The following is a 60,948-nucleotide window of genomic DNA, read 5'->3' as shown; positions in this document are numbered from 1 at the left end:
AGTCCATGCAATAAAATATCATAATTCACTACTTGAGTTATGTTCACTAATTGACAACATATATATTTAAATATAATGAAAAAGATAAAAAAGAGAAGATATATACTGAGATAGAGTTGGTGAAGCAGAGTGAGTAAGATGCAGCACAATTTTTGTGTGTTCATAATAACTTTGCCACATTAACTAGTTTAATAAGCAACACCTCAGAGCTTAGCGTTGCTGCTGCAGCATCATCCATCAGCTTTTGCATTGAATAAGAATGCAGCTTTTGGTGTCAGAAAATAGCATCCTATTCTATTCTATCCTCATTATGTATCTGAGTCCAAAATTATCTCAAAGTTCAAAGCCTATTCCTGATTTCAGGGCCACATCAAGATCAACGCTCTATATCCCTCTTTCCATATAAGTCACTGTCACACATTACCCCAAAAAGGTAAAACGCCGTTGCCGGGGATCGAACCCGGGTCGTCCGCGTGACAGGCGGAAATACTTACCACTATACTACAACGACTTTGTTGATAAAGTTGGTTATCCTATAAATTATCATATTATGTTCTCATGCGAGAGCAAACTCGATGACACAGAAGCGTTAGGAGCGCACTTTTCTTGTCGAGTAGAAGCCCACTTGGACACACAAATTTTGGATTAAAAAGGCACCAGGTTGAATGCAGCTGGGTTTTGGTTTGCTTGGGTTTGTCCTGCCCAAACCATGTCCAAAAAGAGCACCAAGGTTTTCTTGTTACAGATATGTTGTATGTAGGATATTTACAAAAAGGCTTTGATATGACTTTTTCATCTTAAAGGCTGACATGACCAAAAAACTCACTGGCTGAGGCATGTGTAAGAGTGCCTGATGTATTGGCCTCTTAAATAGCCAAGAGGGTTCGATACCTAACACGAGTTAGCTTGTAGTTGAAATTAGTGTGCGAGTGAGTGGGGCTGTGTGTATATGACAAAAAGAAAATTAGTGTTTTCTAGTTTTCATTGTTTCACATTGTAGTTTAAATAATCTGCAGCAGGGTTTATTGTTCTACGGCTATCTTATACAAGTAGTAATTTATTGGACAACGATAAACTCTTAAATAGAACTCCAATTTATAACAAATTAATTTTTAGTCTGCTGAACTATAGAACACCGTGAAAAACCAAAAGAGTTTGGAAATAAAGTTTGTAAATTTTGATTGGCTAATACACTAATACTTGCTACTAAGGGTAGAAAAGGTCGAGCCGAGCGGAACTTTAGCTTTGACGAGCTTAGTCCATGTGGTAAATAGATGGCCAAACTTAAGCCTGTTACTTTTCATAGGCTTTTTTTCAGATTCGGTCCCTATCTATTTAAAGTCCGACAAACCCACGAACCTATTTAAAAAGTTCATTTTATGAATTAGAATTCAAAACAATATACTTAAAAAACCAAAATTATTAAATGTATTCTAAAATGTCATGTACTATAACCATATAATCCATAAACTTTTTTTTTTAACAAAAAGATTATAGTTCTTTTTTTTTCAAGATAGTTAATTTTATTTCCAAAGAAATAATCGGTCCAAATTTGGACTACACCAAGGAAGTGGAATTGTAAAGATCCAACTAAAATATCTAAAGACAACCTAAAAAACGGGAAAGTTCATGGAGTTCATTCACTGCAGCTCGCGCTTCTTCAGCAACCAGGGAGGAGGCTTCCTTCTTCCTTCGAAGATGTGCTCGTTGCGAGCTCACCAAAAGTGCCAAGTCACGGTCGCTGCCAGCTCTGTCTTCTTATGACCGTTTCTATTTCTGCAAAGATCATCCATTAATCGAAGCCACCATTTCCATGGATCGTCGTTCTGCGGTAGGGCTGGGAGCTGGGCTGCTTGCCATGCTTCTTGCGTATCCGGGCACGACCATAGACAATAGAAGGTGGATTCAACTTCTTTATCACAGCAATGGCAGATTGGAGAGATAGTGAGAATTCTGGAATTTAGCATCTGCTTCACAGGTAATCCTTCATGCAATACTTTTCATAGAAAATTTTTTATTTTCGGTTGTGTTCTGAGATTCCAAATTGATTTCTATAGCTGTTTGTTCCTGCATTATTCTAGCAAAAATTCAACTGGTGGCTGGAATAATTGAAATGCTACTCGGTACCCAGAGGCTACTATATACGATTCCTTCTTCTCTTTCATCCAAGTAATCTCATCCTCTTCTTGAATTGGTGTATTAAGAATTGCTGTGGCTATTTAAGAGTTGTATACTTCTATGATCAGTGCTTGATTCCAAGTTCTGTTTGGTAACATGAGGTTAGAGACCTATATTGGGTTGCGCTCTAGAGTAGAATTATTGATAGGTGTTATAGCCATACACTCCTTCACCCATGAGTCCTCCTTAATGCTGATTGAAATACATCTGCCTACTTTCCATAGGATTTCTTTTTCAAAAATTTTCCGGCCTTCTAATACACTTCTCCATCCCCAAGAAAGGTTGTTGCCAATCCCAGCTTTAAGAAAGTTTGTTGATGGAAAATATTTGCTTCGATACACCTTGTGTATCATAGAGTTAGCTATAGTTAAAAGCCTCCAACCTTGCTTAGCTAGCTGGTGCGGGACTAAGAATGCCCACAGCTTAACCGGCAAGTGCACCGGGTCATCCAAGTAATACCTCAGGTGAGTGAGGGTCGATCCCACGAGGATTGTTGGACTAAGCAAGCAATGGTTATCAAGTTGGACTTAGTTAGGCGAATCAGAAAAGGGTTTGGTGAGTTAAAATCGCATAAAATAATAAATAAGTAATTAAAGAAAAGCAATTAAAAGTTTGATGTGAAAACAGTATGAGAAAACAGTTAAGGCTTCAGAGATGTTTATCTTTTCGAATTAAAGTTTCTTACCAACTATTTTAACAATGAATGATCTATTCTATGGCAAACCATAAATGTCTAAACCCTAATCTCTTAGTGATTTAGCCTCCTCTAACCTCCATTAACCGCCACTCTCGTGGTCACTTAATTCTGATTAGATGGTGAAGTTCAGAAAACTAGTTTAGCACCACAAAAACCATAATTGCCCAAGACTAACAGGATTATATGTCACATATCCAAATTAGTTCATGCAATTAGCGATTTTAGAGGAATTTGTTTTCAAGCTGTAGTTCAAGCGAGATAACTCTCTCGAGAATCACAAAAAACTCATGTAGAAAAAGGTCATACTCTCGTTCCACCCAGTTCATAAGTTTAAGAACGAAAACAATCCTTAGAATTGAATCAAACATAAATAAAAATAGAAGAATAATAGTTCTAATCCATAGAAATAAATAGAACTCCTAATCTTAACCAAGAGTTTTAATTGCTCATGACGTACAGAGAAACAGGGTTCTGAAAACGTACGGGAGAGAAAAGATAATGTTCGAACCCTTAATTAGGGTTAATCTCTTCCCTTTTATACTAACCTAATTTGATACGAAAAAATAAAATAAAATAATAAATTCTAAACCTAAAAGATATTGTTTGTAATTAAAAAATAAAATAAAACTAAAAAGTGCTAAATCCACTTGAGAGGCCTAACTAAGTGTGATTCGGACTGGCTGCTGGCAAGAAACGCCAGATTGGGCGTGAAACGCCCTAGGGGGAGTAAAACTCGTGCATGCTGAGGTCCTTTGCTAGCGCTAAACGCCAGTTGGCCGTTTAGCGCCCAGGGGGTGCTGCAAGCTTTCTTCTTTTTAGCTCCAAATTCTGCAAATTGCTCTAAATTTCACCTGAAATCATAAAAATACCAAAATAACTCAAAGTAGCTTCCAAAAGGAATTTTTGCACTAAAGTCAAGTAAAATTAAATAAAATCTAACTAAAAACAACTAGAAAATACTATGAAAAGGGTATAAGATGCTCACGCATCACAACCCCTCATAGTGAACTTCTTTCCTGTACTCTTATGAATCAGCTCAACATGCTCCAAAGACAGGATTCTGTTCACAGTATGTGTTATGACTGGACTTCTTGTGAAGACTACTCTCATTCCAGGTGAGAAGTCCTCTGTAGGAATCTTATTGTTCCTCCAGCCTTTGGGTACTTTCTTTTTGTGGCATTCTCCATCTTTGGTGGGTGGTGAATGTCCGACACGAATTGTATGGCTTTCCACCAGGTGGGAAGGCTTAAGCACTGAGCTCTACATGGAAGTACCTCCTTTGTCAGAGAGTGGTTGAGGTTTAAAAATCTTGAACAACAAATAGTCCTCATGCATCTTAGGACCAACTCTCTTCTCTCCAAATCGATCAGGGCTCTCCCAGTAGTTAGGAATGGTCTTCCTAAGATGGTGGAGTCGTCTGTATCCTCTCCCATATCAACTATCACAAAGTCTTTGGTCAACATCGCAGTTTCATCTCCTTTCAAGGCCTTTTTCTCAAATAGTACGCTTTTCAAACAGGCCATATAGGGAGGCATCTTCTCCAACACCTCAGCAAAAGGAATATTGATTTACAACTTTTTAAAGATTTCCAAGAATTGAGTGAGTTGCTCATCCTTGGTCTCCTCTTGCAGTCCCTGAGGGTGTTGTACTTCAGGCTCTTGTGCCACTAATGGGGCGTGTATCAATGCTTTTCCAGCTTCTCCTTGAGCCTTTTTCTCCTTCAAATCCTTAGCAGCATGCATCTCTTTAGGATCGCCCTTCTTGTCCATTTTGAGGGCCTTGCGCTCTTCCCTTGGATTTGCCTCTGTGTTGCTTGGAAGATTGTTGGAAGGTCTCTCAGGTATCCTCTTGCCCAACTGACTAACTTGTACTTCCAAGTTCTAAATTGAAGCTCTTGTCTCTTGCATAAAGCTGTGGGTGGTCTTGGAAAGCTCAGAGACTATTGTGGTTAGGTTAGAATTGTCTTGGCTCTGAGAGGGTCCTTAGTGTTGCTGAGAGGGTTGGAACTGACGTGTGTTGAACCTATTCTGATTGGTTCCAACCCGATTGTTGTTGAATCTTTGTTGGGGCTTCTGAGGTTGCTCTCTCGACCCAAAGTTATGGTGATTCCTCCATCTTTGATTGAATGAATTCGAATATAGGTCATTATTGGGATTTCTAGAGAAATTTCCCATGTAATTTACTTGCTCAGTGGTGGTTTAAGCATATCCATAAGCGTCCCCTTGGTTGTAGCTCCCAGTCATGTCATAAGATGCATCTTGAGTATTGACTGCCGAGACTTTTATCCTTGTCAAGTGCTGAGAAATCATGCTAATTTGCCAAGAGAAGATCTTGTTCTGAGCCAAGATGGCGTCCAGTGTATCCACCTCCAAGACTCATTTCTTCTGAGTAGTCCCAGTATTCACAGGGTTCCTCTCAAACGTGTATAGATATTGGTTGTTAGCAACCATCTCTATAAGCTCATTGGCCTCTTCGAGTGTTGTCTTCATATGCAAGGAACCACCTGCAGAGTTGTCCAGCGACATCTTGGCCATCTCATAGAGGCCATCATAAAAGATCTGCAGCCTTGTCCACTCTGGGAACATGTCAGGGGGACACTTCCTGATCATCAGCTTGAATCTCTCTCAGGCCTCATAGAAGGATTCTTCATCTCTCTGTCTAAATGTCTAGACATCCACCCTAAGCTTAGTCAGCTTCTGAGGTAGAAAAAATTTGGTCAGAAATCCATTGACCACCTTGTCTCACGTGTCCAGGCTCTCCTTGGACTGAGAGTCAAGCCACTGCTTTGCCCTATCCCTCACAAAAAATGGGAAGAACACGAGCTTGTAAACATCAGGGTTCACTCCGTTTGTCTTTACAGTGTCACAGATCTACAGGAATTTGGAGATGAATAAGTTGGAGTCTTCCTGCAGGAGTCCATAAAACTGGCAGTTCTGTTTCACAAGAGTGATCAACTGTGGCTTCAGCTCAAAATTATTAGCACCAATAGTAGGTACTGAAATACTACGCCCATAAAAGTCAGGAGTGGGGGCAGTGTAAGAGCTCAGAGTCCTCCTTGCATGCTCATTAGCATTCGTATTTTCTCCATTAGGGTCCATGGTGAGCTCTTTAGCTTCCTTCTCAAAAGTTTCCTTGAAATTCTCTCTGGCTTTGTAAGATTTGGTTTGTTGTAAGCACCGCCTAAAGGTCTTCTCAGGTTCAGGATCAAACTCAAGAAGGGGTTCTTTATCCCCATTCCTACTCATAAACAAACAAGAAACACAGAAAAAGTGGAAGTCTCTATGTCAGAGTATAGAGAACTCCCAGTGGGATATCCTATATAAAAATAAAATAAAATAAAATAAGCAATTAATCTAAAAATTTAAAAAATAAAAAATAAAAAGCTACCCTAAAAATTTCAAAAACTTAAAAAGAAAAAAACTCTAAAAATTTCGAAATTAAAAAGAAAGGAAAAACACTAACGGGACACCAAACTTAAAATCAGAAATTAAAGAAAAATAAATAAAGCAAAATTCAAAAAATAAAGCAAAAATAAATAAAAGTTAAAATAAAAAATAAAAAAAAGTAAATAAACAAACCTAAGAAAAATACCTAATCTAAGCAACAAGACAACTGGTAGTTGTCAATCACAAACAATCCCCGACAACCGCGCCAAAAACTTTGTGCGCGAATTAGGATTTCACACAGCTTAACCGGCAATTGCACCGGGTCATTGATAAACCACTATTTTATGGTTTATATTGTGTTTAATTGTGTGATTTTATCATGATCTTTACCCACTTATTCATTAAATAAGCATGCATTTATAATTCCTTCCTAAAGTTATTGCATGATTGAAAACTTGCTTCCTAGAGACTTTTAATTATGTATTTTATTTCTCTTTTATTCCATTCGATGCCGTGATCTGTGTGTTAAGTGTTTCAGGCTTTATAGGGCACGAAGGAGTTGGAGATTGGAAAGGAGGCTTGCAAAAATGGAAGGAACACAAGGAATTGAGGAGATGACCAGCGAGAAGTGACGCGGCCGCATGGATGACGCGACCGCGCGAAGAAGAGGAAATCGCAGTGACGCGGCCGCATGGATGACGCATCCGCATGACATACGCGATCTGCATAATCTGTAGAATTGCTGAGGGCGATTTCGGGCCTTATTTTGACCCAGTCTTCGGCCCAGAAAAGCAGACTAGAGCCAGAGAACATGCAGAAACCGACAACAACATTCATTCCGCATAGTTTTAGTTTTTTTAGATCTAGTTTTTCCTCTCCTCTAGGTTTTCTCTCTACACATTCATAGTTTTTAGGATTTGTTATGTTCATTGTTTTGCATTGGGATATTGAGAAGAGTTATTGCCTCATCAAGACTTCGACATTCTAGTTCGTTCTCTTTACTTGTCTCTTACTCTTCCATGTTCCTTAATTTACTTAATTTTACCATTGGATTATTTTAGCATTTATTAAATACAAGAATTACTTTTTATTTTCAATTAATCCTTTGATCATTATTTATCATGTCTTTCTTTAATTCCCTTTCTTATATTATGAATTTCACATTGACAATGAGCGAGTAGTTCCCTAACTTGATGGGGAGTTGATTGAAAGAAACCCTTGAGTTGGGATGCTCAAGAGAAAGATTGTAATTGGGTTTATTGTTGGATTGCTCTCTAGTCATTAACACCAATCCTCCCAAGAGCGGATTAGAACTTGTGGATAGAACAGCATTCCAACTCGTTTGACTTTTCCTTACTTAGTGAGGGACAACTAAACAGAATAATCCCCAATTATCAATTAGTCTTGAGAGTACTGCAACAAGAATAGGGCTTCCAACTAATCAACTCCCAGTCAAGGTTTTTATTTAAATTTATATATAAAATCTCTAATTTAATTTTCTGCCATTCAACTCAAATCTTTTTGAAACCATCTGATTAATAAAATAGCACACTTTTCTGCAACTCGTTGGGAGACGACCTGGGATTCATACTCCCAGTATTTTAGTTTTAATTTCTGTGACACCCTTCTAAATTGATGAGCGCATTTCTGGTTGGTTGAAAACTATACTTGCAACGCATATTTTATAATCATTCTTAACTCGCCAATATCCGCTCGCATCAATTTTTGGCGCCGTTGCCGGGGAGTTGCAATAGAGTGCTAAAGTTATTAATTGGATTTTATTTATTTACATTTTATTTTATTTTGCTACTATGAGCTGCTTGTTTCTTTTGTTAGATGACACGTTCGCTTCCTGATCCAAGCTTGCTAATATTTGATCCTGAGATTGAAAGAACTATTTCACGAATAAGGCAAGCTCGGCGTCGGTTAGTCCTCTCTGAGGGCGGATCTGAAACGTCATTTGAGAAAGAAACCAGCCCCCATTCTACTGATTTGGTTGTTTCACGCGCAGGTAACATGGCAGCAGCCAGGAGAGTTACTATCCAGGAGGCTGGAGCCCCTGATTTTACAATGCAACCATTTCAAGCGCATCACCCAGCGGTAGCTACAGATTTTGAAATAAAGACCGCACTGCTCAATTTGATGCCCAAGTTTCATGACTTACCTGCTCAAGAGCCTATCAAGCACCTGAGAGATTTTTAGGCAGCCTATTCTACTGTTAAGCGTGATGGTGCAGATGCAACTTCAATTTTGCTGAAAGCCTTCCCGTTTTCTCTTGAGGGGAAAGCAAGAGAGTGGTACTACACTCAACTAGCAGCAACTGTGTCCAACTGGGATACACTGAGAAGAGAATTCTTGGAAAAGTTCTTTCCAGCTGAAGTTATTGATAAACTGAGGAAAGATATTTCCATGATTGTTCAGGATGAATCCGAGACGCTCTATGAGTACTGGGAGCGCTTCAATAATCTTCTGAAAGCTTGCCCCTACCATATGATTGACAAGATAGTGTTACTCGGTTATGTCACACAGGGAATGAGACCCCAAGATAAGACCACATTGGAAAGTGCTAGCAATGGGTCTATGAAAAAGTACAAGACCACTGATGAGGCATGACAATTGATCAGCGACTTAGCTAAATCTACTAGGAATCACAGGCAGAAACAAGGCCGTGCAAAAGCCGTGGCAGAAGTATCCTCTAGCAGAGAGACTACTGCTTTAACTCAGAGTATCTGTGAAATGACCAACTTGCTGAAGCAAATGCAATTGAATCAACAACAAGTTCAGCAAGCTCAACCTTCTCCACCACAGCAAAACCAACAGTTAGTCCCACAGAGAGTTTGCGGAATCTGCGCTGATTATAGCCATTATACTGACGAATGTCCGCAGCTCCAGCAGGAAGACAACACCGTGGCAGCCACTCATAACTTCTATGACCGCCCCAACCAAGGGTACAATCAAGGTGGTAATTACAACCACGGATGGCAAGACAATTCTAACTAGAATTGGAGGGACAACAACAACAACAGAGGAGGCAGAGATAATCAGGGAAATCAGAGGTGGAATAACAACAACAACAGGCAGCAGAATCAGAATTAGCCTTACAGAGCACTTCACCTAAGGCAATCCCAAGGACCACAGAATACCCAACAGCAGACCTCTCAATTTACCCATCCTTCTTCATCTGCCAATGATGACTTACTACAATCTATTGATCGGAGACAACAGACCATGGAAAATAACATTAATGCCACTCTAAATGGTCTGAACGCTACTTTGCAAGCTCTTGTCTCACAGATTGGTTCAATGAATAACTCCAATAATTAACCTTTGAGCTCCAGTGAGATTCCCTCTCAACCATTACCCAATCCCAAGGGTGGTATTAATGCCATCACCCTGAGATCCGGAACCACACTACAGGAGAGGAATCAAGAGGAGCCAAACCCACCAGAACACGCCTCAGCTGAAGAGGTAGTGGAGATAGAAGATGTTGAAGAAGAAGAGGACATACAGGACGTGGTTGAAGAAGAAGAAGTGCAACCATAGGAGGAAGCACTAAAAGACGTAGACACTGCAGAAAACACCACTCCTATTCCATTTCCACAACTTGCAAGGAAGCCCAGGAAGCAGCTGGAACCTGATCCCAAAATGGTAGAGATATTCAAAAAGGTTGAGGTAACTGTTCCCCTTTTTTATGTTATTCAACAGGTATCTAAATATGCAAAGTTTCTAAAAGATTTATGTATACATAAAGACAAAATTAATGAATTAGAAACTATTCCTTTAGGAAGTTCCATATCTGCTTTAATGGAAGGTTTACCTGAAAAGTGTAGTGACCCAGGTCCTTGTATAGTTAATTGTACTATTGGTGGTGTGATGATTTCTGAATGCATGTGTGATTTAGGAGCATGTGTGAGTATAATGCCTTTGTCTATATATGATATTTTGAGGCTCCCTCCCTTAAAAAGGTCGGCAGCTCGTTTTGTGTTAGCAGATAAAAGCATTATTACAGTGGTTGGAGTTGCTGAAGATGTACTAGTAGGCATTAAGGGACTCACGTTCCCCAATGATTTTTATATCCTGGAAATGCCCCAAAATGACTCAGATAAGCCATCATCAATCCTACTCGGAAGGCCATTCTTGAAGACCTCAAGGTTTAAATTAGATGCTTTCTCAATAACATACTCTTTTGAAATAGATGGTCGAGTAGTGATCTTCAATCTGAATAGAGTTATGAAGCATCCTCCAGAGGATCACTCCATCCTCAAGTGTGACATTATAGATGAAACCGTGGCTGAAGTCCATCAGGAGGAATTTGAAGAGAAGCACACAGGACAAGGTCCAAGTGTGGGGACATTCTCAGAGGACAATGACAGTGCCTTACCACTGTTACCAGCTCCAGACAACCCAGAGCCTGAACATGATCAGAAGATAGAATTAAAACTCCTTCCTCCACACCTCAAATATGCTTACTTGGAAGATGGGCAGAGGTTTCCGGTTATCATTGCAAGGAAACTCACTTCTCAACAGGAAGAGCAGCTACTTGGTGTGCTGAGGAGGCACAAGAAGGCAATTGGGTGGAGTTTGGCAGACATAGTAGGCATCAACCCTCAAGTCTGTGAGCATAGAATATTTTTAGAAGAGGGAGCAAGACCTGTTCGTCAACCCCAGAGAAGACTGAACCCCACTATCCTAGAAGTTGTCAAAAAGGAAGTGACCAGACTACTAAAGGCAGACATCATCTATCCCATCTCAGACAGTGAATGGGTAAGCCCAGTACAAGTGGTGCCAAAGAAGTCTGGAGTCACTGCAGTGAAGAATGAGCATGGAGAGCTCCTGACAACCAGAGTTCAGAACGCCTGGAGGGTCTGCATTGATTACAGACGCCTCAACCAAGCAACCCGTAAGGATCACTATCCTCTTCCATTCATTGATCAAATGCTGGATTGCCTGTCAGGTAAATTGCATTATTGTTTTCTAGATGGTTACACAGGTTATTTCCAGATTCATATAGCTTCTGAGGATCAGGAGAAGACCACTTTTACATGTTCTTTTGGGACTTATGCTTACAAGAGAATGCCCTTTGGCTTGTGCAATGCACCAGCTACTTTCCAGAGGTGCATGATGAGTCTTTTCTCTGATCTTATTGAGGACTGTATGGAGGTTTTTTTGGATGATTTTAGTGTTTATGGCGATTACTTTAGCCTTTGCTTAGATGGATTATCTAGGGTTTTAGATAGATGTGTTAGTACAAACCTGGTATTAAATTTTGAAAAATGTCACTTTATGGTTAAACAAGGGATTGTACTAGGACATGTTGTATCTAATACTAGCATTTCTGTAGATCCAGCAAAGGTGGATATTACTTTTAGTTTACCTTACCCCTCTTCTGTGAGGGAGGTCCGTTCTTTTCTTGGCCATGCAGGTTTTTACAGGAGGTTCATTAAGGACTTCAGTAAGGTAGCACTTCCCTTATCCAGGCTACTGCAGAAAGATATTGAGTTCGAGTTCAGTGAAAATTGCAAACAAGCGTTTGATAAGCTGAAGACCGCACTGACTCAAGCTCCAATTGTAAGAGGACCAGACTGGAGCCAACCATTTGAAATAATGTGTGATGCTTCCAACCATGCAGTAGGAGCAGCACTGGCTCAGCGTGAAGGTAAGGATCCTTTTGTTATTGCTTACGCGTCTAAAACTTTAGATGCCGCTCAGTCGAATTACACTACTACTAAGAAAGAGCTTCTTGCTATTGTTTTTGCTCTGGATAAATTCCGAGCCTATTTACTTGGTACTAAAGTAGTAGTGTATTCAGACCACGCAGCTCTAAAGTATTTATTATCTAAAAAGGAGTCCAAACCAAGGCTTATACGTTGGATACTGCTATTACAAGAATTTGATTTAGAAATTAAGGACATGAGTGGTAACCAGAATTTGGTGGCAGACCACTTGAGTCGCCTTGAACATATTACAGATGATTCCACTCCTATAGCTGATAATTTCCCATTTGATAACCTGCAAGCAGTATCTGAGATAGTCCCTTGGTATGCACCTGTAGCTAATTATCTAGTTAGCCGCACTTTTCCTCCAAAATTTTCTAAGCATCAAAGAGACAAGCTGAAAAGCGAGTCTAAATATTATATATGGGATGACCCATATTTATGGAGATGTGGCGCTGACCAGGTAATTAGACAGTGTGTGCCTCAATCAGAATTCCAGTCCATCTTAGAGGCCTGTCACTCATTTGAGAGTAGAGGACATTTTGGCCCTCAAAGAACTGCTAGAAAAATCTTAGACTGTGGATTCTGGTAGCCTACTCTTTTTAGGGACGCTGTTGAATTTTGTAGATCTTGTTTCCCATGCCAAAAATTTGGTAATATATCCAGGAGGGATGAGATGCCTGAACAGATTATACTTTTCTGTGAAATTTTTGATGTTTGGGGCATTGACTTCATGGGTTTATTTCCAAATTCTAATGGTTATTTTTATATTTTGTTAGCTGTGGATTATGTTTCCAAATGGGTAGAAGCAATTCCTACCTGCAATAATGATGCTACGTTGTTTCCTTTGTGAGAAACCATATTATTTGTCGCTTTGGATCACCACGAGCAATCGTGAGCGATCAAGGCACCCATTTTTGTAACAGGAGACTAACAGGACTAATGAAGAATCATGGGATAATTCATAAAGTTGCAACAGCTTACCATCCTCAGACTAATGGACAAGCCGAGGTGTCAAATAGAGAGATAAAGCGTATCTTGCAGAAGATAGTCAAACCTCATAGAAAAGACTGGAGCACCAGGCTACAAGATGCACTCTGGGCATACAAAACAACATACAAAACACCCATTGGGATGAGTCATTTCCGCTTAGTTTATGGAAAAGCTTGTCATCTCCCTGTTGAAATAGAGCACAAAGCCTTCTGGGCAGTAAAGGAATGCCACATGGGAATTGAAAGAGCCGGAGCTGAAAGGAAGTTGCAACTGCAGGAACTGGAAAGCCTTCGCCTAGAAGCTTATGAGAACTCAAGACTATACAAGGAGAAGATGAAGGCTGTACATGATCAGCACATCAAGAGGAAAGAGTTCCAACCTGGGGACTTAGTCCTCCTTTATAAATCCCGACTAAGGCTCATGCCAAGCAAATTGAGATCAAGATGGGAAGGTCCATACAGAGTAGAGAAGGTCGAACCATACGGAGTTTATCACCTAAGCCATCCTTCAAGCTCTGAACCTATCAAAGTTAATGGACATCGTTTAAAGCTGTACCATGGCGAGAAGCTGAAGAAAAACAAGGAGCTTGAGATCTTCCTCTTGGAAGATCCCCACATAGCTGAAGACTGAGCTAGTGGAGCGTCCAACTTATGGACGTTAAAGCAAAGTGCTAGGTGGGAGACAACCCACCATGGTATGATCGTTCTTCTCTTTACTTTTAGTTTTCTTATTCAATAACTCTTCTCTTTATTAGTACATTTCGTGCATCTGCATTTACATACCTTTATTTAAAAAAAAAAAAATCACGCGACGCGACCGCCTCATTGACGCGTCCGCGTCGCAAGAAGATGGGAGACAATAATAATATGGATAGAGAGTTACGCAGGAGCAGGGCTGGAGGCGTGCCAATGGCACAAATCACTCGACGCGATCGCGTCGCTGACGCGACCACGTCATATGGGAATAATGGCCTCTCACGCGATCGCGTGCCCCACGCGGCCGCGTGAACTGGATTTCGACGTAACAAGGGTGCACAGCCGAAAGTTGTGCTAGAGTGGTGCTAGACTGGCGCTGGACGCGCAGTCCCTCTCACGCGATCGCGTGCCCTACGCGACCGCGTCATATCATTCTAAAGCCCACTCACGCGATCGCGTCACCCAAAAGTTGGCACTAATATGATTTTGAACAGAGAGTTGTGCGAGTGCGAGGCTACCATCGCGCCATTAGCCTAAAACAGGTCACGTGACCGCGGGACTGACGCGATCGCGTCATTGAGTTTAAGCGCAAGTCGTGCGACCGCATGCCCAATGCGACCGCGTCGCTTGCGCCGCACAGCCTCCCTAATTTTGCCAATTATCATATCTTTTTTTCCCCAAATCCTATTTTCTCTTTTCCCTCCCTTCTTTTCTTCCTCCTTCTTTCTCACTTTTTACTCTCTCTCACTCCCATTAACAAGGTTTTTCTTTTCTTTCTCCTTCCTTTCTTACTTTTCTATTATTCTTTTTATTTTTATGTCATCTTCTTTTATTTTCTTTTTACCTTCATTGTTCATATTTTCTTTTTCTTTCTTTTTTCCTTTTTACTTGGTGTTATCAATTTATTTGAGCACTATTTATTATTATATACTTGTGGATTATTGTAAATTTGTTTGACAATTATATATTGCTTCTTAAGGGATTACTTGCATGTTCAAATTCTTATTTTCAAGAGCTTCTTCTACATGCATGCTATGTGTTTGTGAAAAAGCCCATATGGCATTACGAACTTCTCTACATTTTTCTACTCTAATATTCAATGCTTGCTTTTCACAAATTCCCTTTACTATTTTATTCATTGAATTTAATTGTCAATACAAATGTGATGGTTTGTTACGAGTGATGCTTGATCTATGCTACTCATGCCCTTTGCCGGCATGCCAATAAACACCTTGCATTCACTTGTCATCATATGCACTAGCTATTTTCCATTAATGAGTTTTCACATGTACTCATGAGCGTGTGTTAACATCATTTACCTTTAATGTGCCTTGCATTCACTTGTCATCATATGCACTAGCTATTTTCCATTAATGAGTTTTCACATGTACTCATGAGCGTGTGTTAACATCATTTACCTTTAATGTGCATTTATAACCATCCTTTTCTGTTCTCTTCCTTGCTCTATCTCTTTGAATTTAATTTACTTTCTCTTCCCTTTTTCAGGATGGCCACCAAGAAAGGAAAAGAGAAAGCTACTCCCAAATCAACAGCAAGAAGAGGAACAAAAAGAGCATTAGTGGCAGAACCCTCTTCAACTGCGGTAAAGCCCTCAACAAAGAAGATTAAGAGGATTATAAAGGTTGATGATAAAGAAAGAGCCTTCCCAGCAAAGGACACTGCGCGATTCCCCAATCGCTACTGTGAGCAGATATTCCCCATCCTGGCTGAAAGGAGTTACAACAACGAATACCTTCTTCTCCTTCCGCCCAATATTGCTACCTTTGTTGAGTCGCAAATTGCCCGAAGACAATGGGGTTTCCTACAAAGACAGCCAAGGCAGGTCAATCTTTCTTGGGTAGTCGAGTTCTACTCCAACTTCCACCTGCCAACCCTGCAGTCTGTCTTTGATCGTCAGAAACAAGTCCCCATTACAGAAGAGGCCATTCAAAAAGTTCTAACTCTTCCCCCTATCCCTGAAGGATTGGATGCCTTTCAAGAAGCCGCACTCAAGCGCCAGCTGTACCAATTTGACTGGGACACCATTCTCATAGTTATCGTACTACCTGGCAGCAGATGGATCTACGAATACCATCGTACCCGCCCTAAGGGAATTTCGGCTTCAGCACTTACCTTGGAGGCTCGCGTATAGGCACAGATTATGTCCCATGACGTCTTTCAGAGCACTCACGAATCCTCCTTCACTGCGGACATGGCCGTTCTACTATGGTGCATCCTTACAGACCTACCTCTGAATCTACCAAGACACATCCGGAATGCCATGGGACACGTACAAATTGCTGGCAACTTACCTTTTCCAGCCCTGGTCTCCGATCTTGTCTCAACAGCCGGAGTCTCCTACAGAGCTGGGGACACCAAAGCCATGCTTCCACGGGATGATCAGTATGTCCCCAACGGGAAGTACCTTAGACTTCCAGCAGCCACTATCAGCCAGCCTACTGAACCAGTTGAAGACATTCCTTCTTCAACACCACAAGCACCTACAACAGCCCAATTGCTCCAGCAGATACTTGAAAAGTTGGATCGGCAGGAACAGAAAGCTAAAATGAGAGAGCACCGTAACAAGCGCCGATTCACATACCTCAAGGAGCTGATCATGGGAAAATTCAATGACTCAGACACCCCGGAATCTACTTCCTTTACCATCACAGGGAGCCATGATGGTCCCGACTGTGGAGATACTGCTACCAGCCCACCTTTGTTCTTAACAGATGGCACCGAGGACGGTGCAAAGCCTTAAGTGTGGGGAGGTCGGTCAGTACCTGACTTCCGGAGGTAATTTCTCTTCCCTAGCACCAATAAATTAGGATATTTAGTTAGATTTTTCTTTTGTAGAATAGGATAAATTGCATAGTAATAGATTAGTTGCATGCATGTTCTGCTTGATTGAAAAGACAATAAGTTTCTTCTAAGACCCTATCTTTGGAACAAAATTTCACTAATTTTAATTAAAACTTTTATGTTAAATTTGCTTGAAGTTGTATTTGGAACATGATTTTTGAGCTAAAGAATACACAACCTGTGAGATTTGAGCCTTTATGAATGGTTACATTATTTAACCATAATTATTTTATTCTTGTGTGTTTACTTCTCTATGACTGTAATCTATATTTTGTTTCATCCTATATGTCCAATGTTTATTATATTTATATGTTTGCATATGATTGAGGCCATTATTTGTTTAGCTCACTTATCCAAATAAAGCCTACCCTTTCAATTACCTTTGTTAGCCACTTTGAGCCTTTAAATCCCATTCGTTCTACATTTTACCACATTACTAGCCTTAAGCGGAAAAACAATTATATATCCCAAATTGAATCTTTGGTTAGCTTAAGATAGAATTGTGTGTGTTATTTAAGTATGGAAAATTGTGGAAGCAAAAGATAATAAGGGAATGAGTCATGATAATACAATGGGAATTTGGATACCTACTCATGTGAAACTATAAGAATTAAAACTCTATGTGCATTGATAAGCTATGTTTATGTTTATGTTAAAAAAAAAATAAAAAAATACTCAATAAATAAATAAGGAGACAAAATTACCCCAATGCTAAGTCAAGCATTCAAAGATCAATGCATGTATGATAAAATCAAAATAAAATGTTGATACATGAGTATGGAATGTGAAAGGAGATTTCTGGGTAGCTAGGTATGAATTCTAAAGTTACATAGAATATATATAGGTTATGTCAAAGCTTGGGTTAATTAAAGATTCAATTTATAAGCTTACTTAGCCATATATATATATATATATATCCTTACCCTTACCTTGGCCCCATTACAACCTTGAAAAGACCTCATGATGTTTGCATTCGTATATTAAATGTTGTTGATTGGTTAGGAGAAGAACAAAAATTAGAGAGCATGATTAGAGAAGAATAGAGTGATGATCCTATACACTAGAGAGACTAGAGTGTACATACATCATCAGTGAGGGTTCCATACTTGAATTTCTATGTTCCCTGCTTTCATGAGCTATCTTCTTGCATTTTTATCTGTTCTTACTGTATAAGAATTGAGTTAGTGGAATTTGATTTGTAATTGTTTTGAAGAGCTTATTTACTTTAGATCAAGTGGACAAGAATCATATAGTTGCATTCATATATATAGGTTGCATTGCATTTCATAGGTTTTACATGTTCTTACTCATTTATTTTATCTCCTTCAACTAAGCATGAGGACATGCTAATGTTTAAGTGTGGGGAGGTTGATAAACCACTATTTTATGGTTTATATTGTGTTTAATTGTGTGGTTTTATCATGATCTTTACCCACTTATTCATTAAATAAGCATGCATTTACAATTCCTTCCTAAAGTTATTACATGATTGAAAACTTGCTTCCTAGAGACTTTTAATTATGTATTTTATTTCTCTTTTATTCCATTCGATGCCGTGATCTGTGTGTTAAGTGTTTCAGGCTTTATAGGGCACGAAGGAGTTGGAGATTGGAAAGGAGGCTTGCAAAAATGGAAGGAACACAAGGAATTGAGGAGATGACCAGCGAGAAGTGACGCGGCCGCATGGATGACGCGACCACGCGAAGAAGAGGAAATCGCAGTGACGCGGCCGCATGAATGACGTGACCGCGCGGCATGGAATAGCACGAGTGACGCGGTTGCATGGATGACGCGACCGCGTGACATGCGCGATCTGCATAATCTGCAGAATCGCTGGGGGTGATTTCGGGCCTTATTTTGACCCAGTTTTCGGCCCAGAAAAATAGACTAGAGCTAGAGAACATGCATAAACCGACAACAACATTCATTCCGCATAATTTTAGTTTTTTTAGATCTAGTTTTTCCTCTCCTCTAGGTTTTTTCTCTACACATTCATAGTTTTTAGGATTTGTTATGTTCATTGTTTTGCATTAGGATATTGAGAAGAGTTATTGCCTCATCAAGACTTCGACATTCTAGTTTGTTCTCTTTACTTGTCTCTTACTCTTCCATGTTCCTTAATTTACTTAATTTTACCATTGGATTATTTTAGCATTTATTAAATACAAGAATTATTTTTTATTTTCAATTAATCCTTTAATCATTATTTATCATGTCTTTCTTTAATTCCCTTTCTTATATTATGAATTTCACATTGACAATGAGCGAGTAGTTCCCTAACTTGATGGGGAGTTGATTGAAAGAAACCCTTGAGTTAGGATGCTCAAGAGAAAGATTGTAATTGGGTTTATTGTTGGATTACTCTCTAGTCATTAACACCAATCCTCCCAAGAGCGGATTGGAACTTGTGGATAGAACAACATTCCAACTCGTTTGACTTTTCCTTACTTAGTGAGGGACAACTAAACAAAATAATCCCCAATTATCAATTAGTCTTGAGAGTACTGCAACAAGAATAGGACTTCCAACTAATCAACCCCCAGTCAAGGCTTTTATTTAAATTTATATATAAAATCTCTAATTTAATTTTCTGCCATTCAACTCAAACCTTTTTGAAACCATCTGATTAATAAAATAGCACACTTTTCTGCAACTCGTTGGGAGACGACCTGGGATTCATACTCCCAGTATTTTAATTTTAATTTCTGTGATACCCTTCTAAATTGATGAGCAGATTTCTGGTTGGTTGAGAACTATACTTGCAATGCATATTTTATAATCATTCTTAACTCACCAATTTCTGCTCGCATCAGTCATCCAAGTAATACCTCAGGTGAGTGAAGGTCGATCCCACGAGGATTGTCGGACAGAGCAAGCAATGGTTGTCAAGTTGGACTTAGTCAGGCAAATAAAAAAGGGTTTGATGAGTTGCAATTCACATAAACAATAAACAGAGAATTAAAGAAAGTAATAGAGAGTTTGGTGTGAAAACAGTGTGAGAAAATAGTTAAGGTTTCAGAGATGTTTATCTTTCCGGATTGAAGTTTCTTACCAACTATTTTAACAATGAATGATTCATTCTATGGCAAACCATAAATGTCTAAACCCTAATCTCTTAGTAATTTAGCCTCCTCTAACCTTCATTAACCGCCTCTCTCATTGTCACTTAATTCTGATTAGAGGGTTAAGTTCAAAAACTAGTTTATGGCCACAAAAACCCTAATTACCCAAGACTAACAGGATTATATGCCACATATTCCAATCAGTTTATGTAATTAGTAATTCAGGATGAATTTATTTTCAAGGTGTAGTTCAAGCGAGATAACTTTCTCGAGAATCACAAAAATTCATGTAGAAAAGGGTCATACTCTCGTTCCACCCAGTTCATAAGATTAAGAACGAAAACAATCCTTAGAATTGAATCAAAACATTAATTAAAATAGAAGAATAATGGTTCTAATTCATAGAAATAAACAAAGCTCCTAACCTTAACCAAGAGGTTTAGTTGCTCATGACTTACAGAGAAACAGGGTTCTGAAAACGTGCGGGAGAGAAAAGATAATGTTCAAACCCCTAATTAGGGTTAATCTCTTCCCTTTTATACTAACCTAATTTGATACGGAAATAAAATAAAATAATAAATTCTAAACCTAAAAGATATTATTTGTAATTAAAAAATAAAATAAAACTAATAAGTGCTAAATCCACTTGAGAGGCCCAACTGAGTGTGATTTAGACTAGCTGCTGGCGTGAAACTCCAGATTAGGCGTGAAACGCCCTAGGGGGAATAAAACTCGTGCATGCTGAGGTCCTCTGCTGGCGCTAAATGCCAGTTGGCCGTTTAGCACTCAGGGGGTGCTGCAAGCTTTCTTCTTTTTAGCTCCAAATTCCGCCAAATTACTCCGAATTTCACCTGAAACAATAAAAATACGAAAACAACTCAAAGTAGCATCCAAAAGAGATTTTTGCACTAAAATCAAATGAAACTAAATAAAATCTAACTAAAAATAACTAGAAAACACTATAAAAATGGTATAAGATGCTCACGCATCACTAGCATAGCAAGGTTAAAAGCTCTCAAGTCCTTGAAATTGAGGCCTCCTTGAGTTTTCGGTCTACAAGAAATCTTCCAACTTATCCAGTGCATTCTTTTTTCTAAATTCCTCTGTTCCCATAAGAATTACATAATAGCTTTATGTATGTCATCAATCAGTGTCTCTAGAAGCTTGAAGCAACTCAGCGTGTAGATCGGAACCCCTGTTGCTACCGCCTTTATTAATGCCTCTCTACCCCCTGTAGAAAGCAATGCTCTTTTTCATTGTTTTAGCTTGCCTGAGACATTGTCTTTGATATAATTGAATGTAGTCCTCTTTGAATGCTGAACAATTGCTGGCAATCCCAAGTATCTTTCTTGATTCCCTACATGTGGAACTCGTAGAATACTAGCCAATTGTCTTGGATCGGGTTAGGAGTGTTGCGGTTAAAGAATACTGAAGATTTATCAAAATTAACTATTTGACTGTTGATTTCTTCCTAGTTCGGCATGCTCGACTGAAGAGTATTGAATCATCTGCGAAAAATAAATGACTAATTCTCGAGCACCTGTGATTTAATCTCAAACCAGAAATCTCCTATCTCCATTCTCCTCTGTGGAGCAGATAGGTAAGTCCTTCTATATAAAACAAAAATAGGTTTGGGGATGGAGGGTCACCTTGTCGTAACCCTCTATATGGTTTAAAATAACCATGAGGTTGTCCATCCACAGTAATGGAATAAGAAACTGTAGTTACTAGCTCCTGGATCCATTTCATCCATTTTTCACAAAAACCCATCTTCTTCATAATTGCGCAAATGAAACTCCATTCCACCATGTCATACGCTTTAATCATGTCTAATTTCAGAGCTAAATTAAATTCACCATATCTTTTGTTTTTTAGAAAATGCATGTACTCATGTGTAATCAAAATATTATCACTAATTAGTCTCCCTTTTAGAAAGGCACTTTGGGGATTATTGATAATTCTATTCATCACAGATTGCAATCTATGAACCATAATCTTAGAGATAATCTTATAAAAGATACTACTTAGACTGATAGGTCTAACTTGCTTCATAGAAGTAGTGTTTAGAATTTTAGGAATAAGACAAATATGTGTGTGATTAAAGGATTTCAAGAGTTTACCTCCCGAAAAGAAATGTTTAACTCCATGAGTCACATCTTTCATTATCGTATCCCAAAAAATTGGTAAAATTTAGCGATGAAGCCATCATCTCCGGGAGCTGAAACTTGGAATGGAAGAATTTTGTATTTTTATCTCTCCATTATAGCCACTGCACTCTTAATTTCTCTTTTCAGTACCTTTCTTTTTGTATCCATGCTTCTTCCAACTCTTCCTCCCATATTCAAATCATTCCTCCATTTTCCTGATCACCTTTAAGAGACTCTACTGCAATCTATCCTTTAAGGTTCTGAATTTTTTCCTTCGAATTGGAGGAGGCTTGCCTTTGCCATTCTACTAGTTTATCACGACAAGCTTTCAATTTTTCCGCCAGTCTAAACATAGGTGACCCAAGTACATCTTGTTCCCAATACTGTTTGACTATAGCTACCACTTCTTCATTATCACACCAACGCTCTTGAAATCTAAATCTCCTTTTCGCTTTTCTTCCTTCAGTACCTGAAAATAATAGAATCAGTTTGTGGTCTGATCCTATATCTTCCAGGTGAGTAACATAGGCTTCAGGAAATTCTGATCTCCATTCATTTGTCACCAACGTCTTGGCGATTATTGTAACACCCCCTATAGAATTTCTTTTCAGTGACAGATTTAGGAAGCATTGGCGCGAAGCCGTGACCGATCTACAAGATTTATATACATGTATTTTCTGTTTGATGGTTTAGTTGAGACTTTACCCCTCGTCATTTTTTATTTTGAAATTTTAGAGGGGCAGGACTTGTATTTGAGAGTTTGGAATAAGTCTATGTATTTATTATTATGCAGATATATTTGTGTGATTAAGTGAATTAAAGTAAAAGCTTTTCGATTTCATAACTAAGGTTTTGATTTATATTCACGAAGGCTCAATATTAAATAATTATAATATGAAATTAACGAATTGGAGGTAAGTAATGCCTGAACTTTTAGTACAATTATGAGGTGCTAAAAGTAAGAATGTTACAATTATTCCATGTAAATTTATCCCCTACATAGCCAACATCTATTAATTCAATAGCATTAATAAAGTCATTAAATTGCTAAATTGATCTGGCAGATTTGACTTTTCCTCCTTCTTTCTCATGTTGCACTTTGGTTGCATTGAAATCCCCAATTACTATCAATTTTTTGCATCTGCCTTCCATTATGTGTAACAATTTACTGAATTGGTCACCTCTAGTAGCTTTTTCCGTGTGTAAATAAACTCCCAAGACCTCCCACTTTAACTGTGACTGAGAATCTTCAACAATGAAGTGGATGAAAAAAGTTGTCATTACTCAGAACCTGCACTACCACTTGACATCTCCATGCCACCACCAAACCTTCGGACAAGCATATTGGTTCAACAGTGTAAGCTGAACTGAAACCCTGCTTTCTAAGTATCCTTTCTACTATATGGGTATTGTTCTTGGTCTCACATAGGAACAATTGTAAGAACCGCGACTAATTAACTGCCTAATTAGATAATTAATTACCCAAATTAGGTTCCAAAAAGTTAGAGTGAGAATTTGAGGATTTAAATATAATTTTTGGACTCAGTAGATTTTTCTGAGTTAGAAAATGTGTTTTCTGCAAAAAACTGCGAACCCGCAGTTGAACTGGTTGAACCGGTTCAAGTATGCCTGGTACTGCGTGAGAAAAAGTGAAAACAGTCAAAAACCTTAGAAAAATGATAGAAGTAAAAAAACTGGGCGTTAATTTTTAAGGTTTGGCCCGAAGTTGGGCCAAACGGGCTAAAAACGCTAACGGGTTAGACCGGACCCAAGTTGGGCCCAAGCCCAACATATATAAACACTTAAGTGAGCCCAATTTCAGCACAACACTCACTTAAACACACACTCAGCAGAAAAGAAAAGAGTGAAGAGGAAGAAGAAAATACTATTCACTCTCAACTTCACAAGCTCATATCTTGAGCTATAGAGCTCCGATCGCCGCACCGTTTGCGGCTACGCATTTCTCGTGGAGAGCTCTACAAAACTCATCCAAGAAAGTTGTGAGATAACTACGAAATCTTCTCAGTTCTTCTCTTCAAAATTTCGAGTTTTAGGGCTTTTGATTAAGTGAGATTTTGTGATTTTGGGTGTTTAGGTTCACTCTAATCCTTGCTTAGCTTTGGGTTTTGGCTACCAAAACTGTTGGATAAGGTAAGAGGCATTGAAATCTTGTGAGATTATGTTTATGTTGAGCCCTAGGTTGATTTATGATGATTTATGTATATATAGCTTGAATAATTGTGAGTTTGGGAGCTATTGGAACTTGTTGAAGCGGAATTGAAAGCTTGGAGTGTGGTGGAAAGCTCAATTGTGCTCATTTGGGGTTTTGGTTCATATAGAGAATTAGCCAAGGTATGATTTCGGTTTCCTCTATGTAGTATATAATATTCATGGACACTTAGGCTATTGACCCATAGGATAAGTTTGAAATTAAATAGTTGTTGAGTTGTTGAATGATGATGTATGATGATTTATGATGGGTTGATGAATTTGAGTAATTGTGATGATTGATGATACTATGATGATGATGAATGATTATGTGGATTGAAAAGTGAATGTTAATGATATATGTGATATGTTGAGATTTAATGAAATGGTAATGTGGTTGGAAAAGGTGAACGAGGATTGATTATAATGTGATACATTTGATTGTTGAGGTTGAGAATGATGAAATGTAAAGAAAAAAAGGTGGTAAGAATGGTGCAATATGTTATAAAGTGTATATTTTGATGAGAAGTGGGGTTTGGAATGGTTTTATTTGGTTTTAGTTGGTTTGAATTGTGAAAATAAGGAAATTGGTGAATTGTGAACTTTTGGTAAAAGTTGATTTTTGGCGAACTTTGATTGATCATAACTTATGCCTAAGTTTTCAAAATTGGTTGAAATTTGTTTGAAATAAAATCTTATTGAAAACTCTTCAAATCGATATAAAGTTTGCAAAATTTGGATTTTTGTAGAGGAAGTTATGATCATTCAAAATTTGGTGTTGAAATCTGAAATTCTGCAAAGTTGTAGAATTTTGTGATTTCTGGTATGTGCGCACGCACAGGGTTGTGCGCACGCACAATCCTTCAAAATTTTAAACCTGTGCGTACACACAGGCAGGGAAAGGCATTCTGTTTGCAGTGCTAGCACAGCTTGTGCGCTGGTGCGCAGAAATCGTGACGGTTCATTCCTTGGTAACGGCTAAAAACTTAATACGCACGTTCATAATCTTAGTTCTTTATCACAACTTCGCACAACTAACCAGCAAGTGCACTGGGTCGTCCAAGTAATAAACCTTACGTGAGTAAGGGTCGATCCTACGGAGATTGTCGGCTTGAAGCAAGCTATGGTCATCTTGCAAATCTCAGTCAGGCAGATTCATATGGTTATGGATATTTGATAATTAAAATATAATTAAGATATAAATAAAACGTAAATTAAAGATAGAGATAGTTATGTAATTCATTGGTAAGAGTTTCAGATAAGCGTATGAAGATGCTTGTTCCTCCTGAACCTCTGCTTTCCTATTGTCTTCATCCAATCATTCATACTCCTTTCTATGGCAAGCTGTATGTTAGGCGTCACCGTTGTCAATGGCTACATCCTGTTCTCTCAGTGAAAATGGTCCAATGCACTGTCACTGCATGGCTAATCATCTGTCGGTTCTCGATCATACTGGAATAGGATCCATTGATCCTTTTGCGTCTGTCACTACGCCCAGCACTCGCGAGTTTGAAGCTCGTCGTAGCCATCCCTTCCCAGATCCTACTCAGAATACCACAGATAAGGTTTAGACTTTTCAGATCTCAAGAATGGCCGTCCATGGATTCTAACTTATACCACGAAGACTCTGATTAAGGAATCCCAGAGATATTCATTCAATCTAAGGTAGAACGGAAGTGGTTGTCAGGCACGCGTTCATAGGTTGGGAATGATGATGACTGTCACGATCATCACATTCATATTAAAGTGCGAATGAATATCTTAGAATCGGAATAAGCTTGAATTGAATAGAAAAACGATAGTACTTTGTATTAATTCATGAGGAACAGCAAAGCTCCACACCTTAATCTATGGTGTGTAGAAACTCTACCATTGAAAATACATAAGAGCAAGGTCCAGGCATGGCCGAGTGGCCAGCCCCCCTAAAGGTCTAAGATAGCATAAAACTGATCAAAGATGTCTAATACAATAGTAAAAGGTCCTATTTATATCAGACTAGTTACTAGGGTTTACAGAAATGAGTAAATGATGTAGAAATCCACTTCTAGGGCCCACTTGGTGTGTGCTTGGACTGAGCATTGAGCTTTACACGTGTAGGCTTCTCTTGGAGTTGAACACCAGTTTGTAACCTATTTCTGGCGTTTAACTCCACTTTGCAACCTGTTTCTGGCGTTTAACTCCAGAATGCAACATGGAACTGGTGTTGAACGCCAGTTTGCGTCATCTAAACTCGGGAAAAGTATGGACTATTATATATTTCTGGAAAGCTCTGGATGTCTACTTTCCAACGCAATTGAGAGCGTGCCATTTGGAGTTCTGTAGCTCCAAAAACTCCACTTTGAGTGCAGGAAGGTCAGAATCCAGCAGCATCTGCAGTTCTTCTTCAACCTCTAATTCTGATTTTTGCTCAAGTCCCTCAATTTCAGCCAGAAAATACCTGAAATCATAGAAAAACACACAAACTCATAGTAAAGTCCAGAAATGTGATTTTTTATTAAAAACTAATAAAAATATACTAAAAACTAACTAAATCATACTAAAAACTATGTAAAAATAATGCCAAAAAGCGTATAAATTATCCGCTCATCACAACACCAAACTTAAATTGTTGCTTGTCCCCAAGCAACTGAAAATCAAATAGGATAAAAAGAAGAGAATATACTATGAATTTCAAAATATCAATGAAACTTAGCTCCAATCAGATGAGCGGGACTAGTAGCTTTTTGCCTCTTGAATAGTTTTGGCATCTCACTTTATCCATTGAAGTTCAGAATCATTGGCATCTATAGGAACTTAGAATTCAGATAGTGTTATTGATTCTCCTAGTTCAGTATGTTGATTTTTGAACACAGCTACTTTATGAGTCTTGGCCGTGGCCCTAAGCACTTTGTTTTCCAGTATTACCACCGGATACATAAATGCCACAGACACATAACTGGGTGAACCTTTTCAGATTGTGACTCAGCTTTGCTAGAGTCCCCAATTAGAGGTGTCCAGGGTTCTTAAGCACACTCTTCTTTTTGCTTTGGACCTCGACTTTAACCGCTCAGTCTCAAGTTTTCACTTGACACCTTCACGCCACAAGCACATGGTTAGGGACAGCTTGGTTAGCCGCTTAGGCCAGGATTTTATTCCTTTAGGCCCTCCTATCCACTGATGCTCAAAGCCTTGGATCCTTTTTACCCTTGCCTTTTGGTTTTAAGGGCTATTGGCTTTTTCTGCTTGCTTTTTCTTTTTCTTTTTCTTTTTTTTTTGCCATTTTCTTTTTTTTTTCTTTTTTTTTTCTGCAAGCTTTTGTATTCACTGCTTTTTCTTGCTTCAAGAATCATTTTTATGATTTTTCAGATTATCAAATAACATATCTCCTTTTTCATCATTCTTTCAAGAGCCAACATATTTAACATTCATAAACAACAATTTTAAAAGACATATGCACTGTTCAAGCATTCATTCAGAAAACAAAAAGTATTGTCACCACATCAAAATTACTAAACTAGTTTCAAGGATGAATTCGAAACCATGTACTTCTTGTTCTTTTGTAATTAAAGCATTTTTCATTTAAGAATAGGACATTTATAGCTTTAAGACATAGACACTTAAACACTAGTAATCATGTAATAAGACACAAACATAAATAAACATAAAGCATAATAAATGAAAAATAGTAAAATAAATAGATAAGGAGATAAAGGAATGAGTCCACCTTAGTGAGGGTGACGTCTTCCTCTTCTTGAAGAACTAATGGTGCTTTTGAGCTCCTCTATATCTCTTCCTTGCCTTTGTTGCTCCTCCCTCATAGCTCTTTAATCTTCTCTAATCTCATGAAGGATGATGGAGTGCTCTTGATGCTCCACCCTTAGTTGTCCCTTGTTGGAACTTAATTCTCCTAGGGAGGTGTTGATTTGCTCCCAATAGTTTTGTGGAGGAATGTGCATCCCTTGAGGCATCTCAGGGATTTCATGGTGGGGGATTTCCTCATGCTCTTGTTGAGGTCCATGATCTCTTATTTGCTCCATACTTTTCTTAGTGATGGGCTTGTCCTCTTCAATGAGGATGTCTCCCTCTATGTCAATTCCAGCCGAATTGCAGAGGTGGCATATGAGGTGAGGAAAGGCTAACCTTGCCCAAGTGGAGGACTTGTCAGCCACCTTGTAAAGTTCTTGAGGTATAATCTCATGAACTTCCACCTCCTCTTCAATCATGATACTATGGATCATGATGGCCCGGTCTATAGTAACTTCAGACCGGTTACTAGTAGGAATGATTGAGCGTTGAATGAACTCTAGCCATCCCCTAGCCACTGGTTTGAGGTCATGCCTTCTTAATTGAATCGGCTTGCCTCTTGAGTCAATTTTCCATTGAGCTTCTTCCTCACATATGTCTATGAGGACTTGGTCCAACCTTTGATCAAAGTTGACCCTTCTTGTGTAGGGGCGTGCGTTTTCTTCCATCATTGGCAAGTTGAACACCATGCTTACATTTTCCGGACTGAAGTCTAAGTATTTCCCCCGAACCATGGTGAGCCAATGCTTTGGATTCGGGTTCACACTTTGATCATGGTTCCTAGTGATCCATGCATTTGCATAGAACTCTTGGACCATTAAGATCCCGACTTGTTGAATGGGGTTGGTGAGAACTTCCCAACCTCTTCTTCGGATCTCATGTCGGATCTCCGGATACTCATTCTTTTTGAGCTTGAAAGGAACCTCAGGGATCACTTTCTTCTTAGCCACAACTTCATAGAAGTGGTCTTGATGGACTTTTGAGATGAATCTCTCCATCTCCCATGACTCAGAAGTGGAAGCAATTGCCTTCCCTTTCCTCTTTCTAGAGGTTTCTCTGGCCTTAGGTGCCATAAATAGTTATGGAAAAATAAAAAGATATGCTTTTACCACACCAAACTTAAAATGTTTGCTCGTCTCCGAGCAAAAAAAGAAAGAAAGAAGGAGAAGAAGAAAAAGAATGGAGGAGATGGAGGGAGAAGGTGTATTCAGCCAAGGGTAAGAAGAGAGGGTTGTGTTGTGTGAAAATGAAGAAGGAAAAAAGGGTTTATATATGGGTGGGATGGGATTTAGGGTTCGGCCATTAAGGTTGGGGTTGGGAGGGAAAAGAGTTTGAATTTTGGAGGTAGGTGGGGTTTATGGGGAAGAGAGGATGGATGTGAGTGGTGAAGAGGTGATGGGAAAGAGTGATTGAGGTGATTGGTGAAGGGTATTTGGGGAAGAGAGTTATGAAAAGGTGTGAAGAGGAGAGAAGAAGATGTGGGGATCCTGTGGGGTCCACAGATCAAGTGGGGTCAAAGACTTAACATCTCTGCTCCAATTAGGTGTGTAAAACGCCCTTGCTGTGCAATCCTGGCGTTTAACGCTAGATTGCTGCTTGTTTCTGGCGTTAAACGCTCAAATGTAGCCTATTTCTGGCGTTTAACGCCAGGCAGATGCTTGTTTTTGGCGTTAAACGCCAGCTTGGTGCTTGTTTCTGGCGTTTAAACGCCAGACTGCTCTCCTCCAGGGTGTGCTGTTTTCAATGCTATTTTTCATTCTGTTTTTGATTTTTCAGTAGTTTTTGTGACTCCACATGATCATCAACCTACTAAAACACGAAATGACAAAAGGAAAATAAAATAGATATAATTAAATAATATTGGGTTGCCTCCCAATAAGCGCTTCTTTAACGTTAATAGCTTGACAGTGAGCTCTCATGGAGCCTCACAGATGTTTAGAGCATTGTTGGGACCTCCCAACACCAAACTTAGAGTTTGACTGTGGGGGTTCAACACCAAACTTAGAGTTTGGTTGTGGCCTCCTGATAAACCACTATTTTATGGTTTATAATGTGTTTAATTGTGTAGTTTTATCATGATCTTTACCCACTTATTCATATGATTAGCATGCATTTATATTTCCTTCCTAAAATTATTACATGATTGAAAACTTGCTTCCTAGAGAATTTTAATTATGTATTTTAATTCTCCTTTATTCCATTTGATGCTGTGATCTGTGTGTTAAGTGTTTCAGTCTTTATAGGGCATGAATGAATTGGAGATTGGAAAGGAAGCTTGCAAAAATGGAAGGAACACAAGAAATTGAGGAGATGACCAGCGAGAAGTGACGGGGTCGCATGGCTCACACGACCGCGCGAAAGAGAGGAAATCGCAGTGACGCGACCGCATGGCTCACGTGACCGCGCGGATTGGAATAGCACAAGTGACGCGGAGGCGTGGACGACGCGCCCGCGTGGCAAAGCAAAACGCCGAATGACGCATCCGCATGAATGACGCGATCGCGTGACGTGCGCGATCTGCATAATCTGCAGAATTCGATGGGGACGATTTTAGGCCCTGTTTTGACCCAGTTTTCGGCCTGGAAAAGCAGACTAGAGCCAGAGGACATGCAGAAACCAAAACAACATTTATTCTACACAGTTTTAGTTTTTTAGATCTAGTTTTACTCCTCTTCCAGGTTTTTCTCTCTACACATTCATAGTTCTTAGGATTATTATTTCTATTGCTCTTTGCATTGGGATATTGAGAAGAGTTATTACCTCATCAAGACTTCGTCATTCTAGTTTGTTTTCTTTACTTGGCTTTACTCTTCCATGTCCTTTAATTTACTCAATTTTACTATTGGATTATTTTAGAATTTATTAATACAAGAGTTACTTTTATTTTTAATTGATTCCTTTGAGTTTTATTTATCATGTCTTTCTTTAATTCTCTTTCCTATGTTATGAGTTCTACATTCACAATGAGCGAGTAGTTCCCTAACTTGATGGGGAGTTGATTGAAAGGAAACCTTGAGTTGGAATGCTCAAAAGAGAAATTGTAATTGGGTTTATTGTTGGATTGCCATCTAGTCACTAACGCCAGTCCTTCCAAGTAAGCGGATTGGGACTTGTGAATAGAAACAGCATTCCAACTTGTTTGACTTTCCCTTACCTAGTAAGGGATAACTAAACAGAACAACCTTCAATTATCAATTAATCTTGAGAGTACTGCAACAAGAATAGGGCTTCCAACTAATCTACTCCCAGTCAAGGCTTTTATTTAAATTACTTAATTTCCCCAATTTAATTTCCTGTTTATTCAACTCAAACTCTTTTTGAAAATATCTGATTAATAAAATAGCACACATTTCTGCAACTCGTTGGGAGACGACCTGGGATTCATACTCCCAGTATTTTAATTTTAATTTTTGTGACAACCCTTCTAAATTGATAAGCGGATTTCTGGTTGGTTAAGAACTATACTTGCAACGCATATCTTATAAAAATTCTTGACTCGCCAATTTCCGCCACGTCAATTTTTGGCGCCGTTGCCGGGGAGTTGCAATAGAGTGCTAAAGGTATTGATTGGATTTTATTTATTTGCATTTTGTTTTATTTTACTACTATGAGCTGCTTGTTTCTTTCACTAGATGACGTGTTCACTTCCTGATCCAAGCTTGCCAGTATTCGATCCTGAGTTTGAAAGAACTATTTCACGAATAAGGCAAGCTCGGCGTCGGTTAGTCCTCTTTGAGGGCGGATCTGAAACGTCATTTGAGGAAGAAACCAGCCCCCGTTCTACTAATTCAGTTGATTTACGTATAGGTGACATGGCAGCACCTATGAGAGTTACTATCCAGGAGGCTGGAGCCCCTGATTTTACAATGCAACCGTTTCAAGCGCATCACCCAGCGGTGGCTACAGACTTTGAAATAAAGACTGCACTGCTCAATTTGATGCCCAAGTTTCATGACTTACCTGCTCAAGAGCCTATCAAGCAGCTGAGAGATTTCCAAGCAGCCTGTTCTACTGTCAGGCGTGATGGTGTAGATGCAACTTCAATTCTGTTGAAAGCCTTCCCGTTTTCTCTTGAGGGAAAGGCAAGAGAGTGATACTACACTCAACCCGCAGCAACTGTATCCAACTGGGATGCACTGAGAAGAGAATTCTTGGAAAAATTCTTTCCAGCTGAAGTTACTGATAAACTGAGGAAAGACATTTCCATGATTGTTCAGGATGAATTTGAGACTCTCTATGAATACTGGGAGCGCTTCAATAATCTTCTGAAAGCATGCCCTCATCATATGATTGAGAAGATAGTGTTACTCGGTTACGTCACACAGGGCATGAGGCCCCAAGATAAGACCACATTGGAAAGTGCTAGCAATGGGTCTATGAAAAAGTACAAGACCACTGATGAGGCATGGCAATTGATCAGTGATTTAGCTGAATCTACTCGGAATCACAGGCAGAAATAAGGCCGTTCAAAAGCTGTTGCAGAAGTATCCTCTAGCAGAGAGACTGCTGCTCTAACTCAGAGTATCTGTGAAATGACCAACTTGCTGAAGCAGATGCAATTGAATCAACAACAAGTTCAGCAAGCTCAACCTTCTCCACCACAGCAAAGCCAACAGTTAGTCCCACAGAGAGTTTGTGGAATCTGTGCTGATTATAGCCACTATACTGATGAATGTCCGCAGCTCCAACAGGAAGACAACACTATGACAGCCACTCATAACTTCTATGACTGCCCCAACCAAGGGTACAATCAAGGTGGCAATTACAACCATGGATGGCAGGACAATTCTAACCAGAATTGGAGGGACAACAACAACAACAGAGGAGGCAGAGACAATCAGGAAAATCTGAGGTAGAATAATAACAACAATAGGCAGCAGAACCAGAACCAGCCTTACAGAGTACCTCACCTGAGACAATCCCAAGGACCACAGAATACCCAATAGCAGACCTCTCAAATTACTTATCCTTCCTCATATTCTAATGATGATTTACTACAATCCATTGATCGGAGACAACAGACCATGGAAAATAACATTAATGCCACTCTAAATGGTCTGAACGCTACTTTGCAAGCTCTTGTCTCACAGATTGGATCAATGAATAACTCCAATAACCAACCTTTGAGCTCCAGTGGAATTCCCTCTCAACCATTACCCAATCCAAAGGGTCGCATTAATGCCATCACCCTCAGGTCCGAAACCACACTGCAGGAGAGGAATCAGGAGGAGCCAAGCCTACCAGAACACGCCTCAGCTGAAGAGGTAGTGAAAATAGAAGATGTTGAAGAGGAAGAGGACATACAGGACATAGCTGAAAAAGAAGAAGTTCAACCACAGGAGGAAGCACCACAGGGCGCAGATACTGTAGAAGACACCACTCCCATTCCATTTCCACAACTTGCAAGGAAGCCCAGGAAGCAGCTGGAACCTGATCCCAAAATGGTAGAGATATTCAAAAAGGTTGAGGTAACTGTTCCTCTTTTTTATGTTATTCAACAGGTACCTAAATATTCAAAGTTTCTAAAAGATTTATATATACATAAAGACAAAATTAATGAATTAGAAACTATACCTTTAGGTAGTTTCATATCTGCTTTAATGGGTGGTTTACCTGAGAAGTGTAGTGACCCAGGTCCTTGTATGGTTAATTGTATTATTGGTGGTGTGATAATTTCTGACTACATGTGTGATTTAGGAGCATGTGTGAGTATAATGCCTTTGTCTATATATGATATTTTGAGGCTCCCTCCTTTAAAAAGGTCGGCAGCTCGTTTTGTGTTAGCAGATAAAAGCATTATTACAGTGATTGGAGTTGCTGAAGATGTATTAGTGGGCATTAAGGGGCTCACATTCCCCACTGATTTTTATATCCTGGAGATGCCCCAAAATGACTCAGAGAAGCCATCATCAATCCTACTTGGAAGACCATTCATGAAGATATCAAAGTTAAAATTGGATGCTTTTTTAGGAACATACTCTTTTAAAATAGATGGCCGATTAGTAAGTTTCAATCTGAATGGAGTTATGAAGCACCCTCCAGAAGATCATTCTATCTTCCAGTGTTACATCATAGATGAAACTGTAGCTGAAGTTTACCAGGAGGAGTTAGAGGAGAAGCACACAGGACAAGGTCCGAGTGTGGGGACACTCTTGAACGACAATGAGGGCACTTTGCCATTATCACCAGCTCCAGACAATCCAGAGCCTAACCATGAGCAGAAGTTAGAGTTGAAACCCCTTCCCCTACACCTCAAATATGCTTACCTTAAGGACAAGCAGAAGTTTCCAGTTATCATTGCACGGGAACTCACTTCTCAACAAGAAGAGCAGTTACTTAGTGTGCCGAGGAGGCACAAGAAGGATATTGGGTGGAGTTTGGCAGATATAGTAGGCATCAACCCTCAAGTATGTGAGCACAGAATATTTTTAGAAAAGGGAGCAAGGCCCGTTCATCAACCCCAGAGAAGACTGAACCCCACTATCTTAGAGGTTGTCAAGAAGGAAGTGACCAGACTACTGTAGGCAGATATCATCTATCCCATCTCAGACAGTGAATGGGTAAGCCCAGTACAAGTGGTGCCAAAGAAGTCTGGAGTCACTAAAGTGAAGAATGAGCATGGAGAGCTCATAACAACCAGAGTACAGAACGCTTGGAGGGTCTGCATTGACTACAGACGCCTCAACCAAGCAACCCGTAAGGATCACTATCCTCTTCCATTCATTGATCAAATGCTGGATCGCCTGTCAGGTAAATCACATTATTGCTTTTTAGATGGTTATACAGGATATTTCCAGATTCATATAGCTCCTGAGGATCAGGAAAAGACTACTTTTACATGTCCTTTTGGGACTTATATTTACAAGAGAATGCCCTTTGGCTTGTGCAATGCACCAGCTACCTTCCAAAGGTGCATGATGAGTTTTTTCTCTGATCTTATTGAGGACTGTATGAAAGTTTTTATGGATGATTTTAGTGTTTATGACGATTCCTTTAGCCTTTGCTTAGATGGATTATCTAGAGTATTAGATAGATGTGTCAGTACAAACCTTGTATTAAATTTTGAAAAATGTCACTTTATGGTTAAATAAGGGATTGTACTAGGACATATTGTGTCTAATACTGGCATTTCTGTAGATCCAGCAAAGGTGGATGTTATTTCTAGTTTACCTTACCCCTCTTCTATGAGGAAAGTCCGTTCGTTCCTTGGCCATGCAGGTTTTTACAGGAGATTCATTAAGGACTTCAGTAAGGTAGCACTTCCCTTATCCAGACTACTGCAGAAAGATATTGAGTTCGAGTTCAGTGAGGATTGCAAACAAGCGTTTGATAAGCTGAAGACCGCCCTGACTCAAGCTCCAATCGTGAGAGGACCAGACTGGAGCCAGCCATTCGAAATAATGTGCGACGCTTCCAACCATGCAGTAGGAGCAGCACTGGCTCAGCGTGAAGGTAAGGATCCTTTTGTTATTGCTTATGCGTCTAAAACTCTAGATGCCGCACAGTCCAATTACACTACTACTGAGAAAAAGCTTCTTGCTATTGTTTTTTCTCTAGATAAATTCCGAGCCTATTTACTTGGTACGAAGGTAGTAGTGTACTCAGACCACGCAGCTCTAAAGTATCTATTAGCTAAAAAGGAGTCTAAACCAAGGCTTATACGTTGGATACTGCTATTACAAGAATTTGATTTAGAAATTAAGGATAGGAGTGGTAACCAGAATTTAGTGGCAGACCACTTGAGTCGCCTTGAGCACATCACAGATGACCCCACTCCTATAGCTGATAATTTCCCATTTGATAACCTGCAAGCAGTATCTGAGGTAGTCCCTTGGTATGCACCTGTAGCTAATTATCTAGTTAGCCGCACCTTTCCTCCAAACTTTTCTAAGCATTAAAGAGACAAGCTGAAAAGCGAGTCTAAATATTATATATGGGATGACCCATATTTATGGAGATGTGGCGCTGACCAGGTAATTAGACGGTGTGTGCCTCAATCAGAATTTCAGTCCATCTTAGAGGCATGTCACTCATCTGAGAGTGGAGGACATTTTGGCCCTCAAAGAACAGCTACAAAAATCTTAGACTGTGGATTCTGGTGGCCTACACTTTTTAGAGACGCTGCTGAATTTTGTAGATCTTGTTTCCCATTCTAAAAATTTGGTAATATATCTAGGAGGGATGAGATGCCTCAATAAATTATGCTTTTCTGTGAAATTTTTGACGTCTGGGACATTGACTTCATGGGTCCATTTCCAAATTCTAATGGTTATTTTTATATATTGTTAGCTGTGGATTACGTTTCCAAATGGGTGGAAGCAATTCCTACCCACACTGATGATGCTAACACTGTTGTTTCCTTTGTGAGAAACTATATTATTTGTCGCTTTGGATCACCACGAGCAATCGTGAGCGATCAAGGCACCCATTTTTGTAACAGGAGACTAACAGGATTAATGAAGAGGCATGGGATAATTCATAAGGTTGCAACAGCCTACCATCCTCAGACTAATGGGCAAGCCGAGGTGTCAAACAGAGAGATAAAGCGTATCTTGCAGAAGATAGTCAAACCTCATAGAAGAGACTGGAGCACTAGGCTACAAGATGCACTCTGGGCATACAGAACAGCATACAAAACACCCATTGGGATGAGTCCTTTCCGCTTAGTTTATGGAAAAGCTTGTCATCTCCCTGTTGAAGTAGAGCACAAAGCCTTTTGGGCAGTAAAAGAGTGCAACATGGGAATTGAGAAAGCCAGAGCTGAAAGGAAATTGCAACTGCAAGAACTGGAAAGCCTTTGCCTAGAAGCTTATGAGAACTCAAGACTATACAAGGAGAAGATGAAGGCTGTACATGATCAGCACATTAAGAGAAAAGAGTTCCAACCCGGGGACTTAGTCCTCCTTTACAAATCTCGACTGAGGCTCATGCCAGGCAAGTTGAGATCAAGATGGGAAGGTCCATACAGAGTAGAGAAGGCCAAACCGTACGGAGTTTATCACCTAAGCCATCCTTCAAGCTCTGAACTTATCAAAGTCAATGGACATCGTTTAAAGCTGTACCATGGCAAGCAGATGCAGAAAAACAAGGAGCTCGAGATCTTTCTCTTGGAAGATCCCCACATAGCCGAAGATTGAGCTAGTGGAGCGTCCAACTTACGGACGTTAAAGCAAAGTGCTAGGTGGGAGACAACCCACCATGGTATGATCGTTCTTTTCTTTATTCTTGGTTTTTCTATTTAATAACTCTTCTCTTTATTAGTACATTTCATGCATCTGCATTTACATACTTTTATTTTTAATTGAAAAAAAAAAATTTACGCGACGCGACCGCCTCATTGACGCGTCCGCGTTGCAGGAGATGGGAGGAATTAATAAAATGAACAGAGAGTCACGCAAGAGCGTGGCTGGAGGCTTGCCTTTGGCACAAATCACCCCACGCGACCGCGTCGCCGACGCGTCCACGTCACTAGGGAATATTGGCCTCCCACGCGACCGCGTCACTCACGCGGCCGCGTGCCCTGGAATTCGACGTCAAAAGGATGCACGACCGAAAGTTGTGCTAGAGTGGTGCTGGATTGGTGCTGAACGCACAATCCTTCCCACGCGGCCGCGTGACCGACGCGACCGCGTCATATCCTTCTCATGACCACTCACGCGATCGCATGCCCCACGCGATCGCGTCACTCAAGATTTGGTGAAAACAAAAATTTCGAACAGAGAGTTGTGCGAGTGCGAGGCTGCCCTCGCGCCAGTAGCATAAATCGGGTCACGCAATCGCGTGACTGACGCGACCGCGTCAATCAGTATCAGCGCAAGTCACGCGACCGCGTGCTCCACGCGACCGCGTCGATTGCGCCGCACAGCTTCCTTGATTTGCCACTTATCTTATCTTTCTCTTTCCCAAATCCTATTTTTCCTTTTTCCTCCTTATTTCTTCCTTCTTCCTTCTTCCTTCTTTCTCACTTTTTACACTCACACACTCTCGCTCACCCCCATTAACAAGGTTTTTCTTTTCTTCTTCTCCCCTTAGTTTTCTATTATTCTTCTTATTTTTATATTTTACTTTCTTTTCTTTTTCTTTTTACTTTCATTATTCATATTTTCTTTTTTTCTTTCTTTTTCCTTTTTACTTGGTGTTGGAATTTTACTTGAGTCATTATTTCTCATTATATGCTTGTGGTTTGTTGTTAATTTGTTTGGCAATTATATATTACTTTTTAAAGGGTTGCTTGCATGTTCAATTTAATACTTTTTATACCTTAATTATCATGCATGCTATGTGTTTGTGAAAAAGCCCATATGGCATTATGCACTTTTTTACGTTATTATATTCTACTATTAAATGCCCGTTTTTCACAAAAACCCCTTTTATATTTTATTCATCGAAAATAATTGTCAATACAAACGTGATGGTTTGCTACGAGTGATGCTTGATCTATGCTACTCATGCCTTTGCCAGCATGCCAATAAACACCTTGCATTCACTTGTCGTCATATGCACTAACTATTTTCCATTAATGAATTTTCACATGTAGTCATGACCATGTGTTAACATCGTTTACCTTTTAATGTGCATTCATAACCACCCTTTTCCGTTCTCTTCCTTGCTCTATTTCTTTGAATTTAATTTACTTTCTCTTCCCTTTTTCAGCATGGCCACCAAGAAGGGCAAAGAGAAAGCTACTCCCAAATCAACAGCAAGGAGAGGAACAAAGAGAGCACTAGTGGCAGAGCCTTCTTCAACTGCAGTCAAGCCCTCAACAAAAAGGATTAAGAGGATTATAAAGGTCGATGATAAGGAGAGAGCCTTCCTAGCAAAGGACACTGCGCGATTTCCCAATCGCTACTGCGAGCAGATGTTCCCTATCCTGGCAGAACGGAGCTACAACAACGAATACCTTCTTATCCTCCCGCCCAATATTGCTACTTTTGTTGAGCCGCAAATTGAACGAAGACAATGGGGTTTCCTACAGAGACAGCCGAGGCAGGTCAATCTTTCTTGGGTAGTCGAGTTCTACTCCAACTTCCACCTGCCAACCCTGCAGTCTGTCTTTATCCGTCAGAAGCAAGTCCCCATTACAGAAGAGGCCATTCAAAGAGATCTAGGTCTTCCCCCTATTCCAGAAGGTTTGGACGCCTTTCAAGAAGCTGCACTCAAGTGCCAAATGTACTAATTTGACTGGGACGCCGTTTTCAGAGTTATCACACTACCTGGTAGCCGATGGATCTACGGATACCATCGTACTCGCCCTAAGGGAATCTCGGCTTTAGCACTTACCTTGGAGGCTCGCGTATGGGCACAGATCATGTCCCATTACGTCTTTTCGAGCACTCACGAGTCCTCCTTCACTGCAGACATGGCCGTTCTACTATGGTGCATCCTTACTGACCAACCTCTGAACCTACCAAGACACATCCGGAATGCCATGGGACACGTACAAATTGCGGGCAACTTACCTTTTCCTGCCTTGGTCTCAGATCTCGTCTCCGCAGCCGGAGTCTCCTTCAGAGCTGGGGACACCAAAGCCATGCTTCCACGAGATGATCAATATGTCCCTAATGGGAAATATATCAGACTCTCAGCAGCCACTACAAGCCAACCTATTGAACCGGCTGCAGACATTCCTCCTTCAACACCACAAGCACCTACCACAGACCAACTGCTCCATCAGATACTCGAAAGGTTGGATCGGCAGGAACACAAAGCTAAGATGAGAGAGCGTCGTAACAAGCGCCGATTCACATACCTCAAGGAGCTGATCATGGAAAAATTCAAGGACTCAGACACTCCGGACTCCACTTCCTTTACCAGCACAGGGAGCCATGATGGTCCCGACTGTGGAGATACTGCTACCAGCCCACCCCTGTTCCTGACAGATGGCACCGAGGACGGTGCAAAGCCTTAAGTGTGGGGAGGTCGGTCAGTACCTGACTCCCGGAGGTAATTTCTCTTCCCTAAACACCAATAAATTAGGATATTTAGTTAGTTTTTCTTTTGTAGAATAGGATAAATTGCATAGTAATAGATTAGTTGCATGCATGTTCTACTTGACTGAAAAGACAATAAGTTTCTTCTAAGACCCTATCTTTGGAACAAAATTTCACTGATTTTAATCAAAACTTCTATGTTAAATTTGCTTGAAGTTGTCTTTGGAACATGATTTTTAAGCTAAAGAACACACAACCTGTGAGATTTGAGCCTTTATGCATGGTTATATTATTTAACCATAATTATTTTATTCTTGTGTGTTTACTTCTCTATGATTGTAATCTATATTTTGTTTCATCCTATATGTCCAATATTTATTATATTTATATGTTTGCATATGATTGAGGCCATTAATTGTTTAGCTCACTTATCCAAATTAAGCCTACCTTTTCAATTACCTTTGTTAGCCACTTTGAGCCTTTGAATCCCATTTGTTCTATATTTTACCACATTACTAGCCTTAAGCGGAAAAACAATTATATATCCCAAACTGAATCTTTGGTTAGCTTAAGATAGAATTGTGTGTGCTAATTGAGTATGGGAAATTGTGGGAACAAAAGATAATAAGGGAATGTGTCATGATAATATAATGGAAATTTGGAGACCTACTCATGTGAAACTATAAAAAAAAATTGAAAATCTGTGTGCATCGATAAGCTATGTTATTTTTATGCTTATGAAAAAAAACCAAAAAAAATTATTCAATAAATAAATAAGGGGACAAAATTACCCAAATGTAAAGTTAAGAATTCAAAGATCAATGCATGTATGATAAAATTAAGATAAAAAGTTGATACATGAGTATGGAATGTGAAAGGAAAATTCTGGGTAGTTAGGTATAAATTCTAAAGTTATATAGAATATATATATATATATATATATATATATATATATATATATATATATATATATATATATATATATATATATATATATATATATATATAGTTATGTTAAAGCTTGGGTTAATTAAAGATTCAGTTTATAAGCTTACTTAGCCATATATGTATCCTTACCATTACCTTAGCCCCATTACAACCTTGAAAAGACCTCATGATGTTTGTATTGATATATTAAATGTTGTTGATTGGTTAGGAGAAGAGCAAAAAAAAAAAAAAATTAGAGAGCATGATTAGAGAAGGATAGAGTGATTACCCTATACACTAGAGAGACTAGAGTATACATACATCATCAGTGAGGGTTCAATGCTTGAAATTCTATGTTCCCTGCTTTCATGAGCTATCTTCTTGCATTTTTATCTGTTCTTACTGTATAAGAATTGAATTAGTGGAATTTGATTTGTAATTGTTTTGAAGAGCTTATTTGCTATTGATCAAGTGGACAAAAATCATATAGTTGCATTCATATATATATAGGTTGCATTGCATTGCATGAGTTTTACATGTTCCTACTCATTTATTTTATCTCTTTCAACTAAGCATGAGGACATGCTAATGTTTAAGTGTGGGGAGGTTGATAAACCACTATTTTATGGTTTATAATGTGTTTAATTGTGTAGTTTTATCATGATCTTTACCCACTTATTCATATGATTAGCATGCATTTATATTTCCTTCCTAAAATTATTACATGATTGAAAACTTGCTTCCTAGAGACTTTTAATTATGTATTTTAATTCTCATTTATTCTATTCGATGCCATGATCTGTGTATTAACTGTTTCAGGCTTTATAAGGCATGAATGAATTGGAGATTGGAAAGGAAGCTTGCAAAAATGGAAGGAACACAAGAAATTGAGGAGATGATCAGCGAGAATTGACGCGGCCGCATGGCTCATGCGACAGCGCGAAAGAAAGGAAATCGCAGTGACGCGGCCGCATGGCTCACGCGACTGCGCGGATTGGAATAGCACAAGTGACGCGGAGGCGTGGACGACGCGCCCGCGTGGCAAAGCAAAACGCCGAATGACGCGTCCGCATGAATGACGCGACCGCGTGATGTGCGCGATCTGCATAATCTGCAGAATTCGATGGGGCGATTTTGAGCCCTGTTTTGACCCAGTTTTCGGCCTGGAAAAGCAGACTAGAGCCAGAAGACATGCAGAAACCAAAACAACATTCATTCTACACAGTTTTAGTTTTTTAGATCTAGTTTTACTCCTCTTCTAGGTTTTTCTCTTTACACATTCATAGTTCTTAGGATTATTATTTCTATTGCTCTTTCCATTGGGATATTGAGAAGAGTTATTACCTCATCAAGACTTCGTCATTCTAGTTCGTTTTATTTACTTAGCTTTACTCTTCCATGTCCTTTAATTTACTCAATTTTACTATTGGATTATTTTAGAATTTATTAATACAAGAGTTACTTTTATTTTTAATTGATTCCTTTGAGTTTTATTTATCATGTCTTTCTTTAATTCTCTTTCCTATGTTATGAGTTCTACATTCACAATGAGCGAGTAGTTCCCTAACTTGATGGGGAGTTGATTGAAAGGAAACCTTGAGTTGGAATGCTCAAAAGAGAAATTGTAATTGGGTTTATTGTTGGATTGCCATCTAGTCACTAACGCCAGTCCTTCCAAGTAAGCGGATTGGGACTTGTGAATAGAAACAGCATTCCAACTTGTTTGACTTTCCCTTACCTAGTAAGGGATAACTAAACAGAACAACCTTCAATTATCAATTAATCTTGAGAGTACTGCAACAAGAATAGGGCTTCCAACTAATCTACTCCCAGTCAAGGCTTTTATTTAAATTACTTAATTTCCCCAATTTAATTTCCTGTTTATTCAACTCAAACTCTTTTTGAAAATATCTGATTAATAAAATAGCACACATTTCTGCAACTCGTTGGGAGACGACCTGGGATTCATACTCCCAGTATTTTAATTTTAATTTTTGTGACAACCCTTCTAAATTGATAAGCGGATTTCTGGTTGGTTAAGAACTATACTTGCAACGCATATCTTATAAAAATTCTTGACTCGCCAATTTCCGCCACGTCAATTTTTGGCGCCGTTGCCGGGGAGTTGCAATAGAGTGCTAAAGGTATTGATTGGATTTTATTTATTTGCATTTTGTTTTATTTTACTACTATGAGCTGCTTGTTTCTTTCACTAGATGACGTGTTCACTTCCTGATCCAAGCTTGCCAGTATTCGATCCTGAGTTTGAAAGAACTATTTCACGAATAAGGCAAGCTCGGCGTCGGTTAGTCCTCTTTGAGGGCGGATCTGAAACGTCATTTGAGGAAGAAACCAGCCCCCGTTCTACTAATTCAGTTGATTTACGTATAGGTGACATGGCAGCACCTATGAGAGTTACTATCCAGGAGGCTGGAGCCCCTGATTTTACAATGCAACCGTTTCAAGCGCATCACCCAGCGGTGGCTACAGACTTTGAAATAAAGACTGCACTGCTCAATTTGATGCCCAAGTTTCATGACTTACCTGCTCAAGAGCCTATCAAGCAGCTGAGAGATTTCCAAGCAGCCTGTTCTACTGTCAGGCGTGATGGTGTAGATGCAACTTCAATTCTGTTGAAAGCCTTCCCGTTTTCTCTTGAGGGAAAGGCAAGAGAGTGATACTACACTCAACCCGCAGCAACTGTATCCAACTGGGATACACTGAGAAGAGAATTCTTGGAAAAATTCTTTCCAGCTGAAGTTACTGATAAACTGAGGAAAGACATTTCCATGATTGTTCAGGATGAATTTGAGACTCTCTATGAATACTGGGAGCGCTTCAATAATCTTCTGAAAGCATGCCCTCATCATATGATTGAGAAGATAGTGTTACTCGGTTACGTCACACAGGGCATGAGGCCCCAAGATAAGACCACATTGGAAAGTGCTAGCAATGGGTCTATGAAAAAGTACAAGACCACTGATGAGGCATGGCAATTGATCAGTGATTTAGCTGAATCTACTCGGAATCACAGGCAGAAATAAGGCCGTTCAAAAGCTGTTGCAGAAGTATCCTCTAGCAGAGAGACTGCTGCTCTAACTCAGAGTATCTGTGAAATGACCAACTTGCTGAAGCAGATGCAATTGAATCAACAACAAGTTCAGCAAGCTCAACCTTCTCCACCACAGCAAAGCCAACAGTTAGTCCCACAGAGAGTTTGTGGAATCTGTGCTGATTATAGCCACTATACTGATGAATGTCCGCAGCTCCAACAGGAAGACAACACTATGACAGCCACTCATAACTTCTATGACTGCCCCAACCAAGGGTACAATCAAGGTGGCAATTACAACCATGGATGGCAGGACAATTCTAACCAGAATTGGAGGGACAACAACAACAACAGAGGAGGCAGAGACAATCAGGAAAATCTGAGGTAGAATAATAACAACAATAGGCAGCAGAACCAGAACCAGCCTTACAGAGTACCTCACCTGAGACAATCCCAAGGACCACAGAATACCCAATAGCAGACCTCTCAAATTACTTATCCTTCCTCATATTCTAATGATGATTTACTACAATCCATTGATCGGAGACAACAGACCATGGAAAATAACATTAATGCCACTCTAAATGGTCTGAACGCTACTTTGCAAGCTCTTGTCTCACAGATTGGATCAATGAATAACTCCAATAACCAACCTTTGAGCTCCAGTGGAATTCCCTCTCAACCATTACCCAATCCAAAGGGTCGCATTAATGCCATCACCCTCAGGTCCGAAACCACACTGCAGGAGAGGAATCAGGAGGAGCCAAGCCTACCAGAACACGCCTCAGCTGAAGAGGTAGTGAAAATAGAAGATGTTGAAGAGGAAGAGGACATACAGGACATAGCTGAAAAAGAAGAAGTTCAACCACAGGAGGAAGCACCACAGGGCGCAGATACTGTAGAAGACACCACTCCCATTCCATTTCCACAACTTGCAAGGAAGCCCAGGAAGCAGCTGGAACCTGATCCCAAAATGGTAGAGATATTCAAAAAGGTTGAGGTAACTGTTCCTCTTTTTGATGTTATTCAACAGGTACCTAAATATTCAAAGTTTCTAAAAGATTTATATATACATAAAGACAAAATTAATGAATTAGAAACTATACCTTTAGGTAGTTTCATATCTGCTTTAATGGGTGGTTTACCTGAGAAGTGTAGTGACCCAGGTCCTTGTATGGTTAATTGTATTATTGGTGGTGTGATAATTTCTGACTGCATGTGTGATTTAGGAGCATGTGTGAGTATAATGCCTTTGTCTATATATGATATTTTGAGGCTCCCTCCTTTAAAAAGGTCGGCAGCTCGTTTTGTGTTAGCAGATAAAAGCATTATTACAGTGGTTGGAGTTGCTGAAGATGTATTAGTGGGCATTAAGGGGCTCACATTCCCCACTGATTTTTATATCCTGGAGATGCCCCAAAATGACTCAGAGAAGCCATCATCAATCCTACTTGGAAGACCATTCATGAAGACATCAAAGTTAAAATTGGATGCTTTTTTAGGAACATACTTTTTTAAAATAGATGGCCGATTAGTAAGTTTCAATCTGAATGGAGTTATGAAGCACCCTCCAGAAGATCATTCTATCTTCCAGTGTTACATCATAGATGAAACTGTAGCTGAAGTTTACCAGGAGGAGTTAGAGGAGAAGCACACAGGACAAGGTCCGAGTGTGGGGACACTCTTGAACGACAATGAGGGCACTTTGCCATTATCACCAGCTCCAGACAATCCAGAGCCTAACCATGAGCAGAAGTTAGAGTTGAAACCCCTTCCCCTACACCTCAAATATGCTTACCTTAAGGACAAGCAGAAGTTTCCAGTTATCATTGCACGGGAACTCACTTCTCAACAAGAAGAGCAGTTACTTAGTGTGCTGAGGAGGCACAAGAAGGCAATTGGGTGGAGTTTGGCAGATATAGTAGGCATCAACCCTCAAGTATGTGAGCACAGAATATTTTTAGAAGAGGGAGCAAGGCCCGTTCGTCAACCCCAGAGAAGACTGAACCCCACTATCTTAGAGGTTGTCAAGAAGGAAGTGACCAGACTACTGGAGGTTGATAAACCACTATTTTATGGTTTATAATGTGTTTAATTGTGTAGTTTTATCATGATCTTTACCCACTTATTCATATGATTAGCATGCATTTATATTTCCTTCCTAAAATTATTACATGATTGAAAACTTGCTTCCTAGAGAATTTTAATTATGTATTTTAATTCTCCTTTATTCCATTTGATGCTGTGATCTGTGTGTTAAGTGTTTCAGTCTTTATAGGACATGAATGAATTGGAGATTGGAAAGGAAGCTTGCAAAAATGGAAGAAACACAAGAAATTGAGGAGATGACCAGCGAGAAGTGACGGGGTCGCATGGCTCACGCGACCGCGCGAAAGAGAGGAAATCGCAGTGACGCGGCCGCATGGCTCACGTGACCGCGCGGATTGGAATAGCACAAGTGACGCGGAGGCGTGGACGACGCGCCCGCGTGGCAAAGCAAAACGCCGAATGACGCGTCCGCATGAATGACGCGATCGCGTGACGTGCGCGATCTGCATAATCTGCAGAATTCGATGGGGACGATTTTAGGCCCTGTTTTGACCCAGTTTTTGGCCTGGAAAAGCAGACTAGAGCCAGAGGACATGCAGAAACCAAAACAACATTTATTCTACACAGTTTTAGTTTTTTAGATCTAGTTTTACTCCTCTTCCAGGTTTTTCTCTCTACACATTCATAGTTCTTAGGATTATTATTTCTATTGCTCTTTGCATTGGGATATTGAGAAGAGTTATTACCTCATCAAGACTTCGTCATTCTAATTTGTTTTCTTTACTTGGCTTTACTCTTCCATGTCCTTTAATTTACTCAATTTTACTATTGGATTATTTTAGAATTTATTAATACAAGAGTTACTTTTATTTTTAATTGATTCCTTTGAGTTTTATTTATCATGTCTTTCTTTAATTCCCTTTCCTATGTTATGAGTTCTACATTCACAATGAGCGAGTAGTTCCCTAACTTGATGGGGAGTTGATTGAAAGGAACCCTTGAGTTGGAATGCTCAAAAGAGAAATTGTAATTGGGTTTATTGTTAGATTGCCATCTAGTCACTAATGCCAGTCCTTCCGATTGGGACTTGTGAATAGAAACAGCATTCCAACTTGTTTGACTTTCCCTTACCTAGTAAGGGATAACTAAACAGAACAACCTTCAATTATCAATTAATCTTGAGAGTACTGCAACAAGAATAGGGCTTCCAACTAATCTACTCCCAGTCAAGGCTTTTATTTAAATTACTTAATTTCCCCAATTTAATTTCCTGTTTATTCAACTCAAACTCTTTTTGAAAATATCTGATTAATAAAATAGCACACATTTCTGCAACTCGTTGGGAGACGACTTGGGATTCGTACTCCCAGTATTTTAATTTTAATTTTTGTGACAAACCTTCTAAATTGATAAGCATATTTCTGGTTGGTTAAGAACTATACTTGCAACGCATATCTTATAACAATTCTTGACTCGCCAATTTCTGCCACGTTACCTCCCAACACCAAACTTGGAGTTTGATTGTGGGGGCTTTGGTTGACTCTGCAGTGAGAGAAGCTTTTCATGCTTCCTCTCCATGGTTACAGAAGGAGATCCTTGAGTCTTAAACACAAGGTTGTCCTTATTCAGTTGAAGGACCAATTCTCCTCTGTCCACATCAATCACAGCTCTTGCTGTGGCTAGGAAGGGTCTTCCAAGGATGATGGATTCATCCTCTTCCTTCCCAGTGTCTAGGATTATGAAATCAGCAGGGATGTAAAGGCCTTCAACCTTTACTAACACGTCCTCTACTTGTCCATAAGCCTGTTTTCTTGAGTTGTCTGCCATCTCTAATGAGATTCTGGCAGCTTGCACCTCAAAGATCCCAAGTTTCTCCATTATAGAGAGTGGCATTAAGTTTATTCCTGACCCCAGGTCACACAGAGCCTTCTCAAAGGTCATGGTGCCTATGGTACAGGGTATTAAGAATTTGCCAGGATCCTATTTCTTTTGAGGTAATTTCTGCCTATCCAATACATTCAGTTCATTGGTGAACAAGGGAGGTTCATCTTTCCAAGTCTCATTACCAAATAATTTGGCATTCAGCTTCATGATTGGACCAAGGTACTTAGCAACTTGCTCTTCAGTAATTTCTTCATCCTCTTCAGAGGACGAATACTCATCAGAGCTCATGAAGGGCAGAAAGAGGTTCAATGGAATCTCTATGGTCTCTAATTGAGCCTCAGATTCCTTTAGTTCCTCGAAGGGAAACTCCTTATTGGTCACTGGACGTCCCAGGAGGTCTTCCGCACTAGGATTCACGTCCTCCTCCTCCCTTGTAGGTTCGGCCATGATGGTTAAATCAATGGCCTTGCACTCTCTCTTTGGATTTTCTTCTGTATTGCTTGGGAGAGTACTAGGAGGAGTTTCAGTGACTCTTTTACTCAGCTGGCCCACTTGTGCCTCCAAATTTCTAATGGAGGACCTTGTTTCATTCATGAAACTTACAGTGGCCTTAGATAGATCAGAGACTATATTTGCTAAGCTAGATGGATTCTGCTCAGAATTCTCTGTCTGTTGCTGAGTGGATGATGAAAAAGGCTTGCTATTGCTAAACCTGTTTCTTCCACCATTATTAAAGCCTTGTTGAGGCTTTTGTTGATCCTTCCATGAGAAATTTGGATGATTTCTCCATGAGGGATTATAGGTGTTTCCATAGGGTTCACCCATGTAATTCACCTCTACTATTGCAGGGTTCTCAGGATCATAAGCTTCTTCTTCAGAAGATGCCTCTTTAGTACTGTTGGATGATTCCTTCAATCCATTCAGACTCTGAGAGATCATATTGACTTGCTGAGTCAATATTTTATTCTAAGCCAATATGGCATTCAGAGTATCAATTTCAAGAACTTCCTTCCTCTGAGGCGTCCCATTACTCACAGGATTTCTTTCAGAAGTGTACATGAACTGGTTATTTGCAACCATGTCAATGAGTTCTTGAGCTTCTGCAGGCGTTTTCTTTAGGTGAATGGATCCACCTGCAGAATGGTCCAATGACATCTTTGATAATTCAGACAAACCATCATAGAATATATCCAGGATGGTCCATTCTGAAAGCATATCAGAATGACACTTTTTGGTCAGTTTCTTGTATCTCTCCCAAGCTTTATAGAGGGATTCACCTTCCTTCTGTCTGAAGGTTTGAACATCCACTCTAAGCTTGCTAAGCTTTTGAGAAGGAAAGAACTTGGCTAGGAAAGCCGTGACCAGCTTATCCCAAGAGTTCAGGCTGTCTTTAGGTTGAGAGTCCAACCATATTCTAGCTCTGTCTCTTACAGCAAATGGGAAAAGCATAAGCCTGTAGACCTCGGGATCAACCCCATTGGTCTTAACAGTATCACAGATCTGCAAGAATTCAGTTAAGAACTGAAAGGGATTTTCGGATGGAAGTCCATAAAACTTGCAATTCTGTTGCATCAGAGAAACTAATTGAGGTTTTAGCTCAAAATTGTTTGCTCCAATGGCAGGGATTGAGATGCTTCTTCCATGTAAATTGGAATTAGGTGCAGTAAAGTCACCAAGCATCTTCCTTGCATTGTTATTATTTTCGGCCATATCTCCTTCTTTTTCAAAAATTTCTGTCAGATTTTCTCCAGAGAGTTGTACTTTAGCTTCCCTTAGCTTCCTCTTCAGAGTCCTTTTAGGTTTAGGGTCAGCTTCAACAAGAATGTTCTTATCCTTATTCCTGCTCATATGAAAAAGAAGAAAACAGAAAAGAAGAGGAATCCTCTGTGTCACAGTATAGAGATTCCTTATGTAAGTATAAGAAGAGAATAATGGAGGAAGGAAAAGATAAGAATCCAAACACAAGGGAGAGGAATGAGTTCGAATTCTTGGGTGAAAGAGGGGTGTTAGTAGATGAATAAATAATTAGAAAGAGATGAGGAGAAGAGAAATTTGAAAATTAAATAAATTAAAATAAAAGTATTTTTGTTTTTAAATTGAATTTAAAATAAAAAATAAAAATTAAAGTTCGAAAATTAAGAAAGGAAAATTGAATCAAATTAAATTAAATTTAAAACAATTAGTTAATTTAAAAAGGAATTTTGAAAAAGAGGGAAGGGATTTTCGAAAATTAGAGATAGAATTAGTTAGGTAGTTTTGAAAAAGATATGATTGAAATAGTAAACTTTTAAAATCAAACAAAAAGTCAAGTAGTTAATTGAAAAAAGATTTGAAAATCAATTTTTGAAAAGATAAGAAGTTAGAAAAGAAGTTGGAAAAGATTTTGAAATTGATTTTGAAAAAGATGTGATTGACATTTATTTTGAAAAAGATTTGAAAAAGAAATTTAAAAGATTTGATTTTTGAAATCAAAGTTGATTACTTGACTAAGAAGAAACTAAAAAGGTATTATTCTAGAGTTTAAAGATTGCACCTTTCTTACTAGGCAAGTAACAAACTTAAAAATTTTGAATCAATCACATTAATTGTTAGCATTAATTTCGAAAATATGAAATAAAAAAGCTTAAAAATAAAATAAAATTACCTAATCTGAGCAACAAGATGAACCGTCAGTTGTCCAAACTCGAACAATCCCCGGCAACGGCGCCAAAAACTTGGTGCGCAGAAATCGTGACGGTTCATTCCTTGGTAACGGCGCTAAAAACTTAATACGCTTTCATTATCTTAGTTCTTTGTCACAACTTCACACAATTAACCAGCAAGTGCACTGGGTCGTCCAAGTAATAAACCTTACGTGAGTAAGGGTCGATCCCACGGAGATTGTCGGCTTGAAGCAAGCTATGGTCATCTTGCAAATCTCAGTCAGGCAGATTCATATGGTTATGGATATTTGATAATTAAAATATAATTAAGATATAAATAAAACGTAAATTAAAGATAGAGATACTTATGTAATTCATTGGTAAGAGTTTCAGATAAGCGTATGAAGATGCTTGTTCCTCCTGAACCTTTGCTTTCCTATTGTCTTCATCCAATCATTCATACTCCTTTCTATGGCAAGCTGTATGTTAGGCATCACCGTTGTCAATGGCTACATCCTGTCCTCTCAGTGAAAATGGTCAAATGCGCTGTCACTGCATGGCTAATCATCTGTCGGTTCTCGATCATACTGGAATAGGATCCATTGATCCTTTTGCGTCTGTCACTACGCCCAGCACTCGCGAGTTTGAAGCTCGTCGCAGCCATCCCTTCCCAGATTCTACTCGGAATACCACAGACAAGGTTTAGACTTTCCGGATCTCAAGAATGGCCGTCCATGGATTCTAACTTATACCACGAAGACTCTGATTAAGGAATCCCAGAGATATTCATTCAATCTAAGGTAGAACGGAAGTGGTTATCAAGCACGCGTTCATAGGTTGGGAATGATGATGACTGTCATGATCATCACATTCATATTGAAGTGTGAATGAATATCTTAGAATCGGAATAAGCTTGAATTGAATAGAAAAATGATAGTACTTTGTATTAATTCATGAGGAACAGCAGAGCTCCACACCTTAATCTATGGTGTGTAGAAACTCTACCGTTGAAAATACATAAGAGCAAGGTCCAGGCATGGCCGAGTGGCCAGCCCCCATAAAGGTCTAAGATAGCATAAAACTGATCAAAGATGTCTAATACAATAATAAAAGGTCCTATTTATATCAGACTAGTTACTAGGGTTTACAGAAATGAGTAAATGATGCAGAAATCCACTTCTGGGGCCCACTTGGTGTGTGCTTGGGCTGAACATTGAGCTTTACACGTGTAGAGGCTTCTCTTGGAGTTGAACGCCAGTTTGTAACCTGTTTCTGGCGTTTAACTTCACTTTGCAACCTGTTTCTGGCGTTTAACTCCAGAATGCAACATGGAACTGGCGTTCGTCGTCTAAATTCGGGCAAAGTATGGACTATTATATATTGCTGGAAAGCCCTGGATGTCTAATTTCCAACGCAATTCAGAGCGCGCCATTTGGAGTTCTGTAGCTCCAGAAAATCCACTTTGAGTGCAGGGAGGTCAAAATCCAGCAGCATCTGCAGTCCTTCTTCAACATCTGAATCTGATTTTTGCTCAAGTCCCTCAATTTCAGCCAAAAAATACCTGAAATCACAGAAAAATACACAAACTCATAGTAAAGTCCAGAAATGTGATTTTTTATTAAAAACTAATAAAAATATACTAAAAACTAACTAAATCATACTAAAAACTATGTAAAAATAATGCCAAAAGGCGTATAAATTATCCGCTCATCATGCGCGCACACACCAATGAGGATTTACGATCTATGCGTATGTACACCCTTGTGCGCACGCACAAGTCGGGAAGGGCATTCTGTTGAGGGCGGTCGCACAGCTTGTGCGAGTGAACAGAACTTGTGAATTTTTGTACTTGTGCGTATGCACACCTCTATGCATACGCATATGTTTTAAAAATCTCTTGGGCGTCCGCGCGCACACCCCTATGCATACGCACACGCCCTGTTTCTCAAATTTAAACTTTGTTTTCGACTATTTCACCTTTCCAACAAGATTGTAAGCTTTTGTGACACCATTTTAAGGCTTTTGAGCTTAATTTTGGGCATGAGAACATGGGAAATAACCTACGGGTTTTAGTTTATGATTATTATGAAAAATTGGCAAACGGAGGCTTAGGTTTCGGGTGTACTGAGGATGGTTTGATGGCATGTGAAGGTAGACTGATATGTGAACTAAAAACTGATGAACTGTTGAGTTTGGAATTAAAATGTGAATTGACAGTAGTTGTGATGAGTCGAGGACTCGGAAATGAAAATGTTGATGCGATAGTGGTTGAGATGAGTCGAGGACTCGAATGTGCAATGATGAATCATTGTTGTATTGAAAATGTTTTACGAAAACCCACTAAACTACTATTTTAAATTGAGATTATGAGACGCTATGCGCCCGGCAAGGACGGCGGTTGGATCCCGCCTGTCGAGGTAGCGGCAGCGGCGTAAGGGTGGTGGTTTATCTCAGTTGCGTTGAGATGTGAGGCCTGTGGCAAGAGTATCCCGCTCGCATCCCTTCGGATCAATAGAGCGTGCAGGCGTAAAACCCTGGACAGTGATCCGAGCACTATATCTCAGGGGTTCCCAATGATGATTTCGAAGGGCGACATCTACATGGAGATGTGTCGGGTTGGCAGTTGAACCGACAATGTGATATCACAGCCAATAGGGCAGGCATTCATCATGTGCATTTCCTATCTGTTTGTTTGCTTTGCCGACTTATAATTGTATGCCTAATTGAATAACATGCCTATTTGCTTACTTGAATTACTTGACTTATATACTTCTACTTGTGATTTACTTGCATTGCAATTAATTGTGATTTCTACTGGAATTGAGGAGGTTCGAAAGCCGGTGGCAATGGGATCGCATGGAAGATAGATTGGTGAAGGCTGTGGGACAGCGGTGTTTGGTTAGAATAGAAATCCCTTAAGATAGAGTACCCTGTTTATTTAAGTTAAGATTTATATAATTATGGTTATCTGTTTTAGTATGCCTTAAGATTGAAATCTTGTGATGGATATGAAGTCTAGGATTGCCTTTGGCGTCCCGGGATCTTATATCCTACATCACTAGGCACTGTTACCATACTGAGAACCTCCGGTTCTCATACCATATTTCTGTTGTGTTTTTTAGATGCGGGTCGTAACCCACCTCGATGAGTTGCTTGGATGGTGACAGAAGCGGAGGATCCTGTTACTCTTGGAGTTGTTTTTTATTTATTTTGTTATACATCTCTCACTTTTGTATTTTATTTTTGCCTAGAGGCTTGTATTGAGAGTACAAAACTGTATAAGCTGATTTTAAACTTCAGGTTTTGTTTTGTCTATATATATGGCTAGCCAGTTTAAACTCCGCGGACTGTGGCTAGATTCTTATGATATTATACTATTGTCTTTTGCTATATCTTATCTATATCTTGTGCTTTAAGTTAGTAGCTCCGTTAGTACGTTTTGCACTTTTCAAATCCTATTTTTGAGCTATATCTTTCATCGGGCTTCTAGATTATATTATTTTCTTCTATATATTATATGTATGAGCTTAGAACTATCGTAACATTTGATTAACCTTTGCTTTACGACGCGAGGTAAAGCTTAGGCTAATTAGGGTGTTATAATAATACCTCAGGAAAATGGGACTCCTTAATCCCTTGGATATTGTGAACTATCAGGAGTTTTTTCAAACTCCAACAGTTCCACATCAACATCTTCATACCTCTTCAGGTGCCAATTGTTGGGTGACACCCACTCCTATTTCAGCACCGTTCTCTCCCTCTTGGCACAGTTTTTTGACACTCGAGACTCCCCCCGACTCTATTGAATTCCTTTTGACTCCCGCTATTTTTTTGTACGTGTTTCTTTTCCTTGCCATCTATTTTAAGTTCTGTTTTTGCATTCCACCCTTATCTCCTTTTTCCGTAGTTGTTCCAATGCAAAATAAGCTTCCAGATGTTAAGGTCTAGGCTATTTCTGCTTCAGATTCTTTTTCCTTGCTAGTTTCTTCCTTTCTTCCTCTTCTTCTTCCCCATTATCTGCGCTTGTATCTTCTTTCTCCTTATATCCTTCAATCAACATTTTTCTACGTGAACTTTGAACTTTTTGCTCTTCACCTTCAGCTTGAGAGTTTTTATCTTGGACAAATAAGCTAGCAAATCCGTGTATTAGGCTCATCAGGGTTGGGTTTCTGTCTCTATCTATTTTCTTCAGTTGCATTTGGATAGTTCAAATTACAATTCTCTTTTTGTTCTTCTACTTGCCTTCCAAACTGCTTCGACCTTAGCCATACTCTCCAGTTTTCCTCCACTTTCCTCTCAGCAGCAGTTCCTCCAAATACTTTGTGCAGGCTCTACTAATCTCATGGCCTATGTGACCACAAACGTGGTAAAAGTTGCTTACTCTTTCGTATTTTATCTGAATTTTGATTACTTTGCTATTTGGACATGCTATTTTCATTCTTCTTCTCGGTGGTTTAGTAAATTCATCATTACTTGGACTTTGATCAAATGCTCTTCCCTATTTCTCATTGAGAAAACATCCACATCCATAACCTTTCCTAATACCACCCCTACTCTCTTTCCTAACCCCTCCGTTTTGTAATGATCCGGCAAATTCCACAGTTCAAGGAACCTGGACAAATTTCTCCTCATAGGTTGGCATTTCCTCATTTTATTACTTTAGGTTAAGATATAATTTTAAATAGAAAAATTCTATAGTGCTGACAGTGTAAATCACCATGTGATGCTGAAGGTAGGTGTCACACAATGAGAACAACACGTGTCCGTAAGATGGCTGGGTTGAATGCCGTTTATTCACCCGTTGTGTTGGAGGATAATGATTTCCATTTGAGTTTAGTGTCCATATTTGCTTAAGAAATTGTGTAATAAAGAAGAATTAAGCTCCAAAAAAAGTGTGGTTGTTGGACCTTTTTTTTTGTCTGATAGAGATAGACCAGACTGTATTAAGATAATGGTAATTGGGTCTCATTGAAAGATAGAGTAATGGTAAAGTACATTGTGCCAAAAATATTTCAGGAAAAGAAATGACTATTTTAAACAAAAAAAAAAAGAAATGACCATTTAAAAAAAAAAGAAAAGAAGAGGAAACCCATTTTCAATAGTTAGTTTAGGATGATCTTTGAATTAATTGATGGAAAAAGAAAATGAATTTTCGGATGGATTAGATAGGGTTAGTCATAATCAGTGGCAGAATAAAAAAATTTATAAGAGGAAGACCAACAATTAAATATAAAATAAATTAAAATATAATATAATAAAAATTGATAAAACATAATTTAAAAAAATGTGGATATTTTTGAAATACTAGTGTTTTAGTTGTTCTAGTGGTTGATCTATTTAGAAGCTAGGAATCTATCTCTATTTTTTGGAAGTGCAGAGTTATCTATCTTAATTCGTACCCTACCCAAAAAAAAAAGTATTCTGGCCAAAACCCTTGGCCCATCATATTTCTTAATTTATCTAAATACTTCATTATCACTAATTAGTAATTAAATGTATGAAACAACAAACAGAAAAATGAAATAAATCCAACGCTCTATCACATTGGCCATATTCACGGAGTCTCGTTCTGCGTTATACACTACCACGCGTCAAAATCTACCTGCGACATCTATGGTCCGCATCAGATGATGATCACCGCCGTCAGCACCTTAGAACGTCACTTTTAAATAACCATAGCTCTCCTTTCTCAACTCTCAATAGATCAATTTCCTTTCCGAAGAAAAATTGAAACATATTACCACCATGATCTAGTACCTTAAATCTCTCTAGCTGCCTTTAGATAGTATACATTACTGATTCTAGTATTTTAGCACTGAATTATTTATCTACTAGTAGTTTTCCTACCAAACTCCTAGAGCATTTCTCTAATTCTTTTTGGATATCTTCATTCCCAAAATGAATTATCTGTTCCTCCTCATCTTCAATCGCAATATGGTGCTGATTAGTAAGTGTAGCGATTGCTGCCATAATGAATCAATTGGCACACAGTGTATGAGATCTCACAAAATTCGGATTACTCCAAAAAATTTAATAAAGCACTCAACAAACTCTAGTAATAAAATAGTATATTATTAATTTTTTTTAAATTTTTTTTGTGTTTAATATAAGTCAAATAGTTAAAAGTTTATATTAAAAATAATTTATTTTTATAAAAAAGTATTTTAATGAATTTGCTCAACAAGTGGAAGCTCAACACAGTAAAGTAGAGCAAAGGACTCTAACAACAAGTGCTACATAGAAATACATAAATTCTGTCAACTATTGAAATGATCACTATCGATCCATTTTTTGTAGTTCAGAAACATTCTCTTTATTACAATTTCAACAACTACTTTCTTATTATTGAAGATCCTAACATTACGTTCTATCCAGATATTTCAAATCATTGTGAAAAACTCAATCAGTCACCTTTTCTGCTCTTGTTTTTGCTTCCACCCCTACTTGCTGTAACCTTACCAAACTTGCTACGGTTAGTAAATATATGGCGCAGTTGTGTCACTCATATCCGAATTATGAGGTACTTGTTTTGGTTGGAGCAAACTTCAATGTTTACCAAGTTAAATGATGCATTAAAAATGAATGGCGTTGCTAGCTGTTTAGGGATAGGGGCGCAGCAGAAAGCACTTGAATAAATTAACCTAGTTTCCTATATTATTATCATTAAAAGGCCAACAAACAAAAGAGGTAGTTACTATGATGTATACATTTCCACGTCACTTCTAATTCTTCTATTGACATTTGAACGCCATGCCTATACTATGCAGGGGGGAGGGGTCAATCATGTATCCACGTTCTATGCTTTCACATGAGAAGGATTGACCTTAGCCTTAGTTTGCTGATTGTTTAGAGAATTTAATTAATTTAAAAAAGGAACTTGTTCGGCTACAACCTACAAGCATAACATTATCACATTAAATATCCTTACCAAATACCAACTACTACAAAATCTGGGCTAATTTTTTTTGTTATGAAAATAAAAGTGGTGATATACTTTAATATGATAATTTTTGGTATTTTTTAAAACTGTGAAAGTACATCAATTTCTGGGACCGATTTCTGTACTTAAAATTTTTTAATTTTTTTTTAACACAAATCTCTGGAACCGATTTGTGTACCTCTCAGAAATCCCTGGGACTGATTTGTATACCTCTCACAAATCGGTCGGTCTGATTTCTGCTTTTCTAGTTAAACGATCTCACATTTAAATATAACACTCCAACAATCCACATTTAAAAAAAAAACACCACTACCACTCCAATATTAAAAATAAAAAATTCCAAAATCTGTGTTATATAATTGATGCATGAAATTAATATATAGCATTAGGAGCGTGTACATCACGAAATGAAGTTGGATTTATCTTGATTTGAATTTGATTTTAAATAGTAATTAGATTTATTTTTAATATTTTTATTCGATTTTAGATTTGATAAAATTATATTATTTTTGAATTACACTAAAATCAAGTTTAGATCGATAAAATTTGAATTTTAATAAATTTTATATTAAAAAATTATGATATATTTATTTATAAAAAATATATTTGTTATTGTAAAATTGATATTTATATTTAAATTTAAATTTTTTTATAAATTTTAGTTTCATATTTTTTATTTATTTTTTAATTCATTAAGTGTAATTAAAAATAAAACAATAAATTTATAATTAATATAATATAATATTAAAATTAATTAAAATATATATTCTTTTTCATATTTTTTTAGTCTTTCTAGAGTGTACATACGCCAAATAAAATTAAATTTGTTTTAATTTGAATTCAATTATAAATAATGATCGAATTTATTTTTAAAATATTTATCTAATTTTAAACTCAGTAAAATTAAACCAAATTAACTTTTAAAATATCAAGAAGAAACTAGAAAGCATTTGAAAATTTGGCACCAAAATGAGCGTAGCAAGCAATAAGTAATAACTGTGCATTAACAAATAACAACTACTTTTGCTGCACTAATTAACGACTACTTTCTTCTTCCGCCAATCTCGCCATTTCTCCCTCGCTTTTTTCACATCATCAACACTACATACGTTTCTTGCTGTACTCATGTCCTCACTCTCATAACTAACAGAAACAATGACGCCGTTAAACCGCACCCTTCTATTTTTCATCTTCTTCACCTGCATTATCACACCTTCATCGTCGCCGCCGCCACCACAACCATACAACTACGGTAAGTAACACACGCTCTCTCTCTCTCCTCACATGCATCTGGCAATGATGTTTAACATGTTGACTGCGGCTATACTATGCAGGTTACTCCATCCACATAAACTGCGGCTCCTCCACCAACGCCACCGATCCCTACAACACTACATGGCTCTCCGACCGCTACTTCTCCGGTGGCACTGACTCCCTCATCTCCGAGCCTCTCCGATTCCACCTCCCTTCCGAGAAGACTCTCCGCTTCTTTCCTCCTTCCTCCTACGGCAAGAAGAATTGCTACTCCCTCCCCTCCGTCTCATCCTCCCGCTTCCTCCTCCGCACCTTCACTCTTTACGACAACTACGACGCCAAGTCCCGCCCTCCTTCCTTCGACGTCTCTCTCTCCTCCACCATCCTCTTCAGCTGGCGCTCCCCATGGCCAGCCTCCACTGCCTCTGATGGCGCCTATGCCGATCTACTTGCATTCTCCACCGCCGCCCATAATTTCTCCGTCGGAGAAGCCACTATTGACCTCTGCTTCTACGGCTACGCGACAGACGCACCGGTAGTTTCCTCTGTCGAGCTCTTCGAGATCGATCCTGCTTCATACGACGCCGCTTCCACCGGAAAAGAAGTTGTGCTGGTCAACTACGGCCGCGTCTCCTGCGGCTCCGACGAACACTGGGGACCGGGATTTACCGCCGACGAAGACCGTTTCGGGAGGTCGTGGCAACCGGACTCCGCGTTCCGGATCTTGCCGGATAAGGAATCCGAGGCGCGCGTGGTGTTCACGCAGAACGACGTCAGTGGCGCTGATTTGAGCCCTAATTACTTCCCGATGAAAGTGTACCAGTCGGCGGTGACGGCGGAGGGCGATTTAGAGTACGAATTTACTGTGGACGCGAAGATGGACTACATGGTGTGGCTGCACTTTGCAGAGATCGATTCGAGCGTGAGGAAGGAAGGGGAGAGGGTGGTCGATGTGTTCATCAATGAGAGGAACGTGAGCAGGGTTGATATATACAAGGAGGTTGGAAGGTTCGCTGCGTTTGATTGGCACTACACTGTGAAGAATTTGAGTGACAGTTCTTTGAGGGTGAAGCTTGTGGCGGCTGTTGGTGTTCCTATCATCAGTGGCATTGAGAATTACGCATTGGTCCCCATTGATCCTTCCACTCTTCCTCAACAAGGTTTGTGTGTTTCTGCTTATTTTGCACAAAATTGTTTCGATTTTTGACATTGTTGCTGTTAATTCATTCGCTTGGCTCGAGCAGAATTTTGAAAATCAATCATGGGTATGATTGTTGAGTTATTCTCATTTAAGCATGTGCTATATATATCATGGGATTTTGATAAGTGTAAAGCAAAGTATTTCTATTGTTTAATATATTGATGTTGATACACATGTTAAATGATGTTAATCAAGAATATTTATAAGAAATCACACATTGCTCAGTCACGTGAAAAAATCACAGAGGATCATTACTATAGTGAGCAACTAATAGTAAGTTCTCTGCTTTGTTTATTAATTGTTGGAACGTATATTTAGTAAGTTGGGGATTGTTGATTGAAGATGAAGCAGAAAATAATTTCAGGGGTGGCTGACTGTGTCTGTGTTGACTTAACTTGACCGGGCTGGTATTTTGCAGCGAGTGCGATGAAAGCATTGAAAGAGTCGCTTCGAGTTCCGGGCAGAATGGGTTGGAATGGTGACCCTTGTGCTCCTACTTCTTGGGATGCTTGGGAGGGAGTCACCTGCCGGATGAATAAGGACAAAACGTCTCTCGTCATAAGTGCGATGTAAGCATCCAAACAAAGTTATATATATTTGGCTTTATGCAACAAATATTGGTGCTGCTTATGCACGAGTCTTAGTCTTGCTATAAAATTTATCTTATATCAATGAGATGCTGCTCTATGTGTAAGGTTAAAGGTAGAGAACAGAGGTTGGTTCCATTTGCTAAATATACAATTGGTTGGTCAATCCAAAGCATGTATGATATCTTGTAGCCATATGTTCATTCCATTAGAAAGGTTTTTAATGCCTTTTTCAGCGTATAGCATTTCCCATATACTCACTTTCCATGAGTTTTAATTCATTGAAGTAATAGTGCAGGGAACATAAGATATCTATTATTTGGCTGTGCCATTTTCCCTGCTTACCAATTATAGTGTAAAAAAACATTGTAGTTACCTAAATAACAATTGTTCTGCAAAATGACTTTGGCTTATCAATATGTCTTCCTCCTAAAATGAAGGGTTTAATCCCTTCTCAACAATGACTAATTCAAATCAATGAACCTGAAACAGAAATGGAAAACATTTGAAATAACATGAAGATGCAGTTTCCTTGTTCACACACGAGTTGTTTTCTTTCATTTATTTTCCTTTCCCATTCTTTCTGAAATACTTTTTCAATTTTTATTTCAGAGATCTTGCCAGTCAAGGCTTGAAAGGATACATAAGCGACAAAATTAGTCTTTTGTCTGACTTGGTAAGCCTGTAAGTATCAGCTGCGACATGTTTTTATATACTACAAATCTAGAACTTCACGCGGATTACGTGTTTTGAAGTT

The 60,948-nt window shown here is 39.1% G+C and overlaps 1 protein-coding gene and 4 non-coding genes across 5 annotated transcripts in view; 2 read left to right on the top strand and 3 right to left on the bottom strand.

Annotated features, from left to right (window-relative positions):
• Positions 1 to 439: 439 nt before the first annotated feature.
• On the bottom strand, positions 440 to 511 carry TRNAD-GUC (transfer RNA aspartic acid (anticodon GUC)). The gene has a single exon. It is a non-coding gene; the product is annotated as a tRNA-Asp (tRNA).
• Positions 512 to 31,909: 31,398 nt separating this feature from the next.
• On the bottom strand, positions 31,910 to 32,017 carry LOC148546644 (small nucleolar RNA R71). The gene has a single exon (XR_015900907.1). It is a non-coding gene; the product is annotated as a small nucleolar RNA R71 (small nucleolar RNA).
• An 11,333-nt stretch (positions 32,018 to 43,350) lies between these two features.
• On the bottom strand, positions 43,351 to 43,458 carry LOC148546643 (small nucleolar RNA R71). Its single transcript, XR_015900896.1, has one exon. It is a non-coding gene; the product is annotated as a small nucleolar RNA R71 (small nucleolar RNA).
• A 5,318-nt stretch (positions 43,459 to 48,776) lies between these two features.
• Positions 48,777 to 48,884, top strand: LOC148546642 (small nucleolar RNA R71). Its single transcript, XR_015901550.1, has one exon. It is a non-coding gene; the product is annotated as a small nucleolar RNA R71 (small nucleolar RNA).
• A 9,263-nt stretch (positions 48,885 to 58,147) lies between these two features.
• Positions 58,148 to 60,948, top strand: part of LOC107618883 (receptor-like protein 4) — a 5,887-nt gene continuing 3,086 nt past the window's right edge. Inside the window, exons 1-4 of the mRNA XM_016321059.3 lie at positions 58,148 to 58,401; positions 58,484 to 59,563; positions 60,023 to 60,173; positions 60,804 to 60,875. Of these exons, the coding sequence (XP_016176545.1) occupies positions 58,305 to 58,401; positions 58,484 to 59,563; positions 60,023 to 60,173; positions 60,804 to 60,875 (1,400 nt within the window). The 5' untranslated portion in view covers positions 58,148 to 58,304. The remainder of the gene's footprint in view (positions 58,402 to 58,483; positions 59,564 to 60,022; positions 60,174 to 60,803; positions 60,876 to 60,948) is intronic.

This window comes from Arachis ipaensis, chromosome B9, assembly GCF_059453495.1.
Source record: "Arachis ipaensis isolate K30076 ecotype BB chromosome B9, ASM5945349v1, whole genome shotgun sequence".
NCBI lineage: Eukaryota > Viridiplantae > Streptophyta > Magnoliopsida > Fabales > Fabaceae > Arachis > Arachis ipaensis.
The sequence above is the reverse complement of the archived record's forward strand: the minus strand, read 5'-3'. Positions and strand labels throughout refer to the sequence as shown.